We start from the raw sequence: 72,089 nt of genomic DNA, 5'->3' as shown, positions 1-72,089 counted from the left end.
TATCTGACACTATCGTCTTGGGGATTCCATGAAACCGTACAATCTCTTGGATGTAGATGTCTGCATATTGGTCTGTCGTGTATGAAGTTCTACCTGGCAAGAAATGAGCCGACTTGGTTAGTCTATCTATCACTATCCAAGCGGAATCATGCTGCTTATTCGTCTTTGGAAGACCCGTCACGAAGTCCATGGCTATGTCGTCCCACTTCCATTCTGGTACGCTAAGCGGTTGCAATAAACCTGCAGGCCGCTGATGTTCTGCTTTCACTTGCAGGCACATAAGACACTTAGATAGATACTCTGCTATGTCCTTCTTCATCCCTGGCCACCAATAGATTGCCTTGACGTCATGAGTCATCTTGGTAGACCCTGGGTGAACTGAGTACGGGGTACTGTGCGCTTCTTCTAGGATCGTCTTCTTAATACTTTGATCATTTGGCACGTATACCCGATCCTTATATCTCAATAAGCCTTGGCTAGATATTGAGAAATCTGTAGTCTTGCCTTCTTTGACTGCATCCATATGTGCTGCTAGCGCGTCATCATGTCTCTAACCAATCCGTATGTCCTCTAGCAGATTCGATTGGATAGACAAGTTAGCCAGATTGCCTATAACTACTTCTATTTCGGCACTGATTAGCTCCTGCAGTAGCGGCTTTTCTATTCCGGCTAAAGCTGCTAAATTCCCATAACTTTTCCTGCTAAGTGCATCGGCAACTACGTTTGCCTTCCCCGGGTGGTATAGGATTTCGCAGTCGTAATCCTTTACTAACTCCAACCACCTGCGCTGCCTCATGTTGAGCTCCTTCTGAGTAAAGAAGTACTTTAAACTCTTGTGGTCCGTATAAATCTCACACCGTTCTCCATAAAGATAATGGCGCCAGATTTTTAACGCAAAGACCACCGTTGCCAACTCGATATCGTGAGTTGGATAGCGTTGTTCGTACTCCTTTAACTGTCGTGAGGCATAGGCTATCACCTTGTCATTTTGCATTAGTACGCAACCCAATCCTTGCTTCGATGCATAGCAGTAGACAATGAACTTATCGTTGGGTGTCGGCACACTGAGTACTGGTGTTGAGCAAAGCTTATCCTTAAGCAACTGGAAGCTTTCTTCACACTTATCATTCTAGTTAAACTTTTGTTGATTCCGGGTCAGGTTGGTGAGCGGAGTGGCTATCTTTGAAAAGCCCTCTACAAACTTCCAATAATAACCTGCTAACCCTAGAAAGCTTCTTACTTCAGATGCGTTCTTTGGTCTGGGCCAATCCTTGACGGCTTCTACCTTTGATGGGTCTACTGCAACTCCGTCTTTCGATATAATGTGCCCGAGGAACGCCACTTGAGAAACCCAAAACTCGCATTTCTTGAACTTTGTGTAGAGTTTATGCTCCTTTAATCGAGTCAAAATCATCCTCAATTGTTCCTCGTGTTCTACTTCATCCTTAGAGTATATTAAAATGTCGTCGATGAACACAACAACGAATTTATCCAAGTATTCTTTGAAGACCCTATTCATTAAGTCTATAAACGCGGCTGGCACGTTAGTAAGACCAAAAGACATAACCAAGAACTCGTAATGTCCATAACGAGTCCTAAAGGCTGTCTTAGGAATATCTTCTCCCTTTACCTTGAGCTGATGATACCCGGGACCGTAAATCGATCTTAGAGAATACCGTCGCACCTCGGAGTTGATCAAACAAATCGTCGATCCGAGGTAGCGGGTATTTGTTCTTAATTGTTACTTTGTTCAGCTCACGATAGTCTATGCACATCCGCATACTTCCGTCCTTTTTCTTCACGAATAGTACCGAAGCTCCCCATGGTGAATGGCTTGGCCTAATAAAACCCAAGTCTAGGAGTTCTTGTAGCTGCGTCTTTAACTCCTTGAGTTCCGTAGGTGCCATTCGGTATGGTGCCTTAGAGATAGGCTCGGTGCCTGGTACTAATTCTATCGTGAAGTCTATTTCTTGAGTTGGCGGCAATCCTGGCAAGTCATCGGGAAATACCTCTGGAAATTCTTGTATAACATGGACGTCTCCAACCTTAAGTGGTGTGTCCCTCTCCACATTGGTGATGCTGGCTAGGAACGGTTGACATCCTTTCTCCATCATTCGTTGAGCTTTGAGAGATGATACTAACGGGGTGCGTAATCCTGAAGCTTGTCCCATGAAGCATAGTCTCTGTCCGTCAGGAGTCTCGAACATCACCTTCTTGCGTTTGCAGTCGATGGTTGCGCCATGCTGTGCTAGCCAATCCATGCCTAGTATCACGTCAAAGTCCTTGATCACTAGTTCTATCAGGTCTCCTTCTAGTTCTATGTCCTCAATCTTGATCGGTACGCCTCGTACTATCTGTGATGATAGAACTACTTTTCCCGAAGGCAACTCGGTTACAAACCTAGTTCTAAATCTTTCACAAGGTTTGTCTAGTTTTTCTATCATTCCTAACGAGATATACGAGTATATTGCTACCAAGTCAAGCGATACTAGAAAATATACTATCGAGGATAGGATCTGACCTGTAAATGCTTGTTACTAGCATGGGTTCCTCCCTGGGTCAAGGCAAAGACTTTTGGTCTGGAACCATCGCTTAATCCCTCTTCTCCTCACTAACATTCATCTGAATCCTTTTTACTTCTATTGCCATTTCTAGAACATTGGCATAGGTGGTATTTCCCGTGTTTGCTAGCTTAACCCCTAATTCAGTCTTTGGTCTAAGTCCTCTAACGAACTTGGTCACCTTCATAAAGTCAGTTGGAACAAACTCTGGTGTAAACTTGGCTAATCTGTCGAACTGACGAGCATATTCTTCTACCATTAGCAATGACTACCCAGGTGTAATACTTCTTGTGGAACAGCTCCACAAATCTTGTCCATATCATGGTGGCGACATCGTTAGTCTGCTGAACTAAGTCCCACCATATTCTGACATCCTTCTTGAGTAATGACGAGACGCAGAATATGCAGTCCGCATTGTTGAGATTCATATGCGTCAGAATCGGCTCCACGTTCCTTAGCCACTCTTCTGCCTCAAAGGGGTCTGTAGTCCCTTCGAAGTTTGAAGCATGCTGCTTGCGGAACCTCTCATACACTGGCTCCATGTGCTGTACTGGATACGGTGCGTAATTCGTCATTGGCCATCCCCCATATGGACCAAATTGTTGGGGTGCTGGGGCCATTTGTTGTGGTCGTGGCAGAGGCTGAGGCTGAGATTGAGGCTATTGGCATTGTTGCTGCAAAAGTTCCTCGACTTGCTGTCGCAGTCTGGCAATCTCCGCAGTGTTGTCAGCTGGCGGTGCCGGCGCGTTGCGGCGGGCAGTAGCACGCACTCCCCTTCGGCGAACTGGAGGGACTTCATTGGTTGCTGGAACATCGTTGGAGGCGTCTCCGTTGGTGCGTGCAGATCTTCGGAGCGACATCTTCAAAAAAGTTCTAACAGTCGAGAACATGTTAGAACTTATCCTAATAGGCTCTAAGGAAAAACTTATTCTAAAACAAACATATCTCAGACCTATTTATTATGACTTCTTATGAAAAAAATTATATAAGTCTTTATTATTATTTAGAGTGGGTTTCTATACTTAGAAAAACAATTCATCTTTATTTTCTAAGTGTGTTTCTAATCATCCTATATGACTTAATCCTCAGGCTCGAAACTTATCTTTGTTCCAAAGTTAACCATATTGAGGGAGGGCTGGGATCAGTAAAATCGTTCCCACTACTATGTCCCCCTAACTCTCAATAAGGAAACTTGGTTCATTGATTTGTATCCACCCTCACCGAACTTAGTCATTATTCATTTTATTTAGTATTTATTATGATTGCGAAAATAAAATCAAACTCATACATGATAATAGCATGTTATTCATTTGGAAAAACAGTTTTCACTTATTACAATCATAAAAAAGTAAATAAAACAAACAATAAAAACTACTAATCTAAAAATCGGGATCTTCTACATCTGATCCCTCATCTAGCATATCGTCATCTATCTCCTCATAATCATCATTGTCATGAGCATTAAAATGTCCTCTAGGAAGGTTTGTGAAAATCCTATGTTTTTGCTCATTTGTGAACTGAAACTCGAATTTTGCAGTGAACCTAACTAAGAGGAAGTAATATCTCATCGCTAATGGTAGTTCATCCTCATCATTCATGTTTTCCCATATTTCTTCTAAGGCTGCTATTACAGGATGGAAGTCTTTAAATAGCCTAATTATAAGTACATATTGTTCCGTTGATCTTAACATTATTTGCTTAGACTCTTGTAGGTGACCTATCTCTTTGTGGAACAAGATCAACCTCCGAGTGATTTTCTCTAGTGCTCCTACAGTGTTTCTTGGCTCCCTTATTCTTTTTAAAGCCTTAATGGCTCGGATATCTTGGTAGGTTAAAGCTCCGTTCATACTTAACTGAAAACATAAACACTAAAGTTGTTAGCTATACTCATAAGAAAAATAACTTGTAACTTAAATACTTACTTGGCGGTCAGATTGGGAGCTTTTGAGTGTGTGTATCGAGGAGAACTTCATGCAAAGGAACCGTTGCTCTGATACCAACTGTAATGACCCAACTACTCTAGACTTTTGGACCATTAATGAAACTATGCATACAAATCCTTACTAAAACTTACATTGCGAGAATACCATAATTTTATTAGGTAACTTGTAAAAATAAGAGTTACTTACAAAATATCAAGAAGGATATGGGATCCCATTGTCTTAAAAACAAAACATAATTTAAAATAAAAGAGTTACATAGAAAGTGCGGAAAAATTACACATAAACCCATAATTAAAAGACTACATCCTCGAAATCGAACTCTCGACTCCTTGAATCCATTCACCATCGATACACAATCCCAAGCATCCACGAACCTTACCGCCACTAAAGCTATTTTCCTACACATAAAACAAAAAGGAATGAGTCTAATGCCCAACAAGGAAAATTTAACACATACTTCATCTACATCAAATTTCGTAAGAAACATAAAGACATAACATAACACTTATTACATACACATACTATAATGGCCATTATTACTTGGGGTCCCATAGACTAAACAAGTCATATGCCCATGAGATTAGTGGGGTCCTACTAGCTAAGTAGGTCATATGCCCATAATCTATTTGGGGTCTTGTTAATCATATGGGTCATATGCCCAAGCCTACAAACATACATATCATAACACTTATCATAACATAAGAAACATAAGATAACATATAGAACATATAACATATGCATTTCTATCCTATTTTCCTTACCAAAGTTACCGGGATAAGAGGACAGCGTTGGGACTTTTGGAACACTCCTAAAACCATGTATAACAGGGTGAGTAGATTGAAGAAAAAGTAATGAAAAGGATGGAAGGAATGGAATGACTAAACCTTTGAGAAACGTACTTACCAAAAACTTATGAGCAAGTTCTTAGATTTCCTAACCAAAATAAGAATGAGGTTAGAAGACTGAGTAGAAGACTATGAGAAAGAAAATAACATAAAACCAATGAACTAGAGTGTGGAAATACCTTGAAGACTTGTAGACCAATCTAAACCTCGAACCGAAATACTATGAAACCTTACTTCCCCAAGTGTTTGATAAGCTTATAATGATCAAGCTTATGATTCCCCAACCCAGGTGTTTACACTCTCACACTCACTTAGCACTTGCAGCCTCTGAACTTAGAGTAAAAGGTGAATAATGGCTAGGTACTAGGTCCTATTTATAGAGTTTAGGAATGAAAGGATCTTAATTTTACTTGAATAAAAATAATAGCTTTTTAGGTGAAAATAATTTGAATAATCGTTCAGCAGAGGCTGAAGACTCGTTCAAAAAGGTGCTAGACTTATCAAGAGGTTGAATGGCTGAAAGGAAAAAGAATTCAAAAACTTTTGAAATATGCTGAAGGAGGCGATATATCGCCTGGGCCAGTATGCCCAAGGCTGACGTGCATCGTCTCTTGTTTTCTGTATCTATGTGCTGCGATATATTGCCCCCTATAGCTGCGATATATCGGCACACGCCGATTAATTAAACACGAAATTACACATTTTTAGCTAAGTTTGAATGGAGTAAACAGCCTTGACTAAGCCCTCAACGTATTCAAAGCTGCTGACTGACCTTATAACATTCAAACTTTTACCCTTATTAAAGTTAATCCTCAAAATACTTAATCTTTAATCACCCATTCATAACATGTGCCTAAAATCCTATTCTTCCTTATCTAACCCTTATGGTATAATAAATATTATTCTTAAAATTAGTCATATAATCAAACCTTAGGTTAAAATTAATATTCTTAAACTATAGGTTAAACTTAGAAAATCTATAAGTACTACTATGAGTGTCCAAATAATTCCCGGTCTGAACCAAAAATCCACAGTTACAAAGATAATAATATAAATACTATAATACTACTATCTAACTAGATAAGTAAAGTTCTTGGACTCTACAAATACGCGACCAGTGCTAACCTTGACTAATCAGTGCCATACACAAGTAAGCAATGCTACCAAACATATATCATATGTCAAATATCTTAATATAAGGCATTCAGCATGCTTACTTAACAATTGCTAGCATCATTAGGATCATGTATAAACACAGAGATTCATGCTCTGAACAATCTCATATTCAATATTCATAGCATGCCCTAATCACATGTTTCTCGTGCAACACATGCATCACATTTAATCACATGACATGCCTCAACAATAACCATGCATGTCACGTCTAAACATCCAACATGCATAAAAAATAATCATGCATGTCATATACATAGGGTGTAGTTTTCTCACCTTTGGTCCAAGCACAGGTTACCAATAAACGAGCCACAAGCATGATCCTGATTCCAAGACTCTAGTGATAACTTAGTCACAACCATGAACGGATCCAATGAGTTCAAGTTCTAAAACACAATCCCGAAACCAAGACCTAGCCTCTGAGACATCCAATCCCACTAAACCGGGTAGTATGAATGATCCCGAGGGCTAAGGTTTGAGTTCCCAAGCATAAAAAATCATTTTGGCCAAAAATACCCTCAAGCGCCGCGGCCCCCAGCCAAAACAAGAACAACAGGGGCAAGCACTGCGGTGCCCCGTACCTATATCCGCGGCCCCCAGCACACACATAGCCTTCCACCTGCTTCTTCAAGCCTGGGCCGCTGCGCCCAAGAACAGGGTCGCGGCCCAACCTCGGACCAACCATTTTTCCCCATTTTCAACCTTTTAAAACCTTCCAAAAACCTATCCAACCATCTCCAAACTCAAAAATCAAAGTTCCCAATCATCCCCATCATCCAAAACCAGAAAAAACCCAAGCCTCAAATCTAACAAAAACTCATCAAAACACAAAGTCCAATTCAAGCTTAAAAACTTAAAACTTGAATTACCTCCGATTGAGTTGTTTCTAATTTAGTAATCCTATTTATTAATTAAACTCTATAATTTAGTAATCTTATTTATTAATTCTATTATTACTCAATTATAAATATGGAATGCACTCTAAGTAATTATAGAATTATATTTACAACGTTTTCTCTTGTCGTCCATTGATATAATATAAATGTAGTTTTGTCCTCCATTTATTGGATGCTTTTATAGCTTTTAAGTTTAATTTTTAAATGTAATTAAAGGGGATATAAAATGGGTTTTGAAGGGAATTTCTAGGATAAATTTTATCACGTTTTAAGAGACTTAAACTCAGAGAGAGAACTTGGGAGAGGAGGAGAAGAGATCAACATCAACATCATCATCATTCAACATTCTAGTTTTTCTAGTTTTTCTTCTTAAACTCTATTATTCTCTATTATTTTTAATTATGTTTGAGGATATGGAGTAGTTCTTTTCTAGGCTAAGGGTTAATTCAAACCCCTATACATGATTTCTTTATTTCTATGCTATTAATATTTCCACCTATTCCTTGATATTGAATTGCTTATATTCTTCCATGCTTAATTTTATGATTAGTGTGAAATCTTTTTTAGACGGTTGGTTATTAGGATTTTGCATTATTGTACTATCATCTTAGCATTTCTATTCACTTAATCATTTAGAAATCTAGGTTTTTGGTGATAATTTGCAATTAAGGGTAATGTCAAAGGTATCTTTAATTGTGATGAAGAATATAACCTAGGTTAAATGAATCACACGCTTGTTGGATTTGATGCTTAGATTATCTCATCTCCATTAAAACCAATGCTTTTGGTAGATTAAAGGTAAGGTGTTTTTCCATTAGGTTGTTTAGTAAAAAGAGTTTATTAAGAGAGCTTCGCTTTAATGAAGTATAATAGGAAGATTTGGGGTAATGACTACTTATGTGTTACTTGAATAATTGTTGATGATGGAGAATTGACTCTTAACTGTTTCTTAAAATTAGTTTTATTAGTTCAGTTGCTTACTTCGTTATTTTATTATTTTACATTGTATTTCATTTTTGCACTTTTAAATCCCCATTTTTTCATTATTTTTTCTAATCTTGAATAATAAATAGTATAATAGTCCTCCTCGGTTCAACCTTTGTTTACCAGTATACTGAAATAGTTGGAAAGTTCAGAAGTAAAATATAATTAAATTTGGTATGGCTAACGATACACACAAATAAAGTATCAATTTTAAAAGAAGAAATTCAATTTTTTATTATTACATTCTATATATTTATCACTTATACATTGCAATGAAGGAACGTAAATGTCAATTAGCTATTGGGTCGATCGATAATATTGTTGCATTGGGATATATTATTGAAACTTAATCGATAGAACTCCATAATACAACACTGGGAGACATAAATTGCTGAGTGATCATCAAATACTCTCTTCAAGGAGCAACTTCAATCCCTAATGTTGGCCTTGACTCAAAGCTTTGCATAATTGCTTAGGTGCCAATAGCATGGTCCAAGAATTTGATTATATTTTGGCCAGAATAGGTGACGTGGTGCTTATTTTCTATTTACAATCCATTTTTTTTAATGTTTATATATTCATTAATTGATAAAGTTTATGTACAATCTGGTTTAAGAAGCACAAGTAAATCAAGGCAACTAACAGTACCTTTGACCTAACAGCCAGGGGAACTCAGAGAATGCCCACGTGAGCCTCAATCACAAGAAGTCCAACAACAACCTCAAATAACTGGCTATTTGAGACATGTTTATAGTATAATTTTGATGTGGCCACCAAAAGGAAAGGTAATTTAGCTATTGACAATGATGTATTTGATCAGGATATGTCAGGCTGTTATATATCCAAGGAAGACATACTTAAATTTATTAAAGGCGAAAAGATTGGACAAGTTGTTATCATGTGCTACATGAGGTATCATGCAAATTTCTTTTATTTAAATTACTTTAAGTAGATATATTGTACTAACAAATTTAGCTAACCATACTTTCAATTTTTTTTTATCAATACATTGTACCATTGGCTCATAGAACATATTCTTCAACATCTATTTCTATTTGTCAATCCTGATGTCGCTACTTACGAATATTACTATAGGGCTAACAACCTACAGATCCCAAATATTCTGACTACGGGTGAAATTCATTGGTTACGATTTGTTTTTTCGGCACACCAAAACCGACCGCCAATGATGAAAAAACTAACCGAAACCGACTGCGATTATGAACAGTTTTTGGTGATTTTTTTTTTAATTTAATAATAATTAAATATTTTAACTCATATTAAAAGAAGAAACATCAGTGTAGTGGCATGTTGAGCCTTACTTCACCTCATTGGCAAATGTTTGAACCTTTAGACTGTTAAATTTTTAACAATTTTATTCAAAAGAAAATGTGAGTAAGAAGGCTTGAACTCCTCCCCTTTAGGAAGAAATAAAATTTTCTTTACCATTGTGAACAAGTGCCATTAATTTTATTTAGTATATATAAATATATTTAATATGGTCGGTTTTGGTTAAACTAATTTTTTTATTTTAAAAACTGAAACTGACCGCTTTGTAATAAAAACCGAAATTGAAACCGGCCGTGAATTTTGGTGATGACATGGAACCGAATTTTCAGTTTTTCAACGGTCGGTTTGGCGGTCATTGACAGTTTCACAGCGTTTACTTTCACCCCTAACTATGAATTTCCGACACCCCAATGTACATATTTGTAACTTTCAATTCAAAACAGTACTTTGGATTTTTAAATGTTATCAATTATTAATGTAATTAATTAATTATTAGTGTCCACACCAACCAAGAAACATGGAATCTGGATTTTATGTAATGAGGATGATGAAGGATTTGATTCAAGTTCTAAAGTGGTCAAGTTACTTGAAGGAGGTATATTTTTTTTATCTATTTTGAAAACTAATAATTGTTAAAACTACATAAATTATATAATCAATTTAATTAATATATTATTCTTTTATTTTATTTTTTGTACCTCACCAAAACTGCATACACACAAGTAGAATTTGCTGAGATTGAAAAAAAATGGGTGTGAGATATGCTGCAGATAATCCAAAATCATCAATGCTAGCTTTATTTTTATTTTGTAGTATAGTGTAATAGTGAGTATATATATCCAAATTAATAATGTATGCAATATTTTTTTATTTTATTATACGTCTAACATATATTGTGAATATTTTCTTATTATGGAAAAAATATTGATTGCATTTTATATGAAATTAATTTTTATTTATATTCATTAAATAATATTATATATTTTAACAAATAATTATTATACAAGTATAAATATGTTGTCCGAGTTTTCACCAAGTGACACGTGACAGTATTTGTAGAGTAATTAAGTTTCACGGATACTGGCTAAGTCCTTGTGAGTTCGCTAGAGCTACTGGGAGGGCACTCCTTTTTGTCCTGATCGTGCACCGCCTTCATAGAAGGGAGTCTTCGGGGAACTACTCCTCTAGGACTACAGTCATGATATCCACCCTGTCCTCTCCACCAAGCCCTCTAGGTCCATGAGGAGCATCCTCCGGCCTAAGAGGATAATGCCAAGTGTCAAGCGCAATGATCTCGGACCACAAACAGTCGTCTGACATGTTACTGTTACCTAACTCGTGGTGTCGAGTCCGTACTAGTGACAAGTAGGATGTCTCACAACTTCGCCTGACATGGGAAACCATGCAACTACCCCCTAACACTATCAATGATGTGTTACCAAAAAAAGTTGTGAGTTGTATCCTCGTAAATGGGCCCCGTGTGATACGCCTGGGCCCACCAACTCCTTAACTACGGGAATGTGCATTTACATGTTATTAACGTCCCATTAAGGGAGAATGTCTGTATTAAATTCCCATTGAGGGAAATAATTTTCCTCTGCCATCTATAAATAGGACTAGGACACACATTGTAAATGATCCCCAGATTTTTGTATTCAGAGCACTGCCAAAACACTGCCCGACCTACATAGAAGCTTGAACCCCTCAAGCTTCACAAATACTAATTCAAGTTACTCGTGGACTAGGGTTAATTAATGACATGAACCACGTAAAATCCATGTGTTCTTCTTGCATTTTCTTTAAGCTTCTAGTTTATTACTTGATAGAGAAAAAGGCAGTCAATGTTTTGGTGCTTTCATTGAGATCTTGAAGAAAACTTCGAAGCTTCAGACATGGTGACTACCAGATTAAATGCTACTGATGAAATCCCACCTCCCGCCATTACTAAGGGAGGAGAGCCCAGACGACCAGCTCCACCAGCTAACCCAGAGGTGGCCCATGACGATGGTTACAACGAAGATAATGGATATGACGGCAAGGATGAAAGTGACAACTATGAGAGCGAATACTCTCTGTCATTTTACACAGAGTAGTGAAAATAAGTGGTGGCCCTCATGCTCCAAATAGCCTCCCAGCAACAGAAGATAGAGTCACAGGTGGGAAATATTTACGCCTTACAAACTAGGAATATCGCCGCCTTAGAAGAGGTGGGTAATGCTATGAACGCCACTTTGGCGACTCAAGGGCTGCAAGTGACCCTCATGGGGAAGTACCACCGAGGCAATCAGCTGGCGTGCCACCAGCTGGGCATGCCTCCTGAACACCCGATTGACATAGCACAATATTTGAGACAATCTTAATGCTTGGAGGAGAGAAGCCATGCCCATCCAAAGGGCACATCCAACACATAGTGCCATCCAAGACTATGACCCTCTCCACATGGAGTTGGAGAGTTTGAAGAGAATAATTCTAAAGGTGGTCTGGAGACAATGCCATGATTCCTACTCAAAGGATGAGGATGGGGAGCCTTGTGCTCCAAACATTGTTAAAGTCCTGTTGCCTCGAGGCTTAACGATGCCAGACATCGTTCCATACAATGGAGGCACAGACCATTTCGACCATCTGTCTAAGTTTAACAAAATGATGTCGATCCATCTAGTCTCTGAGGATGCTAAATGGCATCCAGTGATGGTTGTTGAAGCAATTCCCCCTGAGCAGCCTCCTCCAGAGGAGATGGAGGTTCAGGTTGTTCGATAAGAGAGGGACTGCAGTGAGTTGTATTAGGTTCATTTTTCTTGCAATAGGCAAGACACCCCCACACTTTGAAGTACCCTATATTGAGTTTTCTTCCTTTCCATAACTCATACGGAGATGTCTCATTTTTCTTTATTACTATTCGATTACGAATCTGACCAGAGGTTAATAATGCTTCACCCCATAAGTTGAAGTTCAACTTAGAAAACACCAACATAGAATTTATCATCTTTAGATAAGTCCTACTTTTCCTCTAGGAAACATCATTGTGTTGTGGTGTATAAGTTGTGGTGCACTCATGAATTATGTCATTTTCTTTACAAAATGCATTGAATTCATTAGAGAAGTACTCACATCCTTTATCACTTCTTAGCGCCTTAATATTTTTCTTTAGTTTATTTTCAACTTCTAATTTATAGACTTAAAAGCATCAAAAGTTTCATCTTTATGCTTTAAAAGAAACACATAGGTATATCTACTAAAATCATCTATAAAAGTAAGAAAATATGTAACGCCCTGGATAACCAAGACTGTTACACTGTGTATTTGAAATAGTACAAGACTTGCTACTAAAGTGATTTGAACAAAAAATGTGACCCTAAGGACAATCATCAGGTTAGGGTTAAATTTTTTTGATCATAAACGGTTTAATTTTCATTAAAACGGAGGTTTAATACATGGGATCCCAAAAACAGATAGGGTATAAGTGATAATTTACAATCTCCAAAGATAATACAACCAAAAGCCACTCTAATTGCAAAACACAAGTTTTAGGGCTCAGACCCTGCACTTTCCCTCGCCCGTAGCTGACTATGTGCACTTTTCCCCCAGAGCTCTCCATCTCATGGATGGTCCAGCTTCCATTTGCCTTTATCTACACTGCGTAGCACCTGTGAGCCAAGGCCGAGCAAGAAAACTATAAACAACAAACACATATAGCAACAATGGAATACAATTAGTTCAATTATATAACAGAGTACGAGCACTAAACTAACCAAGGGTAAACATATAATTTCAAGTTCATATCTTAGCCAGTTACGCAAATGTTCAGGGTTGGTACGCTTAGACCGAGCCCTCTGTTTTTCTAGACGACCCCGACTCGCTTAGGCCGAGCTGCATTAAGTACGCATATCATCAGCCTCAGCACCCTTAGGACGTTCATTCTAATACATCATAACAATTGTACCATAGTACACGTATTCAAATATTGGGAACCTTAGTCCCATTCACAACAACAAGGGTGCAATTTTCTTACCTGGAATCCCGAGCGAAGAATACAGAACGGTCCCGAGCACGATCCTTAGTCCTAAGCCATAGTGATAAACCTAGAAACAATGTCAATGGGTAACCATAAATTTCTAATATAAATAAATACATAGGGAACAAATATTAGTCACTGGGACCTCGAATTCTACTAAACTGGGTAGTAGAATTCATCCCGAGTGCCTAGGTTTGAATCCCCGAGCCTCCCCGAGCCTTAAACATTATTTTCCCTTAATTCCCCATTTAGGGTCGCGGCCCACCCCTTAGATAGAGGCACAATCCTCCCTAATGGGGGACACAGGCTGTGACTAACACCCCTTCGAGTCATGGTGCGCCTAGCGTACAGAGGCTTCCAGCCTCCAAAAGTCACGCAGGCCGCAGTGCCTGAAGAACAGGGTCGCGACCTGAGCCCCTAAGCCCAGAAAAACCAACTTTTCTCAGCGTTTCTCCCTGAACCTAACCTCAAATTTCCATCCAAACTAGCAGCCAAACTCAAATTCAAGCACAGAATTCCCATCCTTATATCCCAGCCATCTCAACTAACCTATAAGCATTTTCTTTCACCATTTCATACCCAAAACCAGCTAATCAAACTAAAACTCATGCAAACTCAAACCTTTAACATAGTTTCAACAGAATTCAGCAATTGAACTTGGAATTTACCTCAGTTTATGGCTTGGATTTCCCAGCTATCCTCTACCCACTTCCAGCCTTAATTCTTCACTTTAACCCAGCCCAAACTCAGCTCCAATCCAGCTTGAAACAAGTCCTTTTCCTTCAGGACATTCAAATCCTCAACACAAGAGGGAATGAGGGACAGAACATGAGTGAGAGGGGAAAGGAGAATGTTGAGAATCCACTTAGTACTTTCTGGTGAGTTCTAGTTAATTCTAAAGTATAGTTGACCATATTCCTTAATCAAAGTGGACCAAAATGCCCCTGAAATCTATTTATCCTTTTTGTTGTTTCTAAGGTTAACACAGTCTTTTTTCCCAAATCCTGCTAATTCCTCGAGTGTTGCTACCATGTATCAATTAACCCCATCATGTCCAATTAATTACTAAATACTTATTCATTAAACAATAAGTCCCAAAATATTCTCTAAATTCCCAAAATACCCCTAGGCTCCCCCGAGCCGGGTATTAAATCCTACTATGATTATTTCGCTAATCCGCTCACTAGGACCATATCGAGCCATATACTGCAAAATATATCCACATAATAATGTAGTCTCAACCATTTATCACATATAATCACACTTATGCCCTCAACGGGCCCAAATTTCAAATATGTCGTTACGAACAATAAAGGGCCCACATGCATATATAATACTAAGAAACATGCATATAATATACTCACATAATCATATAAATCATGCATGCCACCTAGTCATGGATTTAACAAATTAAACATACATATATCCCATTATGTCATCCCAGCATGCTAATCAAGGCACTAAGCCCTATTAGCAATTTTGGGTTGTTAAAAAATACTTTTCACCACCTCTAGTCAAAACACCATTTAATTCACAAAGATCACTATGGAATAAATTAAGTAAATTAGATGATCTCTCTACACTAGGAAATAGTTTCTTTATCATTTTTGCTTTAACACATGTTTCACATTGTAACGCCTTGGATAGCCAAGACCATTACACCGTGTGTTTATAAAGGTGCAAGACTTGCTAATCAAGTCATTTAGTTAGAAATGTGTTACTGAGACTATAGTTGAACTAGGGTTAAAAGATTTCGGTCACAAAAGTTACATTTCATATATTCAAACATTCTTTTACATGGGATCCCAAAAGTAATAATGTTTAAAAGATAGTTTACAAAATTTCATGTTTAAAGTATAGCTACTAGCCACTCTAAGGATAAAACAGACATTTAGGCTTTTCTCGTCCTGTACCAATTCTCGGCCATGGCGGCCGATCAGCTGACTATGTACATTAAGCCCAAAGCTCTCCAACTCAAGGCTAGTCCACTTTGCCCTAGCCTTTACCTGCGCCACATAGCACCCGTGAGCCAAGGCCTAGTAAGAAAACACAATAACAGAGCATAATCAACAATCAAACAATTAGATAACTCGTACAGTATAACCATATACTCAATAATCCAAACCATTCATATAACCATGCATTCAGCATACTAAGCTCATCAGCTCACATTAATAACCAATTCACATATAATAATCAATTCACATGTAATAACCAGGGTCGACGCCCTTAGTTCGCACCCCCTATTTATCCCACTGACTCCGGCCCGCTTAAACTGAGCTCAGTGAATATCAAGTTGTCCTCAGCTACCAGTGGCCGAGCCGCGCCTTGTGCGAAAATTTTTATTTCGGCACTCTTAGTCCGTTTATCACGAGTCCCATGGCATAATACCATCTATGACATCATACAGATATAGGGAGCTCTTAGTCCCAATACAATCACATAACTAGGTGCAGTTTTCTTACCTTTGATTCCGCTAGCTTTGTTCAAGGAAGTCAACTCTCAAGCATGATCCCTTCTGAGCCCTAGCATACACCTAGTCACAACAACAAATTAGAACCATACCAAACTTCAATTCCAAAACCTAGCTTTGGGATCAATCCCAAGCCCTTGGGAAGCCCTAATTCCACCAAATGGGGTGGTGGAATCAAACCCCGAGCCCCCGGGAAAAAACCCTAAGAAATAACCCAAAAATCCCCTTCTGGAAATAGGGTAGCGCTACAACGCTACAAAGAGGGTGCTATAGCACTACAAGCAGAGCCAAAAAGCTCTCAGACAACTAGGCCTAGCGTTGTAGCTCCCAAAGGCTAGTGCTACAGCGCTAGTCACAGCACAGTCAAACCCTGTTTTTTCTTCCTTCGATTTTCCCCGAGCCAAACCTCTACAAATCCTTCCAAACTTCAACCAAACACCAAAACAAGCCTACCAACATGTATAACTCACCCGATATGACCCAACCACACAAAACTTTACCACATGCACCCCAAAATAAAGAAACCACCATGATTGAGCTTAAAGCTGAAAAACTCAACAAAAACCATAACAATCCAGAATTCAAGTGACCAAGTCCAAAGTTTCTTACCTTCAATGGGGAAATTCGACCTTAGGCTATCCTCCACACCTCCTTAGCTTTCACTCCTCAAAACCTCAGCCTTAATTCCCTAGAATTCCTATTAAAACTCAGCTCAGAAATCCATTTCAACACTAAATCCAGAAATTGAAGAATACCTTGAAACTTACCTCAATTGTGTGACTAACTCCTGCTAAACCTTTAGCTTCACCAAAGATCCTAACCCCAAGCTTCAACCTAAGCGTTTCTGAGTTAAAGCTCCAAAATTCCTCAAGAGATGGTGATGCAAGAGGGAACCGGATGAGGGAAAAAGGAAGAGGTTAAGTGTTCTGTTTTTCTTTCTTTCTTTCCTCCTTCTGTTTCTTTCAGCTTCTATTTCATTCTACGCATTCAACTAAGTCCATAAAGGCTGAGTATGACTTATCCTCTTATTAGACCAAATGACCATATTACCCTCTCATTAAATCTAAGCCCTTAATCCCTCCAAGGGCATTTTGGTCATTTGTTCCCAATTCCCGCTAATTCCTCGAGTGTCTCTAATATTTACCACTTACATCTCGACACCTAACTAATCACCAATTATATTCCTCAATATCAATTAATCTCCAATATACTTCTCAAATTCCTAGAAATACCCCCGGACTCCCACGAACCGGTTATAAATCCCCGCCATGACTTTTCCGCTAAACTGCTCACTAGGATCGCCTCGAGTCACAGGCTACAAATATATCCACATAATAATGTGGTCTCAAAATTTTATCACAAATATTTACATTTATGCCCTCAATGGGCCAAAATTACGAATTTACCCTTATAACCTAACCAGGGCCTACATGCATACTAATACACATAGTCATGCATCACATTTATCCAAATAATCATATAAGAATATAATCATGCATTTTCACCATGAATTCACATAACTTCCAATTGTGCCCTCCCGGAACACTAATCAAGGCCCTTAAGCCTTATTAGTAATTTTAAGTCATTACACACATTTTCCATAGTTTTTAATGTTGCATGCAATAATACCACATTTTACTATTATTTTCATGGTTGAAAAACCTATACGAGATAGTCTAAGATGACATGAAAATAAAGAATCATACTCAACAATATAAGCGGAATTAACATATTTATTGATAACATTGAAAGTTACATCATTGGTGCACAACTTAATCATACCCTCACAAGAGTACCCCATTCCCAAAAATACATTGGACTCGATAAGAATAAGTTTACCGAACTAAACAACGGCCTTAATGTCGGGCTTGTTGTTGCGAAAAATAATGAATATGCTTGCAAGTGCACAAATTGAACAAATAGTAAATTAGTCTAAAGATAGATAACGTCCCACAAGGATTAAAATCAATTAAATAAAATAAATATAGCCAATACTAAATCCTAACTTTTTCTAAGCAATCAATTTCGAAAGATAACAAGAAGAAAAATAATAAATAACTATGAATTTTAAAGAACAAATAACTAAATGTGAATAAACTCAAGATAATAACAATTGTTAAGGTTTCAAATTCACTCTCTAACAATTTTAACCCTAATCATTAATGTGCTTAAATCAATCCAATATGTTCAAAAACCTAGAGCATTGTTTTATCTCTATACCCTCTCTCGAGTGCCACATAAAGAAAGTGCAAGTGATACCTAGCCTATATATCTATACGACAATCTATCCTTACCTTCAGTAAGTTCCACTTTAGAAATAATCCTAAATATTCCACCTCTCAATTTCACAATCTAGACTTCAGTTACCTAGATTTATGCTTATCTCTCGATCTCACACAACCTAAGTTGTTCTACCCGCTACTAGATTGTTAGAATGTTTTCCTCTTAAGTAATAATTTTCACAATCTAAATACAACCCTAATTATAATTCAGTTACTGTAAAGAACAATATGAAAGTCAAAATTAAAGCAACAATAATTCAAAGTAAAACACAAGAACAATATTGGACTAAAATAGACTTTACATTAAATCATTGAAATAAAGTCATGTGAAGAGATCCATCTACACCCTAACAAAATAAGAAAATTAGCCACACATTATGTGGTTTATAATCCCAAATATATTGTAATTATCTTAAAAGAACAAAGAAATAAAGAAGAAAAATAAAGAACACTAAAGAACTCTGTTGATATTGCTTGATTCACTTCTTAGATCCTTCTCCAATGAGTCTCCCCTTTTAAAATGTGGTTCTTTTCCTTTATATATGTGTTGTGTTTGTGCCCTAGTCTATAGAAACCTCCTTAGCCATATGACTTTTGAATTCAAGTGAAAAACATGTGAAAAAACACGTTTCCCTATTTTTGTGGCACAGCATGTGAAATGTCGCCATTTTCTGAGCGATGCATCACATATACTAGGTGATGCAACGACATATGCCAGGCGACATGTCGCCTGAACTTTTCCAAGTTTGAATTTTTCTCAAATCTCAGCGACTTCTTGCCTCTCGGGAAGACCGTAACACATTCTTCTCTAACTTAAACACCCAAAATACTTTTCAAAACACCAAAATACTCAATTCCTGCACACTTGAATGAAACTCATCAAATCTACACAAAAATTAAGGAAAAACAAAATATTCTAAGGATCAAAATAATATTTGAGTGCATAAAACATGCACTCATCACACCCCCAAACATAAACAATTGATTGTCTTCAAGCAAAAGAGACTCTTAGTAATAGCAAACCTTAACCAAAACACGAATTCTTAAACAGTATAAACTGGCTAACACAACCAAATCAAGAATGTTTATTTAGACTGAAGGGTTAACTTCTCCAATTACTAACGCTTTTCAATCACCCAATATGTGAATTTTAACAAATCAACACTCAAATGAATATTATCATCTCATTTTATACCAAACATCTCTAACAATCTCAAACAAATATGTAGCTCATGTGCATCAAGACAAAAATAACGAACCAATAACATAGTAAAAACAACCCTAAGCTCACTTGATCAACTTGTCTCCACTAATGTAAATCAAATATCATGTAAATCAAGAGCTCTTCATTTGACTTATAACATTAGGCTCGGGTCAATGGTGGATGAAAATGGATATTGAGGCTTACCTTCACACCATAAACTTACAAAAGAACTAACTTTATACTATAAAATATCCCTTTTTCCCAAAACATTCTTTTCACTCTCTCATTCCTTGCGCTATATTTTTTTTGTCATCATTGAGTTACTACCTTCCCCAAACTTGTTTCTTTCCATTTTTTTTATTCTTATTCATTTCAGTTTTTTCAAAAACATTCATCTTTCTCTTTTTTTTTTTTGTCCTATTTATTTTGAAAATAAACTTTAGAATCAATACAATTGAAGAGTAACTCAATTTTTTACATTGAAACCCAACACAACATCTATTTTCCAATCACACAATCATAATATATTACATTACCCTACTTTACAACACATTCCAAAAATCAGTACAATTCAATCTTATGTTTATTGTGCAAACGAGGGTAAAAGGATAAAAATTAATCATATTGAAATTGGCATGTCACAAGCTCAAAATGTGTTAAAATAACAAAGAATAAGAATGTCACAATAGCTCAAAAAGGGAAACAAAAGGAAAAATATATATAGGTTAGCTTTTTGGCTCAAACGATTCAAAGAAAATGCCTCTATCATCTCTACATAACAAAGATCTAGGATTTCGCCTCAACAAATTGATCAAGCAAGTTCTAGTTGTATCTATGTCAAACAAAATGAATCCAAGTCTCAACAATACCCGCAAAGCCATATATTGAATAAGAATCATAAAGCGATACTTCAACGAGAGACAATAATATTAACACCAAGTAAGATAAGCTAAGCACACAATCAATAAACTTCAAAACACACACCATGCGATATCAAAGAGTTAAGTATAATAGTTATCATTGAAACCCATGAGTCATAAAGTCAACTTCTCAATTTATTCAAGTTCATCCAATAAAACATAAAAACAAAATAAAAACTATAAAAAATGAAAGTTCACACAACTAAAAATAGAAAAATAAAATAAACGAAAATAAAATAAAAATAAATTCTTGTCCCTGAAAGTTAATAAAAACAATGACCCCACTATTTAGCAAGAAAATATCAAGGAAAGAAAAGAATACCCCATGGCCCGACTAAGGATGATCGAACATATCATTACCGTCATCAGCAACTGGTGGCTCCCTCGCCACTGGAGAATGGTAGGGATCATGAAACATGCCTGGAAATTATGGAAAATGAAAATCGGGAAATTATTGCTGCCATTGATTATGAACCTTCGTCGTGTAGTTGAAGAAGTGAAACTGACACTCCTGCATATCATACACACTACAAGCGAATAATGCCTATCCTCATCAAGTTGAGACGAAGAAGCAGCACGCTGAGCTTGTCTGTCACAAGCACGTTGCCAAATCTGAGTATCATAATTAGGTTGTTGGAAAGCACCAGGTGGCGGTAGGAGAAGTGGACGTGGAGCAAAAGGCGGTGGTGGGACATTCTCAGGATCATCCACCTCAAATCCAAGGACAGAAGGATGAGGAGTTCCACCTTGCCAGAACAAACCACGAGTCAAATTACCATGATCAATAGTGGTATTTTGCAAACAAGGCTCAGTCTCATTCATCATAACACCAATCGCCTGACATAACCCTGTAATCAGACTGGCATGACCATGACCACCAATAGTAGCACCCATCATAATCTTCAAAATATTGTCACAAATTAATATGCCAACATCAATAGACTTGCCCACACCAATACAATACAACAAAACCATTCGGTCAACCAGAATCTCAGACTTATTGGTAGAGGGCATCAATGTGGAACAAATAAAACTATGCCATGCTTTGGCATAAGGATTCAACACTTTACTAAGCACATTACGAGGCACCATCAGATCAGTAGTAGAATAATTCTAATCCACACCAAGGGGACCAAGTTGACTTAAAATAAATCTGTAATTCGGTCCCTCTCTCACCATAGTATGTGTAGCGACCCAAATTTGCTAATAAGGCTGAAGGCCTTGATTAGCGTGCTTGGAGGGCAATAAGTGATTTATTAATATAATATGTGTATTTGTATTGGTATGTGATTAGTGATGCATGTTTAGGTGAATTAAATATGCATGTGGGCCCCGCTTGGTTAATAGGGGCATGTTTGTAATTTTAGCCCGTTGAGGGCATAAATGTGATAATTGTAATAATTGTGATATATCTGTGTTGCACGATCCAAGACAGTCCTAGGGAGCGGTTAGCTAGAAAGTCACAACGAGGTTGAAAATCCGACTCGGGGCGAGTCGAGGGGTAATTCGGGTATTAGATGTTTTATGGGGTTATCGGGTTATGGAAATGAATATTTGGAGATATATTTGAAGATAGAATGTTTAGGAGGGAATATTGGGGAAATTTACCATTATTCCCTTGGGGACGTTTTTGGTACCCCGAGCCTTTGAGATAACCTTAGAAACTTAAGTTAAATAAAAACAAAATTGGAGAAGTGTTTAGAAGCTAAGGAAACCGACCCTCTTTCTTCCTCTCTCTCTTGGAGTCTTCTCCCTTTGGAAACTTGGAGCATTTTGGTGGAAACTAACCAAAGACAAAGGAATTGGAGCTGGGAATTTCGGGAGCTAGAAGCTTGGAGCTTAGAGAACTAATCCAGGGATTTAACTTAGCTCAAGGTAAGCTCTTAACTTGGTGAATTATACTGGTTTTCTGCTGAAATTTTAGAGTATTGCATGTGTGTTGGGTGAAGAATCATCTTTGAGTTTGATGAGGTTTTGAGCTAGAATTCTTGTTAGGTTTTGTTACTGAGTCCATGGTATAACTTCTGTGATGATTAGCTTGAGTTGTTGGGTTGATTTTGGGGTTAATTGGATTGGTTTTCGTGGTAAAAATGGAGGAATTTTCTAGGTTTGAAGGGTCGGGCCACGGCATTGTTCTTGCTGAGTCGCGGCCCTCTAGAAAAAATTGGAGGCCAAGAAGAAGGGAGGGCCGCAACATGCCCTTGCTAGGGCCGCGGCGCGCTTGCCCTGTTTTGGGGTTGGAGGTCTCTGGTTGGGGGCGGGCCGCGCCATGGCCTTATGGGGCCGCGATGCTTAGTGCATTTTTGGGCTTTAACGAGGTTTTAGGCTTAGGAATTGAGATGGATTTTATCACCCAAATTGATAGAATTCGAGGTGCCGGAGATTAGAATTAAGACTCAAAGATATTTAATAGATTGGAACTTGATGGATGGATATTGTTGGTGCGTTGTGACTAGGGTTCCAGCAAGGATTAGACTAAGGGACTGTGCTCGGGACACAGGTAAGAAATTGTTGTACCCATAAAGCAAGGCGAGGCCCTATAGCTTGTGTTGCAGGGCACGACCCTATATGATTGAATTGCAGGGCGTAGTCCCATTGATTATGATTATACGTGTTTAAGTGTTTATTTATTTATGCTATGTATATGTGGATGAACGGCAAGAGCCGAGAACGGCGAAGGCCAAGAATGGCAAGGCCGAGTACGGCAAGGGGCTGGGAGCAGCGGTTAGCACGCGGAGTGCGAGTTGCCAGGGCGAGACCCTATAGGATACCTGGGATATCCTTACGGTGTAGACCGTGAACCTAGGGCCTAGTAAAGTGCCTGGGACGGCATGGACGTATATGTTTAGCCTATTGGCAGCTTGATTATATGTTGAATGTTAAATATGCATATGTTATCTACTTGTGAGGGTCTTCTTGCTGGGCTTCGACTCATGGGTGCTCTATGGTGCAAGTAAGGGCAAATGGAAAGTCGACCAACCTTGAGTATGGAGAGCGTGAAGCGACGCGTACATGTTTGGCCTGCCTGGCTGCCACGACCAGGGGTATTTTTGGGAGATGGTTGTATTAAACTTAGTATTGTCGTTTAGTCGACCTTAATCATATTTTGGAATTGTAAATATTTCTAAACAGTATTTTGGGATCCCAAGTGTTAAATGCTTTATGATTTTCAATGAATGGAATTATTTTCAAAGTATAAGAATGTATTTATGGTTGAATTACACTTTTGTCTTAAAACCTCGATTAGAGAGTTAATTGCACATTTTAAACTCACTTAGTAACAACTCTAAGGAAGTAGGGCATTACAGTATGATATTCATCATTCGAAATTCATGGTAACCCAGAATATGCATTAATCACCGACGAAAAAAAATTCACCATTCGACCACTTACCATCACAGAATTGCTCTCTCTTTGTTGGGTGCCATTAGCATAAAATTCTCTAACCACACTAATATTCCCCATAATGGAAACCTCACGTAAGCGTTTCCATCCATGTTCTTGAATCATGCTCAACAAATCGTCATCACGTGGCGTCGGCTGAAAAGAAGTTTCCAGGATTATTTTCTTATTCTGATCATTATACAACTTATATTTAGCCTTTGCCTCATCATTCACAAAAGAGTGTTGTACAATAAAGGACACTGAGGTAGAGGCCTCGGTTCTCTTCTTTTTAAGCCCCATAAGCAATAATCAAAGACCCCCACAACCATTCTCAAGATTAACAACACTCTTGAACCCAAACTACCTCTGACAAAACACCAAAATTCTCCCCCAAACTCCAAAGAAAAGCACCAATCATAAAAAAAAATACCAACATCCCACATGTACTATATCAATTCAAAATTGCTAAAATCAATCACCCCCAAACTTTCTAATGTCTCTCCAAGCATAAACAAATTAAAACAACCCACAAAATTCAAGTAATTCCTCAAACAAACAATGGAAACTGTCATTGGAGCATTTTATCAAACACTTGATATGCATTAAAGAGCCGCACAACTCCAACACCTCTATAGACATTAAATCTTCTCCAAAAGTATATATCATCACACAAAACAGTCCAAACATCCAATTATCATCAAAATAAAGAAAAGAATTCAACCAAAAGAAAAGAAATGACCCTACTTGGGATGGAATGGAAACTCTTGTTCATTTCACCTTTGCCATTGAGAAAAACTTGAGAAATATAGTGTAGAGTAATACATGATATAAATTGAGCAAGGAAATAATAATGTGAGGAGAATGAATCATAAAAGATGAGAGTAATAATGAAGAAAAAAAATGAGGATGGTGATAGAGAGCTTGAAGAAGAAAAAGAGAAGAGGGATTATGGGAATGGGAGAGAAGGAAAAAAATGTAAAGAAGTAAATAATTAAATAAATAAATAAAAACAAAAAAAAAAATCGTGACTCTTTGATTAAGATTTTTAAATTTTGATGATTTTTTTAACAGAAAAAAAAACTGGAAGTGACGACGTGTCACCATTCACCAAGTGACACGTCGCCTGATGCGATTAAGGTTTAGGCGATGCATCACCAGTATTCAAGCAATGCATCGCCAAGCTCTTTGTTTTGTGGCCCAAAATGCTCGAAAATTTCCGCTTTTAGCGATGCATCGCAACTAGGCAGGCGATGCAGCGCCTGACCCAATTTTTTTTCATTTTTCATCATTTTTTTATATAAAAATTTAAAAACTAAAATTAATATTAATCCTAAACTAAATTACTAATAAACTCTACAAAATATAAATAAAAGTCATTAAAAAGATGGGTTTCCTCCCATTAAAAAGATGATCCAAAATAATGCTTCAACCAATGCCATTTACTTTGAATGCAGGTTCATCACCTCGTTGAATCTCAATAGCTCCAAATGGAAAGACTTGAATAACTATGAACAATCCCGGCCAATGAGACTTTAATTTACCGGGAAAGAATTTAAGAGGAGTATTGAATAAAAGGACCTTCTTTCCCAGTACAAACTCCCTTCGAAGAATTTTCTTATCATGCCATTTTTTCGTTCGCTCCTTATAAATTTGTGCATTCTCATAAGCTTCATGATGAATTTCTTCTAACTCATTAAGTTGAAGAAGTCTTTTCTCTCCCGAAGCTTTCAAATCAAAATTCAGCTTTTTAATTGCCCATTGTGCACGATGCTCAAGCTTAAATGGTAGATGACAAGCCTTCCCAAACACAATCTGATAAGGAGACATGCCAATAAGTGTCTTGAAAGTTGTCCCATATGCCCATAAAGCATCATCGAGCTTGTTTGACCAATCCTTTCTATTGGATTGCACCATTTTCTCCAAGATAAGCTTAATTTCTCTATTAGATATCTCTGCTTGACCATTAGATTGTGGATGATAAGCTAAGGCAATCCTATGTCTTACTCCATACTTTTCCATAAGAGCATAAAAAAAATTATTAGAGAAATGGTTACCTTCATCAATAAGTATTGTTCTTGATGTACCAAATCTAAAAAAAAATGTTCTTTTGAATAAATTTAACTACAACCTGAGCATCATTCGTAGTTGTTGCAGCAACTTCTACTCATTTACTTACATAGTCCACTTTCAAGAGAATGTATGGATTACCAAACGAAGGTGGGAATGGTCCCATGAAATCAATACCCCACACATCAAAGATCTCCACTTCTAGAATATTAGTGAGAGGCAATTCATGCCTTCTAGATATGTTTTCCACGCATTGAAACCGATCACAACTCTTCACATATGCATAACAATCTCGGTGTAAAGTAGGCCAATAAAACCCACTATCAAGGACCTTTACAGTACTCCTTACAACTCCAAAATGGCCTCCCACGGGAGAAGAATGGAAATGGAATAAAATCTCACTTACTTCCTCTACAAGTACACATCTTCTTATAACAAGATTCGCACAATGCTTGAAAATAATTGGATGAAAAAAATTTCTTTCTCTGTTGAGAGGATAGACCTGGTGAAAAAACTTTGCATGCTAAATAGTTGACAAAATCAGCATACCAAGGGATTTTAGTTGCCATCGAAAATAATTTCTCATCCGGAAAAGCCTTAAAAATTGACGAACCTTCATCTCCACTATTTACCCCCTCAAGACGAGATAAATGATCAACCACTACATTCTCACTTCCTTGCTTATCTTGAATCTCAAAATCAAATTATTGGAGCAATAGAAGCCATCTAATTAAGCAAGGTTTAACAACCTTTTTCTCAAACAAGTACCAAATAGTTGCATGATCGGTATTGATTATCACCTTAGATCAAATTATATAAGGACGAAACTTGTCACAAGAATAAACCACCGCTAACAACTCCTTCTTGATATTTGTATAATTTTCTTGAGCTTCATTCAAAGTATGACTAGAGTAATAAATAGCTCTAAAAAACTTTTCTCTTTGCTGCCCAAGAACCGCTCCAATAACAAAGTCACTTGCATCACATATTATCTCAAATGGCTCACTCCAATCGGCCACAATTAGAATAGGGGATGCGATAGGTTTCTCATCAAAAAGAAAAGGCTCATCCTTCTCTAATTACTTGCAAGGTGGCTTAGTAACTTTAGAAAAGTATTTAATAAATCGCCTATGGAAACCGACATGGTCTAGAAAACTTTGAATCCCCTTCACATTAGTTGGTGGTGGTATGGTCTCAATAGTAGAAATTTTTTCTTTATCCACCTCAAAACCCAAAGAAGAAAATTGATGCCCAAGTACAATCCCCTCCTTACCCATGAAATGGTCTTTCTCCCAATTAAGAACAAGATTGGTGTCCACACATCTCTTGAGAACTATCCCAAGGTTGCACAAACAAGAGTCATACGAGGAACCAAAAACTAAAAATTTGTCCACAAATACCTCCATTATATTCTCCACCAAGTCAGCAAAAATGGCCATCATACACCTTTGAAAAGTGGATGGTTACACAAACCAAACGACATCCTATGAAAATCAAATGTACCATGTGGACAAGTAAAAATGGTATTCTCTTGGTCCTCTAGAGCAATAACAATTTGGTTATATCCCGAATAACCATCTAGAAAACAATAGAAATCATGGCCCGCCAAGTGATCTAACATTTGGTCAATGAAAGGCAAGGGAAAATGATCCTTCCGAGTTGCCTTATTAAGCTTCCTATAATCAATACACACTCTCCACCCCATCACAATACGATTTGGAATTAACTCATTCTTTTCATTCGTTACAACCATCATTCCTCCTTTCTTCGGTACCATTTGAACTGGACTCACCCATGAACTGTCAGAAATGGCATAAATAATTCTAGCATTCAAAAGCTTCAAGACTTCTGCTCTCACAACCTCTTTCATAGTTGGATTAAGTTGTCATTGATGATCAATGGAAGGCTTATCAGAGTCCTCCATAAGAATCTTGTGCATACAAATTCCTGGACTAATGCCTTTAATATATGAAATTGACCAAGAAAAAGTGGATGAATACCTCTTTAAAGTTTCTAACAACTTTCTTTCATCTTCCTCAATAAATGATGCTGAAATTATTATAGGTTTGGTAGATCTATCTCCAAAAAATGCATACCGAAGATGAGCGGGTAATTGCTTCAAAACAAGCCCATCACTAGTACTATTCTTTTTCTTCGAGCTATTATAGAGAGTAGGAGCCTTATTGATATCTTCCTTCTTAGACACCTCCTTTTCTGTCGGTAATGCTTCTAAAGCAAAGCCACTATCAACCACCTCCACATCATTCATGCCCAAATCTACTCCAAGGTCATCTTTAGAAATTGGCATTGTCAAACATAGTTCCAAAGGATCATTATGAAAGATAGTCTTGAAAAAGTCTCTTAAGCATGGAGTAACTACATCCACTCTCTTACAATCTGCTTGCTCCTTGGGAAACTTCATAGCATCACTAATGTTGAACTTTACTTCTTTACCATTCACCCTTAGAGTCAAGTTACCATCATGAACATCAATCAAAGCTTTCCCAGTTGCTAGAAAAGGTCTTGCCAAGATTATAGGAATTTCTTGGTCTTCCTCCATGTCAACCACAACAAAATCAACCAAAAAATAAATCTATCAATCTTCACTAGAACATCTTCAATGATACCTCTATGATACGTCAAAGAACGATCCGCCAATTGTAGGGAAATAGTAGTTGGTTTGACCCCTCCAAGATTGAGTTTCTGAAAGATTGAGAGAGGCATTAGATTGATGCTAGTACCCAAATCACACAAGGCCTTCCCAATATGTAGCTCTCCAATAACACATGGAATTGTAAAACTACACGGGTCTTTCAACATTTCTAATAATTGTCTCTCGATAATGACAGTACACTCTTCTGCTAGCTTCATTATTTCATAATCCTTTAACTTACGCATCTTCGACATTACCTCCTTCATAAACTCAGCGTAGTTTGGCATTTGTTCAAGGGCATCTACAAAAGGAATCTTAGTATGTATTTTCTTGAAAATATTCAAGAACATTGCAAATTGTTCAACAATCGCCTTCTTGTGAAATCTTTGAGGAAATGGTAATGGAGTAATGATCTTGGGTTGGTTGTCCGGAACAATAATTGAACCCAGATTAGCCACCAATGACTCTTTCTTCGGAATCTCCTCCTTTTTCTTGTCTTCTTCTTTCTCACCATTCATTGGGATCTCATCAACCTTTTTCTTCTCAACTGTAATAGCATCCAATTCTTTTTCACTCCTCAAAGTGATTGCATTGCGCTCTTTTGGATTCTTCTCAGTATCACTAGGAAAATATCTAGATATTTGATTCTTCATAGTATTGGCCAATTGACCCACTTGTGTTTCCAATTTCTTCATCATTGCTCCCATATTAGTACAATGTGTTTCAATATTGGTTAGATGAGTGTCATGTTGATCTAGCCTTGCCTTGGAGTCCACTATGTAAGTCTTTAGTAATTTTTCAAGTGATGGTGAAGGCTTCTCCCCCATTTGTCTAGGTGGCTCTTGAGGTGGTTGGAGAATGTTTCTATTGTTGGCATAGGAAAAAATTTCATGATTGCGAAGGGTAGGATGGTAGTGTGCAGGAAAATTGTTGTAGGGCCTAAAGTTGTAGTTCTTATTGACATATTGGCATTGTTCATCCACCAACCCATTAGAACAAGAAGCTTGTGCCACATTCATTGTTTCTTAACTAGCTGCTAGTTTATTTTCAGTGAGACCCTTAATCTGATTAGTCAAAGTAGACATTTACTCCATCAATGGCGTTGTAAATGTGGAAAATTTTCCTTTGTCAATTTTATTTCACCAGTGAAGCTCTATGCTACGAGGTATCCTACATGCTACTTAGTGCACGTACAAGGCGATGAGGATATCACAGGGCGTTGAAGGAGTTGGGCCAAGAGAGCCACCCTCACTATGCGAGGGCCCTTGACCACCTACCAAACCAAACGCCACCCTCACTATGCGAGAGTCCTCGGATGGCCATCAACGTACACCTTGACCCCTCAGGCATCGGACCTCACCTCGCTAGCATGCGGGAGAAGAAGACCAGCCTCGCTACGCGAGGCACCCTCGCTATGCGAGGGTGTGGCCTTGTCGCGGCGCCCATACCCCGAGCCATGCCCACACCCGAGGGAAGAAGGCCAGCCTCGCTACGCGAGGAACCCTCGCTATGCGAGGGTGTGGCCTTGTCGCGGCACCCGTACCCCGAGACACGCCTACACCCGAGGGAAGAGGGCTAGCCTCGCTACGCGAGGAACCCTCGCTATGCGAGGGTGTAGCTTTGTTGCAGGGCCCATGCTGCGAGCCTCGTGTCCATGTGACCGGCATAAGCCGGCCCCGACCCCTGGCGCCTTGACTTCTCAGAACACGCATAGGTTGAAGCCTCCTTGACATAGGCACGGGATCACTTGGAGGAACCTTGTTGATATGCCAAACGAACATGGAGCATTGAACGGGGATCGATGAGGACGACCGAGTACGGAACACATGCGCTGACATGGGGTGTACGGTTATGGAAAGAACAAAGGCACGACCCTATGATCTGCGTCTGAGGAGTAGTGGCGGTACGGACCTGTACGAAGAGTAGTGGTACCACTTGGACACCCCCAACCATACACCAGAGCCGACAGTACTATGTCCTAGGCCACGACTCTGACACCATCAGGGTAGACACCACTACGCCCTGAGCCACTACACTATCAGAGTACCTGTGTACGTCCCTGTGGTCTGGGACTTGTTTGTATCCAGGGCCAATAGAGACCCCCCCCCTATAAATAGGCTCCAACCCCTCAGGCTAAGGGGTTGGAAAACTGAATGTATGAAAGAGACTTAAGAAATATATGTTTCTGGTTTTCATTGTGGCCTGAGTTTCCTTCTGTTGATTAGAGTTCTTCCTATCTAATTCAAAGCTTTCTATAGTATAGAGATTAAAGTTTTCTAACCATCAATCGTTGACGAGTTCTTACCATCAACAGTTTGGCGCCGTCTGTGGGAACGTAAGCACCAAGCTACTGTTCTGCCATTACTTCTGGCAAGGAGAAATGCCAAGACGTTCGAAGCGACTCAGGGAGCCTCGAGAGGTGGAGGTCCACCTTACCGGAGTCCAGCTGAAGGCCTCCATGAAGGATCCACCTCCACCCCGAGACGTAGAGCCCCCAAGGGACCCTGAGGTTCACGATAATGACAGGGAGGCCTCGTCACCGGCCATCCCGCCCGGTGAGAATCCTCCAAGGACAACTACTGTACCACCCGAGAATGCCAACGAGTTCCCTCCTCCCAAACCACCACAGGTACCGAACTCCGGCCGGCAAGACCCGGGCCCCTCGACGCGTAGACATGATAAGCAACCCCGGGTCCATTCCGTGAGCTCGAGTTCTAAGTCTCATCTCTATGAAGAGGAGATTCGTGAGCTGCACCGTAAAAACCAAAGACTGGAGACTACCTTGGAGAACATGCAGGAGGTGTTGAATGGCCTGTTGCAAAGTAAGTCAAAAGTGACCCTGCCCAAGAGGAAAGAGAAGGGTCGGGAAACCACTCTCCCAGTAGACGACGAGAGGACCAGACACTCCACCAATAACACCCCCAGGAGAGAAAGGCCGAAGTTGGAGGATGAGCCAGTGATATCTAAGGCGCAAAGAGACGCTCCAGAGATCCGGGGAAAAGTGAGAACTATTTTCGGAGGTCCGGGGTTTGGAGGGGACTCCCGCAGAGGACGAGATCGGTACACTAGAGAAGCCAGGCGAAGTCCACCACCCTGTGTCATGAGTTTGGAACAACGACCCCCGAAAAGCTTCAAGGGAGAAAACGATTCAATCACCTTCACTGAGGAGGACGCACGGGGGGTACACTTTCCCCACAATAATCCGCTGGTGTTGACAGTTCAATTGGCAAATATGCGTGTGCATCGAGTCCTAGTGGACAACGGGAGCTCGGTGGACATCCTATATCGCCCTTCTTTGGAAAAGATGGGATTGGGCATTCGTCATCTGAAGCCCTGCCAGTCGTCCCTATACGGATTCACAGGGGACTCAGTACAACCCCTTGGAATGATCGAGTTGAAACTTACCATGGGGGAGCGACCCCGGCAAACCACAATCATGTCTAACTTTGTTGTAGTAGATTGTGCATCAGCTTTCAACGCGGTATTGGGGAGACCCTCCCTAAGAGAATTGAAAGCCATAACTTCAATATATCACTTGGTTGTCAAGTTCCTGACTCCAGGAGGGGTCGCTAGTATGAAGGGAGAACAGAAAGAGGCAAGGGAATGCTACAACACCTCACTCCGTGCGCCTGTGAAACCGCGTGAGCCAATGGCCATGGTGGTACACGAGGAGCTACGTATACCCACGGGGGGTCCGCAGGAACTGGACCCTCGGGTTGTGGATGAGTCAAGAGCAGAACCAGTAGAAGAAGTAGAGGAGGTTACGGTGACGGAGGAACCCCTAAGGAAATTGAAGATAGGGAGGAGCCTGCAAGGCGATGTGAAGGAGGAGCTGATGAAATTTTTGAAAGATAATCTAGACGTGTTCGCATGGAGTCATGAGGATATGGTGGGTATAGACCCTAGTGTGATGTGCCACCACCTGAACATCTCCCCAGAAGCAAGGCCCGTCAGGCAAAAGAGGCGGGCGCTAGACCCAACAAGATACGCAGCATTAAAGGAGGAGGTTGACAAGCTGAAGGCCAACGGGTTCATCTGTGAGTCTTTCTACCCCTTGTGGGTATCGAACCCAGTACTCATGCCGAAGCCGAATGGGAAATGGAGAACTTGCATCGATTTCACGAACTTGAATAAAGCTTGCCCTAAGGACAGTTTCCCACTTCCCAGGATAGATCAGCTAGTAGATGCGACGGCAGGACATGAGTTACTGAGTTTCATGGACGCCTACTCAGGATACAACCAAATCCCAATGAATCTGGCAGATGAAGAGCACACGTCATTCATTACAGACAAAGGGCTCTACTGTTACAAGGTGATGCCCTTCGGGCTCAAAAACACGGGACCACCTATCAGAGGTTGGTGAATAAAATGTTCGCCAACCAGATAGGAAGGAATATGGAGGTTTATGTGGATGACATGCTAGTGAAGACCAAAGAAGCAGCAGAGCTCAACAAAGACCTTGGTGAGATGTTTGACACGCTCAGGAAATACCGGATGAAGTTGAATCCAGTCAAGTGCACCTTCGGGGTATCCTCAGGAAAATTATTGGGCTTCATGGTCAATTCCAGAGGCATCGAAGCCAATCCTGACAAGATAAAGGCACTAATAGAGATGAGCCCGCCAAAGAATAAGAAGGAGGTGCAGTGCCTAACGGGAAGGGTGGCGGCCCTTAATAGGTTTATCTCGAGGTCCACCGACAAGTGCCTCCCATTCTTTGACATCCTCAAAGGGAGCAAAAAGTTTGCTTGGGATGAAAGATGTGAGGAAGCATTTGTCAAGCTGAAAGAGCACCTGGGGAAGCCACCCCTGTTGGAAAAGCCAGAGAAGGGCAAGAAGCTGTACCTGTACTTAGCGGTGTCTGAGCATGCCATCAGCGCAGCCTTGGTTAAGGGAGAGAAGAAGCAGCAGCAACCCGTATACTACATCAGCAATCGTTTGGTGGACGCGGAGAACCAGTATCCAGAGATCGAAAAATTGGCCTATGCACTAGTGGTGGCTTCGAGGAAGTTGAGGCCTTACTTCCATGCACATACAATTGAGGTCCTAACAGATAATCCATTGAGGCAGGTCTTACATAAGCCTGAGACTTCGGGGAGACTAATGAAATGGTCGATCGAGCTAAGTCAATTTGATATTGTATACACTCCACGGGCTTCCATCAATGGACAGGTGTTGGCAGATTTTATAGTAGAACTCACCCATCAGCCGAATAAAGGAAGGAATGAAGAAGGGGAGCAGCCTGTTACGGAGGAAGAGCTAGGAGGTTTGGAGGAGTGGAGTTTGCATGTTGACGGGGCGTCAAATGAAGGAGGATCAGGAGCGGGCATCATGATGACTGGGCCCGAAGGACACAGAATGTATTGCACAATCTGATTTGGGTTTAAGGCCTCCAATAATGAGGCAGAGTACGAGGTGCTCCTAGCTGGCCTGCGTTTGGCCCAGGAACTAAGAGTGACGCGCCTTCATATCTTTAGTGACTCTCAATTGGTAGTATGCCAAGTAAAGGGGGAGTACCAGGCAAGGGGACCCAAGATGGCAGACTACTTGGAGAAGGTGAAGGGCTATCTAGGACGGTTGGTGGCATATAATATAGAGCAAATCCCCAGAGAAAAGAATACCCATCCCGATGCACTCACAAAGCTGGCGTCTACCAAGGATGGTGATATCCTGGAGTCAATACCCGTGGAATACTTACCCAAGCCCAGCATCGAAGGCGTGGACGTGCACATGATTGGTGTCCCAAGGGAATCATGGACCGAGCCAATCAAGAGGAACCTGGAAGAAGGAACCTTGCCTACAGATAAAAACGAGTCCCGGAGGTTGGTGTACAAGGCCGCAAGATACACCCTGGTAGATGGGGTCCTTTACAAAAGAGGATTCTCAATGCCACTCCTGCGGTGTGTGGAAGAGGAGGAGGCGTTGAAAGTGCTACATGAGATACATGAGGGAGAGTGCGGCAACCACGAGAGCAGACCCTCCACGACTAGGAAGGCCATGAGACAAGGATACTACTGGCCCTTCATGGAGAAAGATGCGCATGACTTTCCCACGAAATGCGACAAATGCCAAAGGCACGCCAACTACCCTCGGAAACCCCCAAGCGAACTGACCAGCATGACCAGCCCCTGGCTCTACGCTATCTGGGGGATAGACTTAATCGGCGCTCTTCCTACAGGCAGGGGTGGAGAGAAGTACGCAGTGGTGGCAGTGGACTATTTCACTAAGTGGGTAGAAGCAGAACCCCTTGTGAAGATAACCGCCAAGCACATCACCTCTTTCGTCAACAAGTTCATTGTTTGTAGATATGGAATACCCTAAAAGATTATTTCCGACAATGGTACCCAGTTCGAAGGAGGAGCTTTCGATGAATATTGTAGGGAAAGGGGCGTAAGGAGGAGTTTCTCCGTGTTTGTGCACCCCCAGGCCAATGGGCAAGTGGAGGCCATAAACAGGGTCCTTAAGAAGAACCTGAAGACAAAGCTAGAAAAGATGAAGGGAGCCTGGGTGGATGAGCTACCAAATGTGCTGTGGGCTTACAGAACCACCCCACGCACGACTACTGGGGAGTCCCTATTCTCCTTGGCCTATGGGTGCGAGGCCGTGCTCCCAATCGAGATGCAAGTCGAGTCCCACAGGGTACAGGCATATGGAGACAAAGCCAACCGCGTAGCCCTAACCGAAAGCTTAGACATGCTCGAAGAGAAGAGAGAAAAAAGCACAAATGAGGGTGGCAGTATACCAGCAGCGCGCCGCAAGGTACTACAATTCGAGGGTGCGAGAGAGAACTTTCAGAGTTGGCGACCTGGTGCTAAGGAAGGTACTCCCTAACACGCGAGACCCAGGCGCAGGAGTGCTGGGGGCGAATTGGGAAGGGCCCTACCAGGTGGCTCAGTGCATACCCCCGAACACTTACAAGCTGGCGCGCATGGACGACACCATCATACCCCGAGCATGGAACGCGGAGCACCTGAGGAAGTACTACCAATAAGACTTCCACTCCCAGCACAGGCAGTAGCTATGTTTAGTTTGTCGCAAGATAGGCTATCTCAGTAGACGAGAATCAAAGAGGTTACCTACATAACCCCCAAGTAGATGTAAGCCTTCTATATGCATGTCATTGTAATCTGACTGCTATAAATGAAAATGTTAACAACTTCACATGTGATTTTTTCTTTTTCATGCGAGCATCAACCGAACTACCTGCTGAATTAAATCTCACCAAGCACTTGGGGGGCAGGACAGGAGGCATGAGCAAAAAAAAAAAAAATCTCTCTTATATTCAAAAGGAGTAGCTACCCTTATGAATATCAAGGGAGCAGTTTACAAGGATGACCTCCAACGAAAGGCCGACACCCCAAGAGGTGAGGCTGTAAGGAGGGAATCACCTGATAAGTCTAGATCGGCCATTAAGTCGGCTAGCCCAAAAAGGGTCTTACAAGGGACCCTTGGAAAAAAAATAGTACTATGTATAAGGACGAGAAGGACGCTTCTCGCAAAAAAGTAATAAGCGTGCGCAATGAATATAAAAGGACCCCAACAGCCCAACAGGTTAATGTGTCCTTACAAGTATAATCAAGGTGCACCGGAAAGATTATCGTCATCAGATCAAAAAAAAAAAAAAAGAAAGGGCACCTCAAGAATGCTTTGGAGGAGGATAGAACCCTTGAACTCGCAAAAATAAGTTGGAGAGCATGCCACTTGGCTAGGCAAATCTTGGTGTGGACAAGTGGCTTCGAACCTTGGGATCCGCGATTGAGGATGATTAGCCCTTATGCAACCTTAGGAACTTTCATGGATCCCCCAAGTGTTAGGTGGTTGTCGTGTTCCTTTGGACACTAAACAAAAAACCAAACCTCACCTCGTACTTCTTCGAGCGACGTTGAAAAATTTCCAAGGCTAAGTCCCCTAAGGGTGGCCGTACCTGTCAAGCAAGAGAAATAGAGAGAGTCTACAAGCACACTTAAAAGTATACTTATAGACTCGGGGGGAAGTGTAAATGTGGAAAATTTTCCTTTGTGAATTTTATTTCACCAGTGAAGCTCTATGCTACGAGGTATCCTACATGCTACTTAGTGCACGTACAAGGGGATGAGGATATCACAGGGCGTTGAAGGAGTTGGGCCAAGAGAGCCACCCTCACTATGCGAGGGCCCTTGACCACCTACCAAACCAAACGCCACCCTCACTATGCGAGAGTCCTCGGATGGCCATCAACGTACGCCTTGACCCCTCAGGCATCGGACCTCACCTCGCCAGCATGCGGGAGAAGAAGACCAGCCTCACTACGCGAGGCACCCTCGCTATGCGAGGGTGTGGCCTTGTCGCGGCGCCCATACCCCGAGCCATGCCCACACCCGAGGGAAGAAGGCCAGCCTCGCTACGCGAGGGTGTGGCCTTGTCGCGACACCCGTACCCCGAGACACGCCTACACCCGAGGGAAGAGGGCCAGCCTCGCTACGTGAGGAACCCTCGCTATGCGAGGGTGTGGCTTTGTTGCAGGGCCCATGCTGCGAGCCTCGTGTCCATGTGACCGGCATAAGCCGGCCCCGACCCCTGGCGCCTTGACTTCTCAGAACACGCATAGGTTGAAGCCTCCTTGACATAGGCACGGGATCACTTGGAGGAACCTTGTTGATATGCCAAACAAACATGGAGCATTGAACGGGGATCGATGAGGACGACCGAGTACGAAACACATGCGCTGACACGGGGTGTACGGTTATGGAAAGAACAGAGGCATGACCCTATGATCTGCGACTCAGGAGTAGTGGCGGTACGGACCTGTACGAAGAGTAGTGGTACCACTTGGACACCCCCGACCATACGCCAGAGCCGACAGTACTATGTCCTAGGCCACGACTCTGACACCATCAGGGTAGGCACCACTACACCCTGAGCCACTACACTATCAGAGTACCTGTGTATGTCCCTGTGGTCTGGGACTTGTTTGTATCCAGGGCCAATAGAGACCCCCCCTATAAATAGGCTCCAATCCCTCAGGCTAAGGGGTTGGAAAACTGAATGTATGAAAGAGACTTAAGAAATATATGTTTCTGGTTTTCATTGTGGCCTGAGTTTCCTTCTGTTGATTAGAGTTCTTCCTATCTAATTCAAAGCTTTCTATAGTATAGAGATTAAAGTTTTCTAACCATCAATCATTGACGAGTTCTTACCGTCAACAGACGTTATTTGATCTACTTCAAAAACACCAGCTGCCTTCTTCACCGTCGATATTTCACTCTGCCATTGACAACTATTCATGGCCATATCCTCAAAGAAGATTAATACTTCCGCCAGTGTCTTTGATATAATGGTTCTGCCAGATGCGACATCAATATGTGATCTTGTTGGACTATTGAGCCCATTGTACAATAGTTGAACCTGAAACCAATCCTCTATGCCTCATACAATTTCTCGGACCCCATCAATCTAAATTAAGTAATCTCAGCCCTTAGTTGTTGCGTTTTAGATGGCGAGAAAAAATTGGTGAGGAATTTTTGTGCCATATCCTCTCAAGTAGTCATATTTCCTGGAGTTGTAGATTAAAACAAAGCTCGAGCTCTATCTCTCAACGAAAATGAAAATAGCTTCAATCTTTTAGTATCTGTCGTGACCCCATTGATCTTGATCGTGTCACAAATCTCCAAGAAAGTTGCCAAGTGAATATTGTGGTCTTCATCAGCTAGGCCAAAATATTGATTTTTCTGCACCATGTTAACCAAGGTTGGTTTAAGCTCAAAAATTGTTGACATTCACTTGTTGCCTTTGAATGCCTGAATAATTGTCATTCACTACTAACCTAAAATAGTCTCTCAAGGTCCGGTTTGCTAGTACGTTCACAGGAGCATTATTGTTCTTGGCTGGTACATTGTTGTTATTAACTTGGTCTGCCATTTTTCATGATCTATCTCGTCGCTCTCTCGTAATAGAAGATATTGTTCTTTCAATTTCATAATTTAATGGTAGAAGATTTGAGGGACGAGCTTTTCGCATACACCTTCAATAACAACAAAAAATTAGAAACCAAAGTTAGTAAACAAATAAATAATTAAAAAATACTTAAAATAAATCCGATATTTTCTTTGCTATTGTAATTAAATTTTCATTTCTTTTTAATCCTCAGCAATGGCACCAAAAATTTGTTGCAAAAAATAATGAATATTCTTGCAAGTGCACAAATCAAACAAGGAGTAAAGTAGTCTATAGACAGATATCATCCCACAAGGATTAAAATCAATTAAATAAATTAAATATATAAAATACTAAATCCTAACTTTATCTAAGCAATCAATTTTGAAAGATAACAAAAAGCAAAATAATAAATAACTATGAATTTTAAAGAACAAATAACTAAATGTGAATAGACTCGAGATAATAACAATTGTTAAGGTTTAAACTTCACTCTCGAACAATTTTACCCATAATCATTAATGTGCCTAAATCAATCAAATATGTTCAAAAACCTAGAGCATTGTTTTATCTCTATACCCTCTCTCGAGTGCCGCATAAAGAATGCACAAGTGACATCTAGCCTATATCTCTATACGACCATTTATCCTTACCTTCATTAAGTTCCACACTAGAAATAATCCTAAATATTTCATCTCTCGATTTCACAATCTAGAATTATCTTGGTTTACCTATATTTATTCTTATCTCTCGATCTCACACAACCTAAGTTGTTCTACCTGCTGTCGGATTGTTTGAATGGTCCCCTCTCGAGCAATCTAAATACAACCCTAATTATAATTCAATTACTATAAAGAACAATATGAAATTCACAATTAAAGCAACAATAATTCAAAGTAGAACACAAGAATAATATTGGATTAAAATAGACTTTGCTTGATTCATGTCAAGAGATCCATCTACACCCCAATAAAATATGAAAATTTAGCCACATGATGTGGTTTATACTCACTAAAGAACACTAAAGAACTTCGTTGATATTGCTTGATTCACTTCTTAGATCCTTCTCCAATGAGTATCCCATTTACAAATGTGTTTCTTTTCCTTTATATATGTGTTGTGGTCATGCCATAGTCTCCAAAAACCTCCTTAGCCATCTTATTTTTTAATTCAAGTGAAAAACACGTTTTCCTATTTTGGTGGCGCAACAAGCAACGCGTCGCATATACCAGGCGATGCATCGCCATATTTCGGGCAACATGTCGCCTAGAATTTTCCAGGTTTGAATTTTTCTTGAATTTCAGCAACTTCTTGCCTCTTGGGCACGACCAAACGCATCATTCTCTAACTTAAACACCCAAAATAATGTTCAAAACACCTAAAAATTCAATTCCTGCACACTTAAAGAAAACCCATCTAATCTAAACAAAAATTAAGGAAAAACAAACCAATCTAAGGATCAAAATCAATATTTGAGTGCATAAAATCACTTGCCAAGAAAATTTCCACTTAGCAAATTTCTACTCATTTAGGGAACATAAAGCACATTCACTAATGTGACTTTCTTGCCAGAGGTGAGAAAGACTTCAGTAGTACATTTGCCAAATATTTTGGATTTGCTCTCATTGCCTTGGACCACATTCACCTCACTAAGGGTAAAAACGATATTCTCCTCTTTAGTTGCATTCACCTTAGGTCATTGTTGGTCATTCCTATGCCTACATTTTCTAGCATAGTGACTATTTTCCCACACACAAAGCAATGACATTTCTCACCCTTAAATTTGTTTGGGTTGGTTTTTGGACCCAAATGTTTCTCATTACCCTTCTTGCCAATCCTTTTTTTTTTTTTTTGGTGTTCTGATTGTGACACCACATTTTCTTTGGAAGTCTCTCCATTAGACACCTCCACAAGTTTATCTCTACATATAGATTCATTCTCGATTCGAATATGTTTTTGAATTTTCTGCAAAGAATAATCTTCGTTTTTATGAAAGATTCTTTCCCTATAGCTCATTTAAGTTGGTGGTAATTTTGTCAAACTTCTAACTGAATTTGTAACTCTAAATATGATACATATTTAAATATTCACATATATCCAAATATTACAAGTCTTTTTTATATGTTACAATATATGACACTTATTGTCACATTATTTAATCTAGATATCATATTATAAAATAATATAACATGATAAAATAATTTTTATATATTTAAAAAAAAAAGGCAGAAATAATGTAATATCTATAATTTTGAAACGTACAAGTAATACAGAAAATAATTCATTGACTTTACGTCCAGGTTGTATATGGCATGGTTGACGTTTACTCGTATTAGAAACGTTTTGAAGCAACTGCCTACATGCTCTCAATTATTCTTGTTATATATTATTTCGAAGGATAAAATAATACTAAAATATTTGACTTTTGAAGGAGGAAAATAATTATGTAAAACACATGAGAACATATATGTGTAACTAACTTCAAACAAAAAGTCTTGCTGGAAAAAATTATAAGTTTTGGAAATAGCAACCAAAAAGAAAATTAATATTTTTATTATTTTTGTATAAAAAATTAGTTTGATTTTTGAATGTCCATGATTTATAACGACACTATTTACTTCATTAAAATTTTAATCAAAAGTAAGACAAATTCAAGTACGGTGTTGATATGTAAATATTTTTAACTATTTAAATTTTGTTATGTAATTTAACACCAACTACTTTGTGCTAAATGTAGACAAATGTTTCCATCGCAATTGAATTTATAGACATGAGACGACAATGTATACGGTAGACGAATACAATTAGTGGTGGGTCCAAATTTAAATATATAAATAATATGTTTAATAATAATATATTGATAACCATATTTTTTTTTTAAAGAGATATTGATAACCATATTAAAATTTAACAAAAAGACCAAGTCAACAAATTGAAATATGATGAACAGCATTACTCTTTCAAATATAAATACTCAAACTAAACTTTTATTTATTACTGAAAATAACGACATACAGTGCTTATTTGAAAGTTTATTAGAGCAAGAATTGGAAAGTTTAGGGTAATTATTTTATAACTATGTCCAAAATTTGAGATATTTTATTGTAAAAGTTAAAAAAATAAAAAACTTATTTATCTATTTTTGCCGAAACTAAAAAAATTTCAAGCTGTTTTTGTTGTTGGCAATTAAATTAATTACTAAAGATCATTTTCTTCTTTGTTATACTAAATTTTAGGATAAATACTAATCTTTTTCATCTTCTTACCAAGCATGCAAGCAAAGTATAGTACATGCCACAATCCACCTAATGGGATAGTACAAGTTCTAGTACAGTTGACAATTCAAGTAATTCTTTTAAATAAAACAAAAAAACAAAATCTCGTTAATATTTTACTTATAATAATAATAACAATAATTGATGGGCAAATGGTAGTAGTACACATGCCGCCACCTACAAATTTTGCAAATAAAAAAAATTATAAACGGACTAACCCCAAAATTGAGCCAATGACATTAACATTATAAAAACCTCCACCTTAGTGGAAATAGCACAAACCGTAAAGAAATTAAAAATAGACATTTCTCTTAAGACAAAAGCCATATACTAATCACTAATAGAAATGGCTTTTCAGGTCAACTTTGCTTCTTTGGTTGCTTGTTTAGCCCTGTGCTTCCTAGTGGTTGCTGCCCACGATGGCCACAACCAAATGCCTGGAATGGACATGACTCCTTCCCCTCAGCCGCATGATCATGGTGCCAATCATGGCGGCTTTGCATATCCCTCATTGATGGTGGGAGTTTTGGCTCTCGTTTTCTCCTTTCTGGCTTACAGGGAAAGAGCCTGAGCTTTTTTCTTTCCTTCTTCTCTTCTAGAGGATTATTGTGTTTTGTGATCTTACCTTACTTTTCTTGAAATAATAACACTTATGTACATGTACATGACTTTTTATGTCATTGTTTATGTCATGTTCTTTTTTTTTCTGAACTTATTAGTTCTGGATTTTCATGATGTTGGGAAAAATTACGCGAATTTTCTTATGAATCAGATTAGTGAGAATAAAAATAGTAGCGGAAATAACACACACGCAAAAATGTCTAAATCTGCTGCAATTCTTTTACTGAAACTGAGAACAAAAATACACAAAGTGTTTACAACACTTCTCACAACCCACACCCCAATTATACCCAAGAATTTTTTTCTCACAAAAATTCTCTCAAAAGCTTTTCTCTCTCTAAGCTTGTCTTCTTTTTGTTTTGGGATATTTGAGAATGAATACATAAAACTAATTTATAGGTTTTTCTAAACCATATAAACCACACATTTTTTTTTAGTCGTCCTATATATACTAATTAATATAAGCCTTTCCTTATTTTAGTAAAGCTATATTAATAACTCTTAATATAGGAATATCTAAATATAGTATTCATTTTCTTAACAATCTCCCACTTGAAGACTGATTTCAATCTGTCTTCACACTTTACTCTATGCAGCAGAGCTTTTCGTTCTTGTTACTCTTGCAGGTCAACTAAAGTTGAACACAACTTCAGTTTCTCAATCGTCACCGTCTTTGTCAACATATCTGCTGGATTCTTACTTCCTTGGATCTTCTTCAGTATTAACACTTCATCTTCCAATAAAGATCTGATGAAATGATAACGAAGTCCAATATGCTTGGTTCTAGAATGAAATGCTGAATTCTTTGCCAGGTGGATCGCACTCTGACTATCACTATGCAAAACATTATTCTCTTGCTTGAATCCTAGCTCATTTAACAAACCTTGAAGCCATATCATCTCTTTACTGGCTTCAGTCACTGCTACGTACTCAGCCTCTGTAGTGGATAAAGCTACAATCTTTTGCATTTGAGACATCCAACTAACAGCTGTATTTCCAACAGTGAATATATAACCCGTGGTGCTTTTCCGGTGATCAACTTCACCTCCGAAGTCTGCATCTACATAGCCTTGTACTTTTAATTCACCTTTTCCAAAGTACAAACACTTATCTGTGGTGCCTCGTAGATACCTCAAAATCCACTTCACTGCTTCCCAGTGAGCTTTTCCTGGATTTGACATAAACCTGCTAACAACTCCCACTGCGTGTCCAATATCTGGTCTTGTACAAACCATCGCATACATCAAACTCCCAATAGCTGAGGCATAAGGAATCTTAGCCATGAAATCTCTGGCTTCCTTTGTCTCAGGGGACTGACCCTTGGATAGGCGAAAATGACTTGCCAACGGTGTACTAACTAGCTTGGCATTGCCCATGTTGAACCTCTGCAAAACACGTTTGATGTACTCTGACTGAGACAACTGCAAAATCCTTCTATGCTTATCTCTTGTGATTTGCATTCCAAGAATCTTCTTTGCTGGACCTAAATCCTTCATGTCAAACTCTTTTAACAATTGCTACCTCAACCTTCTGATATCATCCATATCTGGACCTGCTACTAACATATCATCAACATAAAGTAGCAAAATGATAAAGCTGGACCTATATCTTTTGAAATAGCAGCAGTGGTCAGCGTTGCACTTCTGGAAGCCTTCCTTGTGCATAAAATCGTCAAACTTTTTGTACCACTTCCTTGGGGCTTGTTTTAGGCCATACAAACTCTTCTTAAGTTTGCATACCATGTTCTTCTTCCCATTCTCTGAAAAACCTTCTGGTTGATGCATGTATATCTCCTCATCCAAGTCTCCATGAAGAAATGCAGTCTTCCCGTCTAACTGTTCAAGATGAAGATTTTTAATGGCAACAATACTCAACACTAATCTAATAGTATTGAGCTTCACAACAGGAGCAAAAATCTCAGTATAGTCAACTCCTTCCTTCTGCTAAAATCCTTTGACTACTAATTGGGCTTTATATCTCTTAGAGCCATCATGTTCTTTCTTCACCCGGTACACCCATTTGTTGTGAAGTGCCTTCTTACCCATGGGTAACTCAACTAGTTCCCATGTCTGGTTGGAAATCAAAGACTGCATCTCGTCTTTCATGGCAAGCTCCCACTTGCTTGCATCACAAGTCTGACATGCTTCATCATAGCATTCAGGCTCTCCTTCATCAGTCAACAACAAATAGTTCATATATCTCCTATTAGGCACATGAGGTCGAGAAGACCTTCTCAATACAGGAGCTGGAGTAGGAGGTAGCGTTGTGGCAGACTGTTGTGTACCGCTTTGTCCAACAAGTTTCTCTCCCTGAGGACTTGTCTCAATCGACTCTGTCACAGAACTATCTGGGTCATAATCTCCATCTACAAATATTGGCCCACTATGCTCTGAGTCAATAGCGTCAATTTTGTGTTTGTCCTTGTACATCACTCTTTCGTTGAAAATCACATCTCTAATACGAATGACCTTTTTGTTTTCATCATCCCAAATACGGTAGCCAAACTCATCCCCGCCATAGCCAGTGAAAGTGCATTTCTTAGATTTAGGATCAAGTTTATTCCTACCTTGATCACTAATATGCACATAAGCTACACAACCGAAAACTTTTAGATGTGATAGGTTTATATCTTTTCCACTCCATACCTCCTCTGGTATTCTGTGCTCTAGTGGACTTGATGGGCCTCAATTAATCAAGTAAGTTGCTGTGTTGACTGCTTCTGCCCAGAACTGCTTTGGTAAACCTGACTGTATACGCATGCTTCTCGCTCTTTCTGTCAATGTTCGGTTCATACGCTCAACTACACCATTATGTTGAGGTGTGCCTGGCACGGTTCTCTCCATTCTGATTCCATGCTCATAACAAAACTTCTTGAATATGTTGTCTTCATATTCACCACCATTGTCAGCTCTAAACTTTTTAATCTTCAGACCTGTCTCATTTTCAACCATAGCTTTCCATCTCTTGAAAGCCTCAAGCACTTCGGACTTATTCTTTAGAAAGTAAACCCATACCTTCCGAGAATGATCATCGATAAAAGTCACAAAGTAGTGTTTCCCACCAATGGATGATGTAGTCGTTGGTCCCCAAACATCAGAGTGAACAAGCTCTAATCTTTCCTTCTTTGGGGTTCTACTACTTGTCTGAAAGCTTACCCTCTTCTGCTTTCCAAGTATGCATTCTTCACACATGTCTATCTCAACTGATCGTAGACCTAGGAGTTTTCCCTTCGAATGCATGAGTTTCATCCCTTTCTCACTCATGTGGCCAAGTCTCTGGTGCCACATATTGGAATTTTCATTCCTTATTGCAACTGAAATTGAATAGCACCCACCTGCTGTCATGTAAAGTGTGCCGCTCTTTTTGCCATGAGCAACCGTCATTGCACCCTTTGAAATCTTCCAATTATCACCTTGGAAGTTTGTAGTGTAGCCTTCACTAGCCAACTGCCCTACTGAGATCAAGTTTTTTCTTAGGTCGGGAATATGCCTGACATCCTTCAGCTCCCAAACAGACCCATTTAACTTAATCTTCACTGCACCTTTACCAACAATATCACAAGGTTGGTCATCACCAAGGTATACCTTTCCAAGGTTTCTAGAGACATACCTCTCAAAGAATTCTTTTTTTGAAGTAGCGTGGAATGATGATCCAGAGTCTAACACCCAAGATTCTTCCTTGCTCTCTAGAGAGCATATCAATGCATCATCTCCTTCTGGGGTAGAAGTAACATTTGCCTCTGCCTTCCCATCTTGGCTTTTCGGTGCACTCTTGCACTGATTTTTGTAGTGTCCAATCTTACGGTAATTCCAACACTCGATGGTCTTCGAGCTCTGGGAATTATTGGGATTCCTAGATTTGGACCTCCTATCTCTGGATTTACCTCGATAGTTCGATCTTCCATGGCCATTCCCTCTAGTTGAATTTCTCCCTCTTGACTCTGTATGTAATACTGAAGAAGTTGATGATTCACTCGACTCTCTCCGTCGGATCTCTTCACTGAGAACTAGATCACGAACATCGTCAAATTTTAACTTATTGCTTCCCGATGAGCTACTCACAGCTCTGACTGTAGCATTCCAACTGTCTGGTAGAGAAGACAAAAGTATTAAGGCTCGTACTTCTTCGTCAAATTCAATTCCAACTGAACTCAATTGGGTTGTGACTGTATTGAGTTCATTTAGATGTTGAGCTACCTATGCGCCTTCCGTCATCTGCAAATTGAATAACCGCCTCATCAAATGAACTTTGTTAGAGGCCGATGGCTTCTCATACATATTAGAGAGTGCTGCCATAAGACCCGCTGTGGTCTTTTCCTTTGCTATATTGAAAGCAACATTGCGAGATAACGTCAATCGAATAACTCCGAGGGCTTGTCTATCGAGAAGATTCCATTCTTCATCTTTCATACCCTCTGGCTTCTTTTGTGAGAGAGGTTGATAAAGCTTTTTCTGGTATAGGTAGTCTTCAATTTGCATCTTCCAAAATCCAAAATCTGCGCCATCGAACTTCTCGAGTTTCACCTTTCCTTCGTCTGTAGCCATTGATCCCACTCAAATCTGACTTTCTGGTAGAATTTGTAACCAAAGCTTTGATACCAGTTGTTGGGAAAAATTACGCGAATTTTCTTATGAATTAGATTAGTGAGAATAAAAATAATAGCGGAAATAACACACACGCAAAAATGTCTAAATCTGCTGCAATTCTTTTACTGAAACTGAGAAACAAAAATACACAAAATGTTTACAACACTTCTCACAACCCACACCCCAATTATACCCAAGAATTTTTTTCTCACAAAAATTCTCTCAAAAGCTTTTCTCTCTCTAAGCTTGTCTTCTTTTTGTTTTGGGATATATGAGAATGAATACATAAAACTAATTTATAGGTTTTTCTAAACCATATAAACCACACATTTTTTTTTAGTTTTCCTATATATACTAATTAATATAAGCCTTTCCTTATTTTAGTAAAGCTATATTAATAACTCTTAATATAGGAATATCTAAATATAGTATTCATTTTCTTAACACATGATTTCTTTGATGTACTTTCCATGCTATGTCATGATCATAGTCTAACACTGTGTAAAAAAAATTTATGAATAAAAGAGAATAAACTGGGATTTGTGAACAGGGATTATACATTTTGTCTATACCAGTTATGTTAATCTATTAACACAACAAAACATATCATATCGATACTTTTTTGTCAAGCTAATTAAAAAGAAAGACAAAAAAAACAGATAAAAAGATATTTGAGGAATATATGGCATGACTTTGAGAGAAATATACATATCTAATTGTGTATGCATATATACTAAACTAGTACTGTGAATTTAACTTGGTGGTAGAACCTGAGAGGTATGAAACATCAATAGCTGCATGTACTGCTGCTCATACGGGAAGCACATCCTCATCTACAATGAAGTATGTGTTATGTGGAAAATAAATGGCCCCTATCTTTTAATTTTTAATGCCTACAAACAAGAAAGAACCAGCCACTTTTTTTAAGTAGAAAGAAATATTCACTTCCCATAGAGGTAGGGGACTATATTGTGTTCTCTTCTACAACTATTTCACTCGAAATTCTCTTAACATATTCATAAATTCTCTCATCATTTACAGTTGGTGGAATACTAGTTTGACCATCTCCAATGAAGTCAATCTCAGCAGAACATCGATGTACAACCGCTTAACCCTTGATGACCTACACTCCAGAAATTATATATTAGATTTCATTTTAGAAAGTTCTATCTTCTCCCAAGTTTATTCTACTACTCTTTCCCTTGGATCATTTGTAAATGGCACAAGTATGTTACCTCTTCTATTCTTTCCCTTAGAGCATTGAAGCATTTCTTGGTGAAAGCTCTGAAAGTACCGGCTATTGTAGCTGAGTCAGGGATAACATTAAGCATAGCCACCGACACTACCTACACAATTTGAATGTCTTCTATAAAAGACATTATAAAGATTCAAAGACTTCAAGATCAGATGACAATTCACATACCCCTACCTCAACATGGTTTCAAGAGTACTTAATTACAATACCTGTGAATCTAAAGGGCCTATCTCTCTAGAGACTATGCTTTGCAAGCTAATTACTGAAGTTGAAGCTGCAAAACTGGATCAATGGATTGTTGTGGTATCGCGACGTGATCACCTTTAACGCTGATTTTTGATGTGAAGCTACCGCTGCAAGCTAGAAACTTTCTAGGCCTTGCTACAACAGAACCTATGGGAATGAAAGGTGCTACGTGCAAACCAAGGATGGCTTCTACTTTTTCTAGTGCCCCTTTTTGATCATGTCCTTGGAACCTACACCTCGTTCCAAAGCTGGTTGGAACATAAGAACTACATTCTCCTGCAATCAACGACAAAACATAAATAACTGATAAGTGATAGACTAATGCAGAAAAGGTATCTCTTTCATTTATGATAATCACATATAAATACAAACTTTAGAAACAAATATTTGTTGAAGTTCCACAAATAAATTTGCGTGAAGATAAAAAATAATTCCTAAGATTTTGGATTTCCAATTTTGAATGAGAATTATGTTTGAAATAATAATCAAGACTAAGTCAGTGCACACGTGGCCTCTACTATGCCCCCTCAAGATGGAGCTTGGGAGAGGAGTCCAATCTTGTTTTTGAGATAAACAAAATGAGCACGCGAAAGTGGTTTAGTAAGAGCATTTGTAAGTTGATCTTTGGAGACACATGAGCTACACGCAGGATGCCATGTTGACCTTGGTCACGTATGAAGTGCAAGTCAATAGCAACGTGTTTCATTCGTGAGTGGAACACAGGATTAGAACAAAGCTATTTTGCACCAACATTATCATAGTAAATAACAGGAGAACAAGATAATTGTACACCAAGATCAATGATAAGATAGCTCAGCCATTTAAGTTATGTTGTTGTATATGTCTATGATTACTCAGACTTTGTAGATGATCTTCCAACAGTCTTTTGTTTTGTGGAGCTCCATGAGACTGGATTGCGCCTGAGATAGATGATATAAGAACTTGTGGAAGAAAAATAATCTTTATTTCTTGCCAAATCTGCATCAGAAAATGTATGTAGGCTCATGGGGGATTGGCGATATATTTGAAGGCCTTCATTGATGGTGCCACAAAGATATCTCAATAAGTGCTTAACAAAGGTCCAATGGTCAGCTATTGGGTTATACATATATTGAGAGAGCTTATTAACAGAATAAGCAAGATAAAGTCTTGTTACTACGAGATATGGGAGACTTCCAACAATGGCTCGATACTCTATAGGATTAGTCAAGTGAGTTCCTAAATGTAAGGTGAGTGATGGACATGTTGGAAGAGGAGTAAGCACTGGTTTTGCTTCAATCATATGAGTTCGAACCAATATGTCCACAACGTTTCGTCTCTCCAAGAGCAATATGCCATGTTTATTTGGAATCACTTCAACACCTAAGAAATAGGATAATTGACCAAGATCTTTCGCTGAAAAAAAAAGAGCAAGAGCACTGACAAAAGAGTCAACCAATTGAGTATCATCACAAGTTATAATTATATCATCAACATATACACGGAGATAAACAACATTGTCAGTAGATTTAAGAATAAATTGTGATGTATCGACATGAGAATTTTTGAACCCAGACTTAAGAAGGAATGTGCGAAGTGCATGGTACCAAGCACGAGGTGCTTGTTTAAGTCCATAGATTTCTTTGCATAGTTTGCAAACATAGGAGGTATGATATTGATCAATAAAACCAGGGGGTTGTTGCATGAACACATTCTGCAAGATGCCCTTGAAGAAAAGCATTATTCACATCAAGTTGTCGCAAGTCCCATTTTTTGAGAAACTGCAAGACTAAGAACAACTCGTATGTTTGTGGGCTTGACAACAGGACTGAAAGTTTCGACATAATCGATTCCTAGGCATTGATGAAAGCCCTTTGCTACAAAGTGTGCCTTGTACCTGTCAATAGAGCCATCAGAATTACGTTTAATACGATAATTCAATTTACATCCGACTATGTTTTGGTTAGAAGTGGGTGGCACAAGGTCCCAAGTGCCATTGCGAACTAATGCATAATACTATGTAGACATGGATGTGGCACTTATTTATGTTCAAAGGCAGTGGATGTGGCAAGTTAAGTATGGAGGTTCATTTTCTTGATGGGTTTGTGAATATTATTTCTGGCTCGTGTGGTCATGGAGTGTGAGGGGATTCGATTGGGGTCAGGTGGGTGGTGGTGTTGGTGAGTTTTCTAATGGTGGGTCATGTACATGTGTATTGGATGTATGTGAGGTGATTGTTTGGTGGGTTTCAGTGGGAGTGGATGATGGAGTTGTTATAGGGGATTGTGTGGTAGCTTTACAAGGAGTTTGTTGTGAGACTTCAACTTGAAATGGTGTGGTGAGTGGTTGTGGATGACTTGGTGAGTCAACTTGAATAGGTGGAGGTATCCATGTGGAAATATACATAGGTGAAGGACATTGAGGTTGGTTGGACAACTTATTAAAAGGAAATTGAGACTCAACAAATTTAACATGTCTAGAAAAATATATTTTTGAGTTTGTTGGATCCAAACAATAATAGGCATTTTGGGTTAGAGAGTATCCTAAAAAAACACAAGGTTTGAATTTTATTCTAGCTTATGGGATGTGTAAGGTTTAAGCTAGGGCTAGCAGAGACAACCAAATGTTTTTAACATTGAATAGTTGGGTGGGGTACGAAATATTTTTTGAAATGGAGAAATGAGATTTAGTGTGGGTGTAGGCATTCGATTTATGAGATATACCGCACTGGCAAATGCATAAGACTAGTAGGAGAGTGATAGGGAAGCATGAGCGAGTAATACAAGTTCGTTTTAAAAAATATGAAGATGTCTTCTTTTAGAGTATCCATTGTGCTCTGGAGTGAGAGGAGGAGTTGTCAAATGTGAAATTCCTAATGTAACGCCCTACTACCATAGAGCCGTTACTAAGTGAGTTTAAAAATGTGCAATTAACTCGTTAAGCGAGGTTTTTAGAGCAAAAGCGTGCTTTAAACAAAAAAGTCAAGGCTGTAACCTTTAAAAGTACTTCATTTCACTAAAAGTTCCAGTTATTTAACACTTGGGATCCCAAAACAAGGTTTGTAAACTATTTACAACTCAAAATAGTTACACAGTGGATAAACTATCAAAAACAAAATTTAGTGCAACCATTTCTCAAAAATGCCCCCAACCAAAGCGGTCGGGCAAGCCAAACATGTACGCGCCACCCCCACGCTCTCCGTACTCATGGCTGGTTGACTTTCTCTTTGCCCTTACCTGCAACACAGAGCACCCGTGAGCCGAAGCCCAGCAAGAAAACTCAAACAGTACATAACATATGCATAATATACAGTCACTACAGCAGATAGCTCATAACTAGTCAGACAGGCCATATAATCAAACACATATACGACCATGCCGTCCCAGAGGCGTTACCAAAGCCTGGGATCTCGGTCTATACTGTAAGGATATCCCATGTATCCACTGGGGTCTCACCCTAACCACGAGCACTCCATGTGCTAAGTGGTATTCTCAGCCCCACTGTCGTTCTCGGCCCTTCGCCGTTCCCGGCCTTCGCCGTTCTTTCTGCTATTTCCACATTTAGCATTATCAAATAACAGTCAAATATATAATCATTCATGTAATGCTACATCCTAGCTATAATACAGTCTAGGGCCGCGCCCTGCAACAAAACTATGGGCCTAAGCCCTGCTATACGGGTGCTACAGTTTTCTTACCTGTATCCTGAGCTTTCTGATGCACTAAGGCTGCGAGCACGGTCCTCTAACCCGAGCCTCTCCAAAGACCTAGTCACAACACATATAAAACATCCTTTAATACTAATCAATCCAAAACCACTTCCCGGGACCAATCCCACACTCTCGAGACCCCCAAATTCCTAAAACAATTCATCGGAATCATCCCCCGAACCCCCGGAGCAAAAGCTCAAAATTACAAAATTCCATGTCCTGAAAATAGCCTAGCGCCGCGGCGCTGCCCTAGAGGGCCGCGACGCCCAGCAAGTTAGCAAGCCTCCCCTGTCCAGAAACAGCCTCGCGCCACGGCGCCCAAGAACAGGGCCGCGGCACTCCTTCGCGAACCCAGAAATCTGGGTTTTTCCCTTGCATTTCCCCGAGCCAAAACACTCCCAAATCATCCCAAACTCACACCTAAGCCCCAAAACCAATTCAAAACCCCAAATAGACCATTCAACAACCTATAAACATCATAACCCAGCTCAATTACACAATCACTCCCATAAATCACACTTTAGTTTCATGCCTTAATAGTTCAAACCAGAAAGTTAAAAGCTTAAACCCAAACCTAAGCCACACTTCAAATTCCATAATTCATAACAGAAATAAACTTTATAATTACACAAAATCCTTACCTTGAATGAAGAATCCAACCCTAACTCCCTTCCTTCCAGATCCAAGCTGAGCCTTCTAATTCCACAAGCTGAATTCTCACAAAACCAGCCATGACTATCTTTCAATTTACATTCTTACCTTCTAGAAATCAAGTTGAAAACTTAACAAAACAGCGGGATAAATCCTTACCTCAAAGTAGTCCTTGACCTGAGTTTGATTCCACACCCTTAAGCTCTTCACTAGCCTCAAAGAATCTCAGCTCACTTCCTCTTCCACTTTGCCTTCTAGGTTCTTAGTTTTTCCTTTTCCTTCTTGAGTTCTCTAGACCTCCAAAACTTGGCTTTTGTCATATTTAGCGTAAAGTATCGTATATATTCATTTCCCTTAGCTAAAGCTATCTAAACCTTGCCAAAAGACCATCCTATCCCTCCATCAAAATCCCTTCCTAACTAAACCTCAAGGGCACTCTTGTCCTTTCACCTATATTGCAATTCTACCACTTTTCCATCTAAAATCTGTTACCCTCAATAGTTACTAATGGTTACCCAGGTTACTCAATCACCAATAACCATTCACCACAAATTCTCAATTCAACTCACAAAATTCCCCAAAATACCCCTAGGCTCCTCCCGAGCCAGGTATAAAATCCCGTTGTGACTTTTGAGTTATCTAGCTCTCTAGGACCGTCTCGGCACGTGCATCACATTAATATCACCACACCCACATGGTACAAACTACATAGTATAATTATCACATTTATGCCCTCAACGGGCTAAAATTACCAATTTACCCCTATCATGCCAACGGGGCCCACATGCATATTTATACCACCTAAACATGCATTCTAATCACATATTCATTTAAATTCATATATTATCATATTAATTTACTTATTGCCCTCCAGGCACGCTAATCAAGGTCCTAAACCTTATTAGCAACTTAGGGTGTTACACCTAAGGTGGAGAGCAAGTTAGCTAGAGCAATGTATTCACCCCCATTGTCTGAGTATAGAGTTTTAATGGCTGATTGAAAATATTTTTCTCTGATTGTGTTGAATCTAATGAAAACATCTATTACTTCAGATTTTTTTTTGATGGGATAAAAGCTTATATATTTAGTGAAATGTACAAGAAAAATGACAAAGTATTTAAATCCATTAACTGATAAAATTGGAGAGGTCCACCCATCAGAAAATATGATTTCTTGAGTGGATAGTAGGATAAAGACATTTGGTGGATTTTATTTCAAAGAAAAGCATTACAGGAAAAATCATTTGGCAATGATGATGACAATTCTAAATTATTGTTGGAAACAATATGCTTTACGATTGGGAATGCAGGATGTCCTAGTCTATGATGCCAGTCATATGAACTGGTTTTTATTGTGGAAAATGCAATTAAAGGAGGGAATTTTGGCCACTCATAAATACCATCTCTAGTTTGTCCTCTCAGCAGTGTTGCCCTTGTGCGAAGCAACTTCACAAGAAAAGATTCAGGTAAGAACACTATTGAAACTTTGTTAGATCTGGAAAACTGAGATATAGAAATTAAATTCTTTTGCATTGAGGGTACACATAAAACATTATTTAATGTAAAAGTATTGTGAGGTGTTTTGAGAGAGGTGGAACCAGTGTGGGTTATAGGAAGATTGGTGCCATCTCCGATCATGATATCATCATTGCCTGTGTATGAAGAGTAATGAAAGGTTATGGAGGTCAGAAGTGACATGAAGAGATGCACCACTCTCCATAAGCCAAGATGGTGTTATTGAAGGGTAGGTGGCAAGAATGGCCTATGAGTGCCATGGAGGTCTTCATGTAGATGGGTTTGGTGTTGGAGACATTTGGATCGACATGAGTCAGAATGACGGGTAATTCTTTGTTGTGTGTCCCTTGATTATGTAGATCTGACAGAGATCAAGATATTGTCTTGGAGGAGGTCGAAGACTTTTCGGGAGCAATGAACCTGAGTTTATAGTGGTTGATTGATGTTGATCGGTTCCTCACTCTAATCACCAAGATATGGTCTTGGAGGAAGGGCTTCATGTGTGTTGTGTATGATTATTGGAGCGCCAAATTTTTGTGGATTTGGTAGTGGGATTGGATGTAGCTGGAAAGTGGGGAGGTGCTGGTAGTGTGGCTAATTGAAGAGAAGCTTCAAAGTTGAGAAGTTTCTGATGCAATTCCTCAAAGGTAATAGAGGTATCTCTAGCTTGGATGGCAATAACTAATTCTTTATAACCATCACCCAGACCATCAAGAATTTTATCTACGATGTCTTATTCATTCATTGGAGCTCCTAAAAGGACAAGCTCATGTGCTTTGGTTTTGACTTATTGCATGAATTCAGTGATGTTGAGAGAGCATTTTGTGACATTTTTGAGTTGGGTTCTGATTTTTTTGATGCGACCATGAGAGGGCTTGGCAAATGTGTTGTCCAGGATAGTCTAAGCTTGTCTTGAAGTTTTGTCTTGGGCTATGAGGGGAGTGATTGTTGATGAGATGGCATTAAGGATTAGTTGATCTTGACGAATCCAAACATTATAGTCAGGATTTGGTGTGGATATATCTAAATTTGTAATGGTTGCTGGAGGACATGGTTTGGAACCATCAACATAGCCTAAAATGTCATATCCAATGAAGAGACTTTCGAATTGGAGCTTCCAAGAGAGTTAATTGGTAGAGTTTAGTTTGAGTGGGGTTTGATTAGAGTCTTGTTTGATTCCTTGGTGTTGAGAATGGTAGGATTGGTGTTGTTATTGGTCATTAGATGGGATACAAGGAAGAGGAAAAAAATTGATAATGATGATTGGATCGATTTAAGGCTATGATACCATGATATAATAATGCAGAAAAGGTATCTCTTTCAATTATGATAATCACATATAAATACAAACTTTAGAAACAAATATTTTTTGAAGTTCCACCAATAAAGTTGGGTGAAGATAAAAACTAATTCGTAAGATTTTGGATTTACAATTTTGAATGAGAATTACGTTTGAAATAATAATCAAGACTAAGTCAGTGAACACGTAGCCTTTATTAATAAGTTCATAATCCGAAGAGAAGAGAAAAGAATGTTTAAAAATCAAAAAGCTTGGTTTAATTTGACTTCACCTATAAAACATCTTGAAGTTCTTTAAGTATCATTACAGCGCCAAGGAGCATGGTGACATGAGCATCGTGGCCGCATGCATGCATTTTTCCATCTTTTTTTGTTTTGTGCGTCCATTACACCAACTCCTACTAAAATCAAATCACATTCCAAAGTCTATTTCACTTGGAAAAGTATAACTTATTTTTCTTTTATTTTCAAAAACCTTTATCAGAAACCCCTTATTTATTATAGCCTGCTCTGTCCAAAATTAAATAATCTAGATACTAAATTATCTGGTGTAGAAATTCGGTTACCAAAATAACCCTATTTTTATAGGTGTATTTTTATCATTGTTTGTTTTTGTTAGCTGTGATTTTTGTTTTGTATTGAAGGGGGTTTATCACTCTTAGGTCATATACGTTTTCATTTTTTACTGGACATTGAATCTAGAGAAAGAAAAGCTCCAAGATTACTCCAAGATTTGAGAGTGTTTGGTGTGAGGAAAGCCACAGTTCTTTTTTAGTGTAGTGAGTTACACGGACTTCATCGTAAATGGTTGTGAGGATTAGGTTGAGTGAATAGATCTCATTGTTTGTATTGTTTCGTTCATTAGAGCAGAAAATATCATCTCGTTGAGGGAAGTTCAAGTGGACGTAGGCTCATATTATTGGGCTAAACCTCTATAATATTTGGTTGTTTCTTTTTCTTTTAGTTACTGTTTTGTGTTTGTAGGTATAACAAGAAGAAGTTAAACTATAGAGTCTCTTAATCTCTATACCAATGTTATTCCAATTATGTCTATTCTCACAAATGATCTTGCCAAATCTTATCATTAACCCTTTTCTCTATCTAGTAAGACAATTACAAGTATGTTGCCTGAGATTTTCATCATTCTCATCTTCAAATTTTTTAAAGCTTTTTTTTCGTTGTCGTGAATACGTGATGAATATTTAAATGTAACAGAAAACTCCATTAACAAAGTATCAAAGGAAATTTTAGGCAACAAAGTCAATGAGCACAGTTGACTGAAAAAACAATAGAATTGGATAGCTAAATTTTTTTTAAGAAAAATAGTTCCAAAAAATAAATGAATAAAAATTAAACATGCCCGTGAAGACAAAATACATGAATAGGCAACGCATCCATATCTGATCTGAGAGCAATGAAGGGTGGAGAACCAGACCCAATAGTAGCAACTACGTCGGTTCGAGCCACGGACCATCGGTAAGATATGCCAAGTAGGTCAAGCTCATACCTAATAAGCTCACTAGTTTGAACCTCTATATAGGCAAGTTCTGGGTTCTCATGGATTCTTCTTATTATGCTCTTCATCCATTTCACCATTTTGGGCTCATAGCCAACCCCACAATTTTCTCTCTCAACAGGCTATCATAGCATGATTTTGAGGAATTCAAGCATTTTTCACCTGAAAAAGTTTGGAGAATCAAAGAGAGGCTGAAAGATATGGTAATGGAGGTTATTAGAACCCTTAATTTTCTATAAGATAGTTTTATAGTTAGATTAGTTTAGCTAATCTGGTAATTAGTTAGAGTCTTGTTACTTTTCTTTTCTTTGAGTTGTATTCTTAGCTATATATATAGCTAAGACCCCTTTCTTTGTAATTGAGTGAGACCATTTTCTCCACAAATCAATAAAGTTTTTTACTTCTTTTTCCTAATATGGTATCAGCGCAAACCCTTCTCCATTGAAGATGGTCCGAACAAGAAATCGCTCTTCACACCCTATTCTAGAGGCTACGGCTCCAACTGCTCCGTCACCGCCTGGTCCATCCGACAACGCCATTCCAGGTGCTCCACCTCCAAATTCAGATCTTCATGCTTCTCATGAATCTGCTGAAGGTGTTCATGCGTGACATCCAATCGTTATTCTTCCTTCACATCTCAAGATCGTCCTCACCATGAAGATGTGCAAAGCCCTTATTTTTTGGCAATGGTGACCACTCAAGTCTCATCCTTTCTTTTCCACCCCTGACTAAGAAAAATTTCCCCTCTTGGAGGTGTGATTTCCGAACCTCCATTGGAGCAAAGAACAAATTTGTGTTCCTTATGGGTACTATTCCCATCCTAGCCCCAAATGACCTTAATTTCACTTCTTGGCATAGATGCAATCAAATGGTTATGTCTTGGCTCCTACATTTTGTCTCACCCGAAATTAAGAGTAGCATACCTTGATACAACTTTAGCTATGTGGACTGAGCTCAACAATAGATTCGACCAAGGGAACGAGCCAAGAATCTTTGAATTGCGCAATACCCTCTTCAACCTTCATCAAGGTGATGATTCAGTATGTTCTCACTTTACAAAATTGAAATCTATGTGGGATGCGATTAATGAACTTAGACCTCGTGTTCCTTGTAGTTGTGTTGCCTCTATTAACAATCTTGATCATCACAATCAAGATCAAGTTCTTTAGTTTTTGATGGAATTAAATGAATCTTTTCATGTTGGGCCAAATCTTGTTGATGGACCCTTTTCCTAATCTTTCTAAAGTCTTTTCCATGGCGATTCAAGAAGAAAGCCAAGGACTATTAGACCCAAAACACCACATCTCCATTTCAGCCGCACAATCCCAACCTTCTCAGAATCCTAAACAAAATTCCTCATCTTCTACCAATTCCAACCTCCTTCACAACAACCCCACTCTCAATAACCCCACTATGAGAAAAAAGAAACTTTGCCCTACTTGTACCCACTATCATAAACTAGGTCACTTGAAAAAGAAGTGTTATTTCTTACATAACTTTCCTCCAGGTTATGGCCACCCACCAACACACCTACTACCACCAATGTTTATGATAGAAAGAACTCACATTAGTACACCAATGAGAATGCCTCAAAGACCTTTCAAGTATAAACTCCTACATCAAGCTCGACAAGTCTAACACCTCAACATTTCCAACAACTCATTTCCATTCTCAACCAACAGTTTCAACAAACTCACAACCATTCAGAACACAACCCCAGGACTAAGACAACCCTTGTTTTGAACAATTTTTCTTGTAACAAAAGCCTATTCCCATCTGATTTTTGGATACTTGATAGTTGTGCCACACACCACATTTGTTTTGATATTAATAGTTTTGCTTCTTTTGATAGAAAACTCATCGTCACTCACATTACTTTGCCTAATGGTCATAAATGTAATGCCCTGAATTCTCCGATGAGTTTAACGGCATGAATAGTAGGGCGGGAGGGCCATATTTGTTTCATTATGTGATTAATTGATAAATGCATGTATATGTTGATTATATTATGATATGATGTGAAATGCATGCATGTGAGTCCATATCTCCTATTGCAGGGGTGTGATGGTAATTTGGCCCGTTGAGGGTAATTTGTGTATTTGGGTGCATAACTTGATTTGTGAATGAGATTCCATTATTATGGAGATATATTCGAGCTATTGAACATGAGACGGTTATTTTTAGTGGATTAGCGGTTTTACCATAATGGGGTCAATTTTGGGGTAATAGAAATGTTCATTTGATGATAAATTGGAAATATTTGATATCAGGGTGAAATTTTGGAGGTTTTGACTATAATGTCCTCGGGGGTGTTTTCGGGACCCTGATCATTAGGTTTTATTTGAGGTTACTTAAGTTTGAAGTATCTTATCAAATAGAACATACAATAAGAAAACCTTCCGTTCTCCCTTTTCAAAGTCTGTTTTACCGTTTAAGCCTTTTTGACGAAATCTTGAGTTCTAGGAGTCGGAATCGAGTGAGGATCGAGGCATAGCGATCCTAGGGAAGATTAGAAGCTTCTTAATCGAAGGATTCGATGGAAAACAACCCAATTGAAGGTAATCGAAGTTTAAGTTTTGAGTTTTTCCGAGTTTCTAAGCTTTGAATTGATTTTGTGAATTGTTGAGTTTTCGGTTCGTTCGAGCCTTGGGTTTTGAGGGTTTTGATGCATGGGAAAGCTTGGGAAATTTGTTTTGATGATTGGGGTATGTTTAGGTGTGTTTTTGGAGGCTTTGGAGTGTTAGAAACGCATTTGGGAATGGCCCAGGGTTGGGGGCCGCGGCCCTAGTTCGATGAAGCAGGTGTCAGGAATTTGTGCTTGCTGGGCGCTGCGGCCCTTGATGGAGGGCGCCGCAGCCCTTGCCTCATAGAACACTGGGGGCCGCGGCCCAAGGTGCTAGGGCCGTAGCCCTTGCCCTGTTTTTGCCCCGTTTGCTCGTTTTGACCCCGGGAACCTAGTTTTAGGCCTCGGGAGTGTCCTTGCTATTTGGATTAGTTTGGATTGATCTCTTGGAGGCTAGATAATGGTTTGAGAGCCCTTGATTATCTTGATTATTGATGGTATCCCATATGTGTTGTGTTTAGGTGACCGCTAAAGGACTAAAAGCTAAACCGTTCTCAAGGGTCGTTCTTTTGTTCATTCTAGCTCGAATCAAAGGTAAGAGAACTGCACCCCAAGTGTGACATGCATGGATGTTCATGAGGCATGTTGATTGTGAGAATATGGACATGGATTGAATATAGAATGCTTAGCATATGTTGCTCACTTGTGCGTGGTACTGACTTATTAGTCAGGTTCGGCACTGGTACTGGGCACTGATCACGTTGAGCTGACTCATTAGTCAGGACGGCCTTAGCATGTGTTACACAAGCCAATAAGATTTGATCTAATCGTCTATTAGCATTGAATGACTCAAAGAGCATTCATGCCAGACCGACCCCGAGGGTCGATGATTGAAATAAGCGCTTAGAGGCTAGTGGCTTACTTAGCAGCTACTCTCCCATTTGAAAACAGTGACGTGCTTGTCAGTCACTCAGTATGGTTTACCAGAACCTGTTGAAGGCTAGTGGCTTAGCTAACAGCCACTCTTCCATTTGAATTAGTGACTTGCCTGTCAGTCACTCAGTGTGGTTTATCAGGACCTCATGTGATATTCACTCATTTGTTTAAAGCTTTATGCTCAGTATGGTTATAATGATAATCGTTTGATAATGTTTATGAAAGTGTTATGTTTTCTTGCTGGGCTTTGGCTCATGGGTGCTATGTGGTGCAGGTAAAGGGAAAGAAAAGCTCACCTAGCCTTGAGTGGAGAGCTGATGTGGTGTTGTGTACATATGCGGCCGCTTGACCACCACGGCCAAGGAGTTCTCAGAGGAACTAGGGGGTTTACCCTATTTTTGCCGCTTAGGTCGGCGGGATTGTAACTTTACAACTATAGTGACCTTTTTGTACTGAGAACCACTTGTAAATGTTTTGTTTAGCTCTGCAGAGCAGTTTGTAATAAAATCTTCATTTCCTTTTTATTGGTTTTATACCTTAGCCTGTTAATCACACCTAGAGCACGTTTTTGACCAAAGGACTCAGGCAATGAGTCAAATTTCCGGTCCACCGTTCACCGTAACTGTTCTGGGGTAGCCAGGGCGTTACAATAAAATTCCCATAGAACCATTCATATTAATGAACATATATCATTATATAATGTCTTAAATGTTCCCCAATTCCAATTTAATCTGTCTATCACTCACTTACCCAACAACACTTCTAATATCTTTGTTTTTAACTCCAATGAATGTTCAATACAGGATCCCATTCGACACATCACAATTAGGACTGCTAAAAAGCTCCACAATCTCTATATTCTAACAAAAGTTTGCTCTATTCCTTCAAAACTTGTCTTGTTTAACAATTTTAATAATGTTGATCAATGGCATTCACACCTTGGTCATCCGTCTGTTAATCACTTCAAATATCAATAAAGGTTTACAAGTTTCAGATTCTATAAATTCTTCTATTCCTTGCTCCATTTGTCATTTTCCCAACAAAAAAAAAAGATTACACTTTATCTCTAATAAAAATTTTGCTCCTTATCCTTTTGATTTGATACATCTTGACATATGGGGACATTTTCATGTCTTAAGTATTGAAGGATATAAATATTTTTTAAGCATTGTTGATGTTGCAAGAAGATTTACTTGATTATACATGCTGAAAACTAAAGGTGAAGCCCAAAAAGAAATACCAAAGTTCATAACTTTGATAAGCAATCGGTTCTCCATAAGCATTAAATCGGTCGGTACCGATAATACTAAATAGCTTAATTTAACATCTTTATTTGCCTCAAAAGGCATCATACAATATAACTCATGTGTTGAACGCCACAACAAAATTCAGTTGTGGAGAGAAAACATCAACATATCTTAAATGTAGTTGCAACACTATGTTTCCAATCAAACATTTCTTTAGCATATTGGACCTACCTTATTCAAACTTCTGTTTATTTAATAAATCGAAAACAATCTAGGTTGTTTCAATTCAAAACTTCATTTGAATTATTGCACAATAAAGCTCCAAATTATGACCATTTAAGAAACATAGGATACCTAGCATATGCTTCCACTCTTGATAGCAAGAGACATAAACTTTACCCTCACTCAAGAGTTTGTATCTTTATTGGATATCCTTATCGTATGAAAGCATACAATTTTCTTGACATTGAAACTAATCAAATTTTCCATTCACGTGATGTTATCTTTTATGAAAAAATATTCCCACTTCAGACTATAATTACTAGTTCAGAAATTGACAAAAAAATTTCTCAATCTATCTTGCCAAGTTCTAACTTGAATGCATGTTCTACATCTCCAAATGCATCCCCTGCTACTCTACATAAAAGTTTCATTGCAGATCCACAAGACATGACACAGTCCATCTCATCTACATCTGAACTAAATACAGATGCCACGACACTTCCACTAGCCACATCTCAAACAAAGAAGCCTTCCACAGAAGCTCTAGCAACTTCAAAATATGGTAGAAACATTCATAAACCAGCCCATTTCAAAGACTACATCTACCAGTACAAAGCCACGGTACCATCCACTTCACACCCCATTCCAATTTTTTATCTTATGACAAATAGTGACAATCATTCAAGGCTGCAATCCTAGTTGCAAATAGCATTTTAGAACCAAAAAATTACTCTGTCGCCTCTACTAAAATAGAATGGCAGAAAGCTATGCAAAATTAACTAAAAGCCTTGGATGCCAACAACACATGGACTATAGTCTCCCTCCCTCAAGGTCAACAAACCATTGGCTGCAAATGGGTATACAAAATCAAATATAACTTCAAAGGAGAGTGTTGATGAAGTTTTTCACCAACAGTAGATTAAGAAATCTGACAACCGTGATATTAGTGCTCTTTTACTAAACCATAATTAATCAAATGAACAATACTTCAAATACTCATACTTTAACGTGGTTCATTGGTTAAAATCCACCTAGTCCACGAGACAATATTATTAATCTCTTTTGGACTATGAATGAAATAGTTTCTTACAATTTTAGCAAAGTTTCAGTATATCAGAAAGTCATCCCTTTTCCTATCCATTCCCCTGATATTTATAGTGGGTTTTTCTTGACATCTTAGGGTAACTGCGTGCATAAATATGGTAAATAATCAATCAGAATAATATCCCATTTACATAGGGATATGATTGCCTATGGAATTGACATCTGTTATCTCAGGTAATAAATATGTAATACAGTCTGGGTATTAATGAGTGTATAAGGAATCTCCAAGTCTTTTGGGATCCTTCATTGTGCAACAGAATTAGGCTTTTGCGAGCGGGACACTTCCCCCTAGCTGGATGTCGAAGAGCTAATGGAACTTGACATGGGATAAGTTCAAAGTACCTAGAAGGAGATCTAGTCATCATGCATCTCGAACTAGGTTATTAGCGCAATAGGCAACCTGGAGATTATCTGGTTGTCATACTACCAAGTTTGACTTGAACTACTCATGCCAGAGTTAGCTAGGTGTTCTACCTATGCGCTTTCATCATGCGCTTATCTACCATCTGTACCCTGAACTGAGTGATTCATTTCGTGTTTATTTTGGTGTACAACTTTTTCCCCCCAAGCTCGTGATCGTGTATGGTGTCACTTCTGATATGCACAGTAGGGGATTCTAGGCTTCTGTTATGTGAAATCGTGCCCACCCACTACTTAAGTGTTAAACACGTGTCCGTCTGTAATAGGTACTTGTTCAGATTTCGAGTACTTTGACAACTATCCTGACAACTTTTTGTTGCCGCAGGGGTCATTTAATCTTGGTCTTTGGATCCTGAACTAACCTAATCGAGTGTCTCATATTGGTTCCTGAAGTTTACGTATAAATAGGAGGAACAAACATGAACCTTACTACCTTCTCATTCAAAAAAATTCCTTTTACTTCTTAAATAACTTTCAGAAACCTTTGGCATCCTCCCATTCCTTAGAAGCTCTCAGGCAACTATCGTCAATGTTATCACCATTTCCCTCGATCAACCATCTGAACTGTAAGTATTCCTATACGTGGTTTAAATTTCTCCCTCTTATTTTCCAGTAAGTTTTTTGAAATTTCCAGTATAGTTTCTTACTTAAGGTACGTTCAAGTTTGATAGGGGTTTTTGATAGGCCCAAAAAGCACGATGGTTGCATGTTTATATGTAGAAATTTAAGGGTTTTCTAGGCAAAAAATGGGTAATTTTTTGGGTTTTGAAGGAGGGTTGCCTGTTTATATGTAGAAATTTAAGGGATTCTAGGTTTCGTTCTGGGTAGCTTAAGGGTTACGATTCCCCGAGCGGTTTTGCATTACACCACCTTCAAAAAGGAAATGGGTCTGACACACGAATCCCTTAGTATCAGGGGATTTTTCGAATTAACAGCGTGTGGCTACTGAACACGCGTTGATACGCGCATTGTTGCTAGGAGATGACTTAGCACGGGTATATTTTTTAAATTGAATAAATCAAATTCAAACCCTTAGGTATTGTCTTAGGTCGTCGTACCTTTATCGTCGTAGAAAGGTTTTGTATTAGGTCCCCTCTAACAGGCTGCTTTGATTGTCAGGCAAGCTAGATCATGGCCCATAAAAATAAAATGATCGCAAGCTCCTCTTCTCAAATCAAGAGTCATGGAAAGCAGATCGCGCTTGAGACCCCTATTCCCCACTTTGGCCCATTGGTTGATAGGGATATCGTAATTTACCCTAACACCTTCTTTGAGGCTGAAAGCATCAAATCCCGAATAAAGACCCAGGACAAAGTGAACAAGATCTTGCTGAGCCATGGGATCGAATTGGGGTCTAAGGGCCTCGTTGCCTGACCTCCGCTGAAAGGAGAACAGAGCTGCAGTCCACTCCAGGATGACTTCAGGGCCTGGAGTGACGAGCACTTGAACGTAGGTGCCTTTCTCCTACTGGACCAGTACTTCATAGATTTCCTGAACTATGTCGAGCTGGCGCCATTCCAGCTTCCCCTCAATTCATATTGGCTTCTGGCAGGGTTGAAGTATTTGTTTTTAAAACATGAATGGGAGGTCTCCACTCTTGTCGATATCATGTACTTCTTTTGCCTCAAAGCCAACCCCGAACAGAAAGGGCGACATTAAGGTTTCTACTACCTCACCAGATTCCCCAATATGGCCTCCCTCATTGACCTCCCTAGCCACCCGAGTGACTACAAGGATTACTTCTTCATGTCAAACGGGTTCAAGAACTGCACCCATCAGTATTTCAACCGACCTCGTAAGTTTCATAGCTCTTCTGATTTTGTACTTGAATTTCTTATTGATTGAGCTTAGAGATATTCTAATTGAGTATTTATTTTGCTCATCAATATACAAGAGAACTAGCCGATCAGAGACCCTTGGAGGTCAGTATGAGACGCTGTCTTGTATCCCTGCCAAGGAGAAAGAGTTCCAGATGGTAGTTAATGATGCTACCATGGTGTTCTGCAAACTGATCAAGAATGATCAGACACTGGCCATTAGAGCTCGAGGTCCTCCCCCCCGACTCCCTCCTCCTTAGGAAGTCCTCCCTGTCGTCGAAGACACCGAGGACGAAGAAGTCGCGCAGCTGGTACGCAAACAAAAGGTACCTGATGATGGGCAACATCCTGACGTAGACCGAGATGAATCAGGGGCAACAGCTAGTACTTCTGGCAAAGGTACCTTTATAGAGAATTAAACTGAGCAACTGCCAGTTTTAGGCTAGTTCGGTTCAATCCACGATAGCTCATGAGTTGACATCAGGTTGACCCGGATCTGAACACGACCCTCCTCCAATGTGTGGATCACTTATTTGTATTCCATGACCATCGCTATCCTAGGTGTACAATAGTGGTAGACAACACCCTTCACTTTTGGTCCACCATTTTTTAGGAGTACGGTACCAATCTTTTGTTGTGGCCTTCCCTTCATCAGGGTGTGTTTTCCCCAGGTATTAGGCAGACCGTACATGAGTCCAGCTCGGATGAAGAGCCTAAACCCCGTCGGACCCAAAAATAATATTAGAGTCCCTCCTCCTTTGATAGTCCATTAGTTAAAGGTTTTACCCACTTCGGTTCGTAACCCAGAGTCGATCATATAGTTTCCTCCTCTAGCTCGGAGGGTAGGGTTCTTGCTCTATTCTTTTCCTTGCATTACTTTGACTAACTATTTATGGTATTCAAATTTTTTGCTCGTCCCTTTGCAGGTGAAGATATGGACCTGAAGGGCGCCTTTAAGTCTTATGGGGTTGGAGTTGGACCCGTAATCAAGAAGGCGAGAATATCAAAAAAGAGTGCCTCAAAATCCGGAGCTGCCACTGAATCTCCTGTAAATGATAAAGGTGCCAGCTACGCTAGAAACAGCAACAGTAAATGCAACCACCAGCTCTGGAAATTACAGTTACCATTCTTGAGGCTCCTCCACCTCTTCCTCACAATGAACCTACTCTGGTTCATCAAGTTGTTCAAGGCGAAGTCCCCTCTGTTCAGATCCCAATCAAACCCCTCGAGCTAGCAAGGATCCCAAAAGCGCTCTTAGGAACCGTATGCGACATAGAAAACCATATGGTGGGTCACGCCTATCAAGCGAACGTTAAGGACCTGAGGGACATGGAGGAGCGTTCCCCTGGGGATGTTTTGGAGTCCACCTTGGGAATAAACCACACTGTGAGTCATCTTTCTTCCTCCTATTGCATTTCCATTTTTTTTTGTACTTTTGCGAGCTAATCATGTCTTGCGTCTTTCTTTTGTAGTCTGCTTTAGCCCAACTCTGTGGCATCGCTCGACTCCGAGCTAAAAGAGAGTAGCTCAAGGCCGCTCTGGCCGCATCTCAGGAGAATGAGCGGATAGCTAAGTACCAAGTTGTTGAGGTGAGCAATGACGAGATCAGCTGCAGGCCGAGATCAACAAGAAACTTGAGGATGTCGATATGCTAACGAACAAGCTCTTCGAGGTTGAGGCCAGAGCCAAGGAAAATGCTGAGAAGGTGAAGCTAGACTTTGCTGAATTAATGAATGCCCTGGAGGGGATGATCTATGGGTGCTAGGCTTATAACTTGGAAGGGATTTCTCCTTTATGGAGCCAGACCTTTGGGGTGTTATCTTGCCAAGTTTCAGAGCCGATTCTCACAAGAGCCCTACGAGACCGCGAATGCTTTTGGGGCTACCAAAGGGGATGGTGAAGAGGTGTCATCACATGAGCAAGTTTCCAGAGCTCAGTGATGTTTTAGTGTGACCTCGTCTTTTTCCTTATTCCTTTTTTTTTTTAATTTTGCTCACTGAAATAATTGCCTTCGGGCTTAGATCGAGGTTATTTCTCCTCATGATAATCATACACGTTATTTTTATGATCTATTTTTGTTTCCCTTAATCTATTAACTTGTCTTGCTTATAATTGAGATAGGTTTCTAATGGCTTGAAAAAACAATTATGGTCAAATTGTGGTTATACCCAAGATTTTTCTCGCCTAATAGCGTTATACCTTTTAGGAATCAGGTCTCGGACATGGTTATGTCCAGGAGTTTGTCTGCATAATAGTGTCATACCTGTTAGGAATCAGGTCTCAGACTTGGTTATTTTCAGGAGTTTGTCTGCTTAATAGTGTGATACCTGTTAGGAATCAGGTCTCAGACCTGGTTATGCCTATGAGTTTGTTTGCTTAATAGAGTCATACCTGTTAGGAATCAGGCCTCAGACCTTGTTGTATCCAGGATTCCGTACTTGACTTCTAGGTTTTTATTTTTTTCTTTTGAATTCTTCTAACTTATTTCCTATTTCTAATTGCTTTTAAATTCGAGCTTTAAAAAGCCATTGAATAATTAATGTTCCAAATTCTATGTTTCGAATTTTATCCAAATATGTTAAATACTTTTAAAAGCACTTTGAGGATTATATGCCCCCCAAGCCATTCGAATTTATGGATATTCTAAGTCACTTTTACAAAATGAGTGTGTGATACATCACAAGAATAAGATAAAAATATTGGTTCTATGTTTTAATTACGTAGAAATCTAGTGCTATTTAAAGAAAATGGCCTTTATAAATAAGCCTTACACGGGAAAAAAATTTAACCAAGTCTTCCTACTACTGATAGTTTGTTTTAAGATGTAAGGTGTTTCAGGTCTGTGGGACCAACTCTCCACTTAACCAAGCTAGTTTGAATGTTCCCTCTCATAACATTTCCATGATTTGGTATGGTCCTTCCCAATTCTTTCCCAATACACCTTTGGGACCTTTACTCTCCAAAAACAACCTTCAAAGCACTAAATCACCGAGTCTGAGTCTAAGGCCTTTTACCTTCGAGTTAAAGTAATGAGTGATTTTATGCTGATAATGGGCGAGCTGTAATTGTGACTCTTCCCATTTTTCCTCGATCAGATCTAGAGATGCATTGAGTAATTCATTATTTCGATCATGAATGAAGGTTTTCAGTCTATGTGTCGTCACTAGTTCTTCAACTGGGAGCATAGACTCATTTCCCAAGGTCAAAGAGAATGGTGTATGCCCCATGAAGGTGCAATGTGAGCTCCTATAGGCCTAACGTACTTGCGATAGCTGCTCTGGCCACAATCCTTTGGCTTCATCTAGTCGCTTCTTTATGCTCGCCTTTAGGGTTTTATTTATAGCCTCAACCTGCCCATTATCTTGCGGATACGCCACTGAAGACAAACTTTTGGTTATGTCGTATTTCTCACAAAAGCTTGTGAAGGGATCGCTATCGAACTGAGTTCCATTGTCAGACACGAACTTCTTCGGGAGCCCAAAACGACATATGATGTTCTTCATGACAAAATCAAGGACTCTCTTCGAGGTGATGGTCACCAGGGTCTCGGCCTTGACCCACTTCTTAAAGTAGTCGATGGCAAAAATTACATAGCGAACTCCTCCTTCTCCCGTCAGTAATGAATCAATCAAGTTAATTCCCCATACTGCAATTGGCCATGGTATGAGATCATGGTAAACTCAAGGGGCACAGGCCTTGTAATTGTGGCAAAGCGTTGGCACTTGTCGCATTTCTGTACGTACGAGATCGGTTCTTTTTTAGTGTAGGCCAAAAATAACCCTATCTCAATATCTTAAGAGCTAAATTTTTACCCCCAGCATGGTCTCCGCAAAAGCCTTCATGTATCTCCTATAGGATAATCTGTGCTTCCTCAGGTAGAACACACCGCAGAAGGTGCACCAAATGCCCTCGTCAGTATAAAATTCCCTCAACCATAACATACCGTTGGGCTTTGTATAGCAATTTTCTGGCATCCTTTCGGTCGTCTGGTAGTTTAATAGTTGTGAGGCACCCCACCATGGGGGTTATCCAGGTTGGTTTTGTGTCAATCACTCCGACCTCAACCAGTTCCTCCGTTATGCTTGGTTTTAAAAGGAACTCCTCCAGGATTACGTTTAGTGTATCCACCTCTTTGGTGGTGGCAAGTCGGGATAAATCATTAGCATTGGAATTCTACTCGCAGGGTACCTGCTCAAGGGAGCAGAACTCAAACTCTGACAACTCAACTTTAACCTTAGCTAGGTAAGCCGTTATTTTGATACCATGAGCTTGATATCTCCCTAATATCTAATTAACCACGAGCCGGGAATCACTATAACATTGAATCGACTTTGCTTTTAGTTCTTTCGCCACTCTTATCCCTATGAATAGAGCTTCGTACTCTACCTCATTGTTGGATGCTTCGAACCCAAACCTTAGGGCTGTATGGAATTGATGCCCCTCACATGAGATCAAAATTATCCCACCTCTAGATCCGTTCTCATTGGATGATCCATCAACGAAGATTTTCCACTACTCTTGCACTGGTTCTCTTATTGGCTTGTCCTGAAAACCTGTGCATTCGGTCACAATTTCAGCGAGCGCGTTACTCTTGATTGTTGTGTGTGGCATATACTATTTCCGAAACTGGCTAGGTTTGATGGCCCACTTAAGCAGATGTCTTGATGTTTCATGCTTTTGCAAGACATGCCTTAAACGTTGATTGGTTAAGACGTGGATGGTGTGGGACTTGAAGTACGGCTTGAGTTTTCTTGAGGCCAAGATCAAGCAAAACGTGAGTTTTTCTATTAAAGGATATCAGAACTTAGCTCTGAGAAGTCATTTACTCATGTAGTACACCGGTTTCTACGCCTGATTTTTCTCTCAAATTAATGCGGCGCTGACCAAATTTTATGTCATAGCTAGGTATAGGAGCAAGCATTCTCCAATTGCCAGTTTTGATAGTATGGGGGGTTTAACTAGGTGAGTTTTCAGATCTCAAAATGCTTGTTCGCATTCTTTGGTCCACTCAAACTTTTTGTTTCCCCTGAGCAAATTGTAAAAAGGGAGACACATGTCAGTGGACTTTGAAACGAAGAAGTTTAAGGCCACCACCTTTCTAATTAAGCTCTGTACTTCTTTACGTGACCTAGACGAAGGAATTTCTAGTAACGATGTGATCTTCTCTAGGTTCATCACTATCCCCCTCATGTTGACTATGAAGTCCAGAAACTTTCCCGATGAAACCCGAAAGGTACCCTTCTAGGGGTTTAGCTTCATGTCATACTTCCTGAGCACACTAAAACATTCTTCCAGGTCGGATACATGGTTAATGGCAGTCTCTGATTTAATGAGCATATCATCGACATACATTTCCATGTGTTTTCTCGATTTGGTTAACAAACATTTTGTTGACCAGCCGTTGGTACGTTGTATCGGCATTCTTTAGCGCGAATGGCATAAATTTGTAGCAGTATACATTATGCTTAGCCATGAAACTGGTGTGCTCTTAGTCTATAGGGTTCATCACGATCTGGTTGTATCCAGAATATGCGCCAATGAAAGACATGAGCTCGTGATTAACTGTCGCGTCTACCAACTAATCTATTCGGGGTAGTGGAACACAATCCTTAGGACAGGCCTTATTGAGATTTTAGAAGTCAATACAAGTTCTCCACTTTCCATTGGGTTTTGGGACCAAAGCAGGGTTAGCAACCAAGGTTGGATACTTTGCTTCCCTGATAAACCCACACTTAAGTAGGCGAGCCACTTCTTCTTTTAAAGCTTCTGATTGTTCACTCCCCAGAAGCCTTCGTTTTTGTGACTTTGTGGGCACATTCCTTTCCAAATTTAGAGTATGCAGTATTACATTCGGATTGATTCCCACCATATCTTCATGGGAGGAGGCGAAGACATCAAGGTTGTTTTTCAAAAACTCGACCAGATCCTTCTTCCTCTTGGTTCCAAGATTTTTCCCCACCTTTACCACCCTTGAAGGAACTTCTAGGTCGATGTTGACTTCCTCGAGCTATTCCAATGCTTGGAGCTCAGACATGTCTTCTCCTAATCTTGTATCAATATCATCTTCCTAGGCGACCTCGTTACTTTCTTTCTGAGGTTCTTTTTCCTCAAGGGCAATTTCCATTGCCTGGGGCAGCTCTCCTCCGTCGATCACGACCATTGCTTGCTGCCTAGGTTGTGGTTTTCCCTTCATGGCAATGCTATAGCGTTCCTTGGCGGCGAGCTGGTCTCCTCTCACCGTACGATACCCGATTGAGGGTAACTTCATGTCTAATTGTCAAATCGAGGTGATAACCTCAAAAGTCATCAATGTGGGTCGTTCCAAGATCACATTGTAGGCAGCTGGACAATTGATTACGATGAACTTTAGTATTTTAGAAGTATTTCGCATATCATCCTTTAGCATGATTACCAGTCCAATCATCCCGTTGGCTGTCGGTTATGGCAGCAATCATCAGTGTTATGGCAGATGTCATTGTGCTATCGCCAAAACTTAGAAGGATCTCTCTTCGCCCTCTGGTGCCTCAATGGCT

The 72,089-nt window shown here is 39.5% G+C and overlaps 1 protein-coding gene and 1 pseudogene across 1 annotated transcript; both read right to left on the bottom strand.

The window, feature by feature from the left end:
• Positions 1-27,919: 27,919 nt before the first annotated feature.
• On the bottom strand, positions 27,920-29,706 carry LOC133825115 (uncharacterized). The gene is made up of 2 exons (XM_062258104.1): positions 28,642-29,706; positions 27,920-28,588 (listed from the first exon to the last, which is right to left on the bottom strand). Exons 1-2 carry the CDS (start codon positions 29,704-29,706, stop codon positions 27,920-27,922), a joined length of 1,734 nt encoding a protein of 577 aa, XP_062114088.1.
• An 18,110-nt stretch (positions 29,707-47,816) lies between these two features.
• LOC133825114 (IAA-amino acid hydrolase ILR1-like 4) lies at positions 47,817-59,136 on the bottom strand (annotated as a pseudogene).
• Between the last annotated feature and the right edge of the window lie 12,953 nt (positions 59,137-72,089).

Source organism: Humulus lupulus, chromosome 3 (assembly GCF_963169125.1).
Source record: "Humulus lupulus chromosome 3, drHumLupu1.1, whole genome shotgun sequence".
In the NCBI taxonomy this organism is placed as follows: Eukaryota; Viridiplantae; Streptophyta; class Magnoliopsida; order Rosales; family Cannabaceae; genus Humulus; species Humulus lupulus.
Note: the sequence above shows the minus strand (reverse complement) of the source record. Positions and strands in the feature narration are given on the sequence as shown.

Excerpts from the sequence above, each read along its gene's own strand:
- LOC133825115 (XM_062258104.1), bottom strand. The coding sequence starts at position 29,706 with ATGAATGTGGCACAAGCTTCTTGTTCTAATGGGTTGGTGGATGAACAA. Across the intron at positions 28,589-28,641 it reads GTATCATTGAAGATGTTCTA|GAAGACCAAGAAATTCCTAT; the intron begins GTGAAGATTGAT and ends GTTGACATGGAG.